This window comes from Chinchilla lanigera, unplaced genomic scaffold (assembly GCF_000276665.1).
Source record: "Chinchilla lanigera isolate Chin_1 unplaced genomic scaffold, ChiLan1.0 scaffold00030, whole genome shotgun sequence".
NCBI classification, from domain to species: Eukaryota; Metazoa; Chordata; class Mammalia; order Rodentia; family Chinchillidae; genus Chinchilla; species Chinchilla lanigera.
In genome coordinates this window covers 6303052-6375140 of record NW_004955431.1, presented here as the reverse complement: position 1 = coordinate 6375140, position 72089 = coordinate 6303052, and the positions used below count along the sequence as shown (strand labels likewise).

At 41.2% G+C, this 72089-nt stretch overlaps 1 long non-coding RNA gene across 6 annotated transcripts; it reads right to left on the bottom strand.

The window, feature by feature from the left end:
- Nucleotides 1–16912: 16912 nt before the first annotated feature.
- On the bottom strand, nucleotides 16913–65661 carry LOC102014931. 6 transcript variants are annotated; one of them, XR_001234633.1, is made up of 6 exons: nucleotides 65496–65661; nucleotides 62522–62636; nucleotides 46716–46862; nucleotides 45804–45908; nucleotides 44915–45078; nucleotides 40839–41144 (listed from the first exon to the last, which is right to left on the bottom strand). It is a non-coding gene; the product is annotated as an uncharacterized LOC102014931 (long non-coding RNA). The 6 variants fall into 6 exon arrangements; XR_001234635.1 differs by lacking the exons at nucleotides 45804–45908; nucleotides 46716–46862 and adding an exon at nucleotides 16913–17008 and having other exon boundaries at nucleotides 40899–41144; XR_001234631.1 differs by lacking the exons at nucleotides 45804–45908; nucleotides 46716–46862 and adding an exon at nucleotides 39670–40110 and having other exon boundaries at nucleotides 40899–41144.
- Between the last annotated feature and the right edge of the window lie 6428 nt (nucleotides 65662–72089).

Sequence of the window (72089 nt, the reverse complement as noted above, 5' to 3'; positions counted from 1 at the left end):
CATGAATTGGCAAATGGTGAACATCTGTAATAAAATGCTCCTTCGTGAGAAAAAGTATTTGTTTCATCTACGATCTAACAGTTGAAGTAATTGCCGAATTCACACACTCAAGTTGATTTTACATATAAAAATACCTATGTAAGCTTCAAATTGATGTGATTTGATTTTGTATTCTTTAATAAATGTGGTAATTTACATGAAGCTCAATGCATAAAACTTCAGTTTCCCAACTATGAAGCATTCTTCAACCTCTGCTTTGTCAGCAAGTCAGCTGTGGGTGTTTCTTTAGAGGGAGTTTATGGCTGACCTTTTGGAATTGTTCAAGCTGTTTGCTTCGTGGTCTGTCTCCACTCCCTATGATAGCACATACTCAGATGCATAAATAATAGGTGCAAAATGAATGATAATACAACAATGAGGGTATATAATAGTCTGCCCAGGCTACCGTGACAAAATATCACAAGTTGAGCAGCTCGAACAACTGAAATTTATTTTCTCACTGTTCTGGAGGCTGAAAGTCCAAGGCGAGACTGTCAGTAGCTTTGGTTTCCGGTGAAGCCTCTCTCCTCAGCTTGCTCATGGCCTCCTTCTCTCGGTGTTCCTCCATGGCCTATTCTCTGTGTACGCAGAGGCAGGACAGCTCTGGTGTCTTTTCTTCTTGCGAGGACTCTTTCACTCCCTCATCAAACGCCTCATCTCCCAGTACAGTCACCTGGGAGGTTAGGCTGCTGCATAGAAATCTACAGGGGGGAGGGAGCACAAGAATAACCATAACAAACCATGAATGTAAAGGAGAAAAAGAACCTTAATTATTTCAATTTTGTTATTTTAAAGGAGAAAATTAAAATTTTAAATGAAAACCTGCGCAGAATGCCCATCAATGCCAAGTGGACATGTCCAGTAGGTCCAGTAACAGCACTTCTTCTTTTATGTAAACCTCTGTCTTTGCTGCCTTTGTATAACTGATGGCCTTTCAATATAACTTCAAATATAATGGGACACTTCTTCCTTTGTATAACCCATGCTTTGTATAACTGATGGCCTTACAATGTAACTTGAGATGTTCAAACTCCTTCAGCAACCCATGATGGCACCCAACCCTGCAATCACGTGTACCAAATCTGCCTATACACCTCCCCTATCACTTTCCATTTAAAACTGCTGAAACCCTGCCAGGCAGGGCTCTGGCTCTTTGGGAAAGATCCTAGTCAGAAGCCCACTGGTGTAACAAACTGCATCCTAAAAGTCCTCAGCGCTGTTCTTGCCATGTTTGGTCTGTGTTCTGTAACAATTTGTTGTGACTACCCAGAGTTTTTATTTGTGCTTAAAGTTTAAAACTGAGAAATAGTGTGCAAATTGCAAGGTGTAATATTTTTGCTTGGTAAATGCAAATTTTAGTTGGTACCTCAGAGAGTGTATTTTACTGCTTTGGAATAATAGTACTTTGAAACTTTAAATTTACACTCTCCATGAATTATTACTTATATAATTGGATTTGCTTGTCATAAGCTGAAAAGTGTTGTCCATTCATATGATAAACAAATAGATGTTTTTCACCCTTTTCAAAAAACATGAATTAGTTTTAAGTAAGTCCATTACTTGATTTTAACATTTACAGGATTGATATCTATCCATCTATATCCATCAAGAGAAAGGAAAGAGAGAAAAGGAGAGAGAACACCAAGAAATGTATACACACTTCAGGAAGAGAAAACCTTTTATAACTATTTTAATACTGAATATATTGAGACATCATGATATTAATACAAGTTATCTTTAACTAGTGGCATTAGCTTCCAGACATTTACTAGTATGACAGACTTAACCTTGGTCATTGAGATTATTGCACACACATTTTCAATTTCTGCTCTAAGGGCAGTGGGTTTTCTGTGACATATGACATCCTCTAGGGTCTCCTGTACTGGGGTAATACTATTACACTGTTTCCTTTCCTGTAGTATGTGTACATTTTTTTGGTGGATTCTATATATATGCCAAGAAATTTTCACTGTTTCTTTATCAGGTTTTTTTTATTTTAATTTCACCTCATGATTATAACTGAAAATGAGTTTGCCAAATACCCCTGGAAATCTACCAGAAGAAGCTCTTGTTCATAACTAGAGAGGAAAATGAAAAGCTAAGCCAGTTGTTCTGCTGAGGTCTTGAGGTTTTAAATTAGTCTAGATCAGATTTCTCTGCAGAAAGGTGGCTTGGCCCTTCCCTGATACATGTGGACCGGGAGCAAGTGAGCAAATAATGTCTTTGCTATCTCCTTGGAACTCATTGCCATTTATGTCCTGTTTTGGCCTCTTCCTTCCCATCAAAGGATTGTCCACATAACTACGGGTACCTCAGCATATAGGTCCAAGCCACAGTCACCCCAACAGCCAGGCCTGGATCACTCTCTCAGGCCTAGGTTGTGTACCTTGGCAACAAAATCTTCCCTCAGGAGGAGGACTTTGGAAATAGACTCTGGGTTGTTTGGCTGGGGAATCCTTGGACACTTTTCCTCACTCTTGATGAGCAGGGCTTGAGGTGGGCACTTCCTCTTGGCCCTATGGCCCTCCCACCTCACAGGGAGAGGCACACATAGGAGGGTACCAGGCTGGCACTTTTGATCTTTTAGGTACACAGGAGGAACTCATACGGGTGACAGATAGGAGCCGGTGATGTGACTTAGTTCTGACATGTGCATTATGCGGGATGTACTTTGCAGAATTTTCTTCTCACTAGCTTCCTGGATGGTCTGTATATCATGGATCTTAGTTGTCAGGCTCCAAGTCCCCAGAACTGTCACTTAAAAGGCCACTGGAATCCTCCAGCCTCTTGACTTTCCATCTGAGGAGAAAAACTTTATGGCTAACTTCTGACTCTATAGCAGCAGCAGGCACCCAATGGAAAGTGGTCAAACTTTTACACACCCTTCTAGATAAAAATACAGCTTACCTACCCCTTCCTCCTCCTCTTCTTTGCCTTCATCTTTTGCTTCTTCTTCAAGTATTTAGAAAGAAATGACATGAAGATAAACAAACACCATTCTTCAGATACCTTTTATTTAATACATCCACATCTATAATCATATTTTATGTAGATTTATATCTGCAAATGTGCATTTGAATGTGTACGCGTGTGTATTTGTACAAGTTAGCATGTATGTATCTGGGTGCTCTGGGGTGTGTGTGTGTGTGCGTGTGTGTGTGTGTGTGTTTGAGTCTTTGCCTCCCAGAAGTCCCATTGAGAGTGATTTGTTTTGAGTACTGATGCCTGTTCTAGGTGAGACCTTTTTTTCCTCTTAAAGGTGTCAGCAGAAGCTGTGAAAATGTACCTATCAGAAAATACAACATCCCCTAAGGGAATTTTCTGAGGTTCACACTACAAGTGCCAGACTCCCTTACTTCAGGATAAGTATTTGACATGCTTTGTTACCTTATTAAGCCTGCATGTGCTTCGTTCTGGCTTATTACTGTCTGAAGCAGTGTGTTGTGAAATGAAAATTACTGGCATTTGCCTGCCAAATGCAGTGATTCAGAGAATTATGAATTAGGGCTCTTTAATTACAGAGATCAGCACCCGATAGGTTAATTTCAAAAGCAAAGTTAACTACATGTGCTCCTTTTATTTTTAAATTAATTCTATTGCACACCATTTAAAAGGTCTGATTGGTTTTCTATTAATAAACAGCATTCTGACAAGAAAACAAGAGTAATAAGCAAAATCCTTTGTTGAATCTCACTGTCATTCCACCTGGACCGGAGAATGGAGAAAATTAGATTCTTATGGAGTAGAACTCAAACACCACTGACTCTTTGGGGACATTTCTTTAGTATTAATCTTATTTGGTATTATTATTATTTACAGTTTTTAAAAAATTTGGCTTCCTAACATTAGATTGTTTTGTTTGAGAACAGGCAAAAACAAGTTGATTTGTCAGAAAAGATAGACTTTTAATCCTACATTATTTTCTCTATCTTCCATTGCTACTTTGAGTTTTAAAGAAATCACTAGAACTAATGTCTAGTTTTTATTTTTTGGACTATTTTATTATAGTTAACAGGGCCAGGGATATAGCTCAGTGGTATAAGTGTCTGCCTGGCAAACGCAAGATCCTGAGTTCGATTCATGGTATAAAAAAAAGTACCCTTGTATTATAGTTAACAGATGTTAAATAGAAGCAAGAGTACTAATTTAGTGCTGCACAGTCTATCAAAGCAGCTTCTTTGAAAGATTCCATGTGTTGATTCAGAACCCTGGGACCCAAAATCAAACCTGTTTATTTTCAAGGGCTGCATCATGATACTTACATTAAGATGTGTTCTTTATTCCAAGCAAAGGATTCACATGATAATAACTTTTTAAATATCCACATGGTAGAGCCCAAAATGAAAACTTTAAGCCTCCTCTCATCCCCAATACCAAGAGACATGGACTATGAACAAGTTTTGAATTAAATTCCTCTAATGGCAGTCTTCCATTTTCTGAGATGTCTTTATACTATTTAAGAACTGTGATTGTTTTCAGTATATGTACACTAACCCATAATTTTCTAGGATACGCCCCCAGAAGCAACACATTTGGATACTTCTCAAGCAGGTTCCCAGAGTACACATTATCTAGGATTTATCTAAGTGATTTTCAAGTGGAAAAAAGCTCTAAAATGTTAATAATGTCTGCATTACTTAGCTGTGAATGCAAACATGGAACTACTGTGGGTAAAGCGCGCACTTCTTTGGAGACTCCCAACTTTACATAATGCTCAGAGATGATGTCCCCTGGGAAATCCTTTCCCATATGGTGTTGGTTTTCATCTCCTCTGCCGTGGAACCTGCCCTTCACAGCCAGGATGCCTCAGCTCCAGATCATTTACCCAGGGACGTGAGGCTACCCAAAAATGGACAGGACAATCTTATTTTGATATTTGAGATTACCATGACTCTGATTCTGTTGTCAACTTGCACTTTGCGGATAAATTCACCTTATGCAAGGGGTGATCAAAATATATGGTAAATATTTGAATTTTTAAAAAAATATATTACAGTAAAAGGTGCATTGCCAGTACCCCCCCCAAAATACTCTCTTTTGATTAAAACTTGGAAGACTTTTCCCATCATTCTTGCACGTTTTGAATAAGTTCCAGAAGGCCTCTTTTGTGAGACTTTAGGAGGTGTGATGAAAAATACAAAGACTGTTGCTGCTGAGAGTCACCCGATGGAAAGGCAAGCTCTTAAAAAACAGTATTGTATGCCTTTGTCTACCTTATTCTCCGCAACTAGCACCATGGGACTTTCAGTTCTTCGCCAAACTTAAGAGGACTATGACCATAAAAGTTCATGAATGGATTCAGGACACCAAGGCAGCCATGACAGTGCAACTAAAATGATTCAGGGAAGAGGACTTCCAAAACTGCTTCAGAAAGTGGCAAAATGATAAGTGTGTTTGAAGCAAGGCGAGTATTTTGAGGAGGATTAATGGCAATATGTCTTTCACTGTAATAAATTTTAAAAATATTAAATGTTCATTGTATTTTTCAATTATGCTACATAGCAAGTTCTTGCAGTATTAATTTAACAACAGTTTTTTTTAGGGTGGTGTCCACAATAAACTCTCTTTAGATAGAATAAAGAGGTAACCTATAAAATAGGAGAAAATATTTACAAACCCTGCATCTTAAAATGATTTAGTATCAAAAATATATAAAGAACTCAAGCAGCTTAATAACAAGAAAACAACCTGATTTTTTAAAAAAGTGTGTGAATGACCTGAATATATATTTCTCAAAAGAAGACATACAAATGATTGGCATGCATATAAAAAGTCAATATCTTTAGTTGTCAAGGAAATGCAGGTTAGAATCATAAAGAGGCACAGTGGCACATTCCTATAATCTCAGCTATGTGAGAGATTTAGGAAGATCAAAAGTTCAAGGACAGCCTGGGAAATTTTGCAAGACCTGTCTCCACATAAAAAATAAAAAAGATCTGGGGATTTATCTTAGTGGGTAAACTCCTCAATATTGCAAAAAAAAAAAAATCATAATGAGATGTTACCTCCCTCTTGTTAGATTAGCTATTGTTGAAAAAACAAGGAATAACAAGTGCTGGAGAGGATGTGGATGAAAGAAAACCCTCACAATATGTTGGCAGGAATGTAAATTTGTGCAGATTTGTACAGGAATTATGGAAAGCAATACAGAAATTCTTCAGAAAACTAAAAATTGAGAAATATGATCTAGCATTCTACTAGTTGGCATATAGCCAAAAAATTGAAATCAGTATGTAGAAGAGACATCAGAACTCATACATTATTATTCACAATAGCCAAGATATGGAACCAGCCTAGGTACCCACGAATAGATAAGTGGATAAAGACAATGTATTGTATACAAAGTGGAGTACTATTTACTCTTGAAGAAAAAGAGATCCCACCACTGAAACAACACAGATGACCTAGAGAGTCTTGCATTACGTAAAATGAACCAGCAAGAAACATACTGCAAGATCTCACTCATATGTGGCATCCTAAAAATTTGGTCTCAGAGAAATGAAGAGCAGAACATTATTTACCAGGAGTTGGGATGTGGTGCTGGGGAAATATTGATCAAAGGATACAAAGTTCCAGTAAGACAGGAGAAATAAATTCAAGAGACGTGTTGTACAACATAGTGACTACAGTTAATGACAAAATTTTCTTTAAAAATGCTGAGAGTGATCAATGTTTTTACCACAAAAATGATTAACTGTATGAGATCATGGATATTTTAATTAGCTAGACTTAACCATTTACTTCAAACTCTGCTGCACAATATAAACACATACAATTTTATCTATCAATTTTAAATAAACACAAATTTATTTTAAAAATTACATAGAAAGTTGTATTTGCTGCCCCCATTTTTTACATTTTCTCTTTATGTTTTATTTCTACCCAGTTAGTTGCATAAAATGAAATAGATTTTAGCAAATAATTACCTACAAACATATTCACTCATTTCCATTTTACATATTTTGCCCCCAAAATGGAAAACAGTCTGTATTTCTAACAATAGGAAATTGGATAAACAAATTATGTTAGATTCATATAATGTTGTATCATGTGGCCATTATAAATAATGAAGAAAAGAATGTGTAATAAAATGGTATGGTAGTTTTGATACTAGCATTATACATGATTCTTCTTTTTGCTTATATGTATTCTCTATATTTTATGTAATGTACATACATTTTATTCCAAAGTGAATGTTGTTTTAAAAAAATCATCAATATTTTGTTTGTTTGGAAACCTAAGCACTCTTGAATTTAATACTATTTAAAGCAACTACAAATTTAGAAACTACTTAAATTACATCTTCACATATAATTTAACCTAAGGAATCAAGTGTATATTTTTGAACATCTCAAAGCTGTAATTTCAGCTATAATCCTGAAAATGTATTAAAACCTCAAGAGTAAAATTCAGGATATATGTCATCCATTAAAACTGATTGAGACCCGTAGATTTTATTTATGTTAAGTTTGAACAAATAGCACAGAAACTTAGAAAATCTGTGTGTGTGTGTGTGTGTGTGTGTGTGTGTGTGTGTGTGTGTTTCTCTCTGAAATCTGGAACTTAATAGTTACAAATACAAGGGTATAAAAGGCAGACATTTTTACCTCCCACACAGTTATTACTTATTCTTTATCATTTCTTAATGTTAATTTTGGATTGTCAATTTAAACAATTTTTATGATATTAATTTCAGAGAGATCACAAGCTTCATAAATATTCTTTCCTGTTGGAAAAGGCATTCTTATAAAATGAAAACTCTGAGGTGATCTAACTGTATATCCTGTATAAAGAAAACATAGCAAGTGCTAAAACAATGATAGTCACCTGTGAGCAAATACTCACCTGTAGGTGCCTTCACTAATCCTTGGGAATTGGGGTCAGTTTTAAGGAAGTTGTGCTAACATTTAAAAGCCACCTCCGTAACATATAATACAAGAAAGCAGCAATTTGAAAGAGTTAACGGTACTTTTGAAAGGTATACTGAAGAAAGCGGTAGGTAAGACAAAATCTGACTCAGATGTTTGTGTCTTATAGTTGCATATACAAGAAATTCAAAGTGAAATATAGATATTATGTAGGAATCCCCTTTATGTCCTTTACTTAGCCTTCAATGCATATGGGGAAACTAAGTTCCCTGATAATAGATTAGTACTTGCCCAAAACATAAAAATTACTCATTAAAAACTAAACTTGACACAAATATAATACCTTTAAAAAATACTTTAAAGTATTTCAAATTTTATTCATGTGTTCTCAATACTGGCTAGTACATTACTGCAGATATTTGGACAGCTTGGCTGGATTTGCACTATATTTTGAAATTTAACACATTGCCCCTTTCTTAGCATTTTACAAGTTGGTTCCAGAAATGAATGTCATCTTGAAAGTCCATCATCACATATATTTCCTCACTAATATGTAAGAAGGATACTTTTTATTTAATTCCTGGCACAGATTCTGGTTGTAAAAAAACCCATGGTTTTCCAAACATCGGTATGACTATCAATAAGAAACAAATCTGTTTCAGGGACTGTTGTTGTCTGAAGAATGGTGTTTTCTCTACTAATCACTGATCCAAGATTTGCTGCAGATATCATATAAATTTTTCTAAAACCCCTGCCTTGTTCTTATCAGGAGTGATTAATAAAAACTTGTATGTTAAGCTTGATTGTAAGGTTGTTAATGGTGAGAAGAAAGAAGGTACTCACTTGTGCAGATTACTGGGAAAGGAGAGAAAACCAAAGTCATTTTGGAAGCACTGTAAGAATGCAGTCTAACCTCATCTGCACAGGAATACTTAGGGAGAATTCTTGATAGTTTCTCATGAGGGAGATAAAAACACCAAGAGAACTGGTTTTGAAAATCCAGTTAGGTGTTATATTTTAAAGGACTCAATTTTCATATTTAGTCATCTGATATTTTAATTGTTCGTGAATACTCTTGGACGCACATGGAGCATGTTAGTCATCTTTCCAGCAGTGTGACAAAACACTTGTTAGTGTTCACAGTTCATGATCGCTTGGCCCTGTTGTCCTTGTGCCTGTGGCATGACAGCACATTATGGTGGGAATGAATGCAAGGCGGAGCAAAATTACTCACCTCATGGCCAGGGAGCAAAGAGAGTGGGGGAGCCTGGGGAATCACAGTCGCCTTCAGAGACAGGTCCGCTGAGGACCTCAGGACCTCCCAGTAGGCTCTGCCTCTTAGAAGATCTATCTCCTTCCAATAGCACCTCTCTGAGGGCCAAGCCTTTATTTAACACATGGGACTTTAGGGAATATTTTAGCTCCAAACCATAGCAAACAGATGTTACTGTGAATTTAATTCTTGTGAAGTAGGTCCTTTAAATATAGAAAGAAACATTGTTATTCTCAAGTATTTTTCTCTTTCTATTTTATAAAATAGCAAAATTTCATAACAAAATAATAAGAGAATAGCAGTACACGGTGTATCATCTTCAAAGTAGTTACACTGTAAGACATCAACAAAAAAGACTGTCTTACAAAGAAGAAACAAATAGATATGAGCACAAAGCTTTCTTTTCAATGAACTAAGGGAAGCTAGCAGTATACAGCAAATGAAAATTAGCATATATATTAAAATAAACTTGAACTCTTGATCATCTTATTTGATCACCAGAAGAGCTTTTGCTTTCCTCGATTTATTCTCCAGTGCCAGGAGTTCTTTGGTCCCTCTTTCACCAGCTTACTATCAATGGCTTTTAGTTGCAAGAGAAAGCTGCACACCTAGAAGTTACACAGACCTTGCATAGTGCAGAACATCACACAAAGTTACCTTACAAGGTACAATGGACAAAGGATATGAACAACTGAGCAACAGATATGTAGAATGAACCAATCAAGAGTTATAAAGTACAACATAAGGAGTACACTCAATAAAATTGTTCTGTACTGTCTTAGGGACTTTTGTTTAATAAGTAGGTTTTAGCTGCTCTGATCATACAAAAAAATGCTTAAGTGAGATGATAGATGTGTTAATTTATTTTAGTAACTATGTTATTATCTTTATATATCTTATGACATTATGCTGTAAATATCAAATATACACAATAAAATTTCTATATTTAAAATATTTTAAATATTATTCATGATGTGTAAATGTACTGTATATTGATTTTTGCTTATTGAAATCTCTGATAATGGTGTTTTCTAGTTTTCTTTCTAATTCTGCTGGTTTTTCCTTGTGTATTGTGAGACTTTATTATTAGAAATGTAAATCTAGAGTTGTTATACATGTTCTTAGTGAAATGATAATTTTATCATTATAGAATCTTTTTATTTTTAGTAATATTTTATAATACAGTCTATTTTGTTTAGTATAATAATTATACCAACTTTCTTCTGACTAGCATTTTATCACTTTTTCCTTTCCATTTTCATGCCTGTATAATAAGCTATACATTATACTCCAGACATAGATATATATAGGGATATTGATATAAGTGGGACATAGATATAAAGATATATCTATATCCGTGGTACAACTTTACTATGTCTACATTTGTCATTATTTTTAAATGTATTGTAATATTTAAGTATAAATATGTGCCTAGCTTTTAGCAAACTCATATTACACTATACATGGTATCCTGTAACCTGTAATTCCTAGACAATATGCTGCATATTGCAGAAGTCTCTAAATATAGATGTTTATGCTAGTTTTTAGTATTTTATGATTAAAATTTTCAACTGTATAGCACAGTTAAGTAATCCTGTAATGAACACATGGGTATCTGTCACTTAAAGTCCATTAACATTTTACTAAAATTACATCTTATGTACTTATCTATTCATTCCCACCTATATCCATATACATACCATTTATATTTATATGCTTATGTCTAAAAAAGAATATGCATATTATAAAAATTGTTAATCTCTTTTTCTGTTTTATATGCATGTGTATAATTTAGTTGTTACAAATCACACAAGAATTGCTTTTGAAAAAAGACACATTTATTTCATAAATACAGATTCCCAGACCCGATCGGTGGGTATTCTGACTTCATAGGTCTGAAAGCCAGCCTTTTCACCATCAACATTTAGAGCCTTTCTGTTCATGCAGCCTCAAGGCACTTTTCATGCGCTTAATAAGCTGCAGATGTTAAAACAGATCCTTCCCTTGTACTGTCCCACTGATCGGTCACAGCCTAGATATGAATTAAGTACTATTGTTCAGTACTGTTCCCATGTGGGGGAGAAAGCAAAACAAGAGACACAGAGAAAGGAAGCAAATTCCCTAAGATCACATGGCAAAGAGTAGGATTCAAGGTCACAGTCCAACTTGAGTCAGTTCCTAACCAAAAAATCACTTGCTTCTTTGTAACAAATTAATTCAAATAAGGCACACAGCACCTCTTATGACTCAGACAAGGGAAATGGCAAGCAGGATCTGTACCAGGGGTCCTCCCCTAGCCAAGATCTCCATCTCTGTGGTTTCAGTTATGTACAATCAAATAGAGTTAAAAAAATATTATATGGAAGACTCCAGAAATACACAGTTAATAACTTCTGAATTGTGTGCCCTTTGGACTACCATGATGAAATCTTGCAGCATCCTGCTCCATCCTGCCTAGGACATGGATCATCTGTTGCTCCACGTTGTAATACTATCCACACACTTGTTACTTAGCCATCTCAGTTATCAGATCAAATATTATGGTATCACAATATCATATTCAAATAACCTTTAATTTGCATAATAATAGCTCCCAAAGCACAAGAATAGTGATGCTGACAATTCAGACATCTCAAAGAGAAGCCAAAAGTCCTTCCTTCAAGTAAAAAGAAATTTTGAGAGAACACATCCTTGTAACTTTCACAAGTATAATGTCATAACTGTTTTGCTTATTATTGTTATTCTAAATGTCTCAGTGTGCCTAATCTATAAATTAAAATATATCATGGTCTACATGTATATAGAGTGGTTTCTGGCATTTACTGGAGTCATGCTTTATAAATATAAATGGAATATATGCCTGTAGATAAGGGAGACTATGGCACAAAAGTGAATAATATGTGTTCTCTTTCTTGAAGAAGTTTATGGGCTATAGAACAAGGCAGGGCATATTGGTTACCACCTGATAAGATCTGTGGTAGAGGTTATCACAGGGCATTGAAGGAGCAGATGTCAAATGTCCTTGACTCTTTTTTGGGAGGAGCTGGAGTTGTTAGGAAAGAACTGATATATAACAGTGAGACCCAGAGATAAAGCGGAGGGAGTAGACCAGAACACCACATTGCGTGCTTTAGAGGACAGTACATAAAACAGATAAGCAGTTCAAGCCAGAGCCACTTGAGGAGAGAAAAAGCATCACAGTACCCTACCTGCAGTGATCTGAGATCAGGAGAGATCATGGAACCTTTCAATTTGCTATTACGGCGAGAATTGTATTTGAGACACAAATCCAATAGTGTCAATTTATTTAAAAGCCTCCCATGTTCTCTGTTCCCTACCAAAAAGTATCTCAACTCCTCAGCAAACATACAAAACCCTACAAAACCTGCTCGGCTCATCTGCTCAGTCAGTTTCTACTACTCCACCATTCTGGATGATGTCTGCCCCACGCCCAACCCCACTCATGGTTTGTGGCTAAATAATCCTCTTTTCTCCTCTGTAAAATTCTACCTATTTTTCAAAGTCCACCTAAATATCATTTCTACCCTGGAGGCCCTAATGAAATGGCATGTTTCTCCCTCACTGTTCCTGTGATGCCTTTTGTGTGTCTGCAATGCTTGAAATGTTATTTTCAGATGCTGTTTACGTGCTTCTCTTGGTTGATGGACTTTGAGCTCTTTGGCATCTCATGTATTTCTTTAACCTCGGCCCAGAGGGCTGGCTAGCCTTCTGTAAACCTTCAGTAAATGTTTTTGCACTTGAGTTGATTTGCTAGTGTGTGGCAAAAAGACTGGGTGGTTAGAATTTTTAAATAGAATAATAATAATGACTTCTAGCACCATTTATTACCACCTATGTGCTCCGCCTGTGCTGGAGCTGTCCATATGTCACCTTTACTCCTCACAATAGCTCTCCAAGAAAGCATCATTTCAGTGGTTGCAGTAGGAGAAACCACATGTAGACAATTATCTAAGGACGCACAACTGATTTGACAACCCAATGTTATCAATGATTGTTTATTTATTTCTAGTTTACATTTTTTCTTCAAATGAGTTAATTTATCAGGGTTTTTTTTTTTACCCAATTCTCAGTCCAAGAAATCTGGCTTTTATAAGTTTATCCTAAATGAATGTGTATTTAAAGAATTGATAGAGGTTGAGGTTAAGTTGTAGACTCAGCCAGAATGATACAAGAAGAGGCTTGAAGTGTCATAATTCAGCAGAGTCCAGATTGAGATTTCATTTCTGGATACTAGCATAGGAAATGCAGGATTCCCACTGACTTTCCCCCTTTAGATTAAGACATTGTTCACACCCAACTTATGAATCAATCTCAGGGAATGGAGCTCAGGAATCTGCATTCATGGCAATCCCATCCCCCAGACACTCTGCCCTCCTTCCCTGGCCCCCTCTTCAGGAGATTTTTGTGCACTGTGAAGCTCCAGGATCATTGCTAATCACGTTCCCTGGCATTATAATCAGTCCCATTTTCCCAGTAAGGCTATGCTTTCCTGGGAGGTACAACCCATAACACATTTTATTGAACAGCCTGAAAGATTCAGTCCAGGCTTCCAAGAAGAAATCAAATAAGCAATAAATATAAAAGTGCCAGTAATAACTCTGACATATAAATAATTATAAAGACTGAATTTATAGTAGTTCCAATCTGCAAAACTGTAGCTGTGAACCAGACGATTTAAAAAGTGACTCACTTTAATTAATTATTCAGAACCACATAGATACATTTGTAGATCATACTATTTTAAAGTCACAATCCTGACTTCCTAACCTATTCTTATTTGCATGAGAATTCAACTTAGCGGTAAATAATAACCACCAAGTAATATATCACTAATTTTGAACAGCTGCCTTCACAAAGAAAAAGGCAAATGTCACCATATGTTACATAGTTATTATTATTATGAATATTATCATACTTGCAAATTTGTGTATTTGAGTTAAATCATGTTGAAAAACAGACTGCAGAAAAGTACAAATACTTAAAGCACATCTATGTAAAGATTTATGCTATAGGTAGCGAGAGAGCAAGAAGCATTAAAATGGTTTCCATTTGTCATACATGTAATAATACTAAGGTGTGGCAAAAAGATCAGATGTTAGAATTTTTAAATAGAGTAATAATAATGACTTACAGCACAATTTATTAACTCATATGTGCTGGGACTATGCTTGAGCTTTCTATATATTACCTTTGCTTTAGTCTTCATAAAGGCCCTCCAAGGAAAACAATTCCAACGGTTAAAGTATAAGAAACCACGTGTAGGCAATTATCTCAGGCCACACAGCTACTTAATGACTACATGAGTTTCTGAATCCAGGACTGTCTAACCTCAGAGTGCGTGCTCTTTTCCATTTGGACTATAAACTACATAATGGCAGAAACTGCTTGTTTGTATTTTCTGCTCTATTCCCAGAGACTTGACGAGACTGTGGTATATAATAGGTGCTCGATAAATAAAGGAATGATAACATGCTGTCCAGAATGGGAATTTTATCCTTATCTATTTCTCTTGAAACAATCTTTATTTCAGTTTATGATGATAACCTAACCCAAACAAAAAACAATAATAATAGTCAGAAGACATAATAATAAAAAATACTTAACTACTTCAAAATGGGGCAAAAGGGAGTAAAAAATGTCACATAAAATAGGTGGAACAAATAGGTAAGGTTCAAAAAATGAAAATTCACTGCATAGGAAATATTACAAAGAATCAGCAAATGGGATCTCACCTTATTAAAAAGCTTTTGTAAAACAAATCACCAATAGAATGAAAAGAAAATTCACAGAGTGGGAAAAAAATTATAGCCAGTTGTCCCTCAGACAGAAGACTTATATCTAGAACATATAAAGAGTTTAAAGAAATTGGGCACCCAAAATTCAAAGAGCCAGTCCAAAATGGGTGTCTGAGGTTAATGCACATTTCTCAGATGAAGAAACATAAATGCCGAATAAATACATGAAAAAATATTCAGTATCACCAGTCACTTGAAAAAGCAAATGAAAACAACACTGAGATTTCATCTCACCCCGGAAAGAATGGCTGTCATCAAGAACTTAATCAATAATAAGGGCTGCAGGGGTTGTGGGGAAAAGGAACCCTCCTCCACTGTTAGTCAGAGTACAGGCTGGTGCAACCACTGTGGAAATAAACGTAGAGATTTCTTTAAAAACCAGGATTAGAGGTACCATTTGAAACAGTTATTTCCCTTCTGGGTATCTTCCCAGAAGAACTGAAAACATCATACCACAACGATATATGTGCACCCATGTTTATAGCAGCACAATTTGTAATAGTTAAATCTTAGGGACAACCTAGATGCCCATCAACAAAGGAATGGACAAAAAAAAGGTGTGCTATTTTTATACAGTGGAATATTACTCAACTATAATGAAGGATAGACTTGAGGCTTTTATAGGTAAATGGATGCAACTTGAGACCATACTCATAAGTGAAGTATATCAGACCCACATGTGTAAACATTGTATTGTGTCACTAATGTGAGAAACTGAATGAGTAAATAAGATCCAAAATGTGCAACAGGTATTGGGAATAGGGAAGAAACTGTTCAAAAGAAAAGAAAAACTGTAATAGGAGAATGGGGAAAGGAAGGAAGGGAAAAGGGAAAAAATATATGTACACACAAGATAGTTAAGATAGTTATACAGCTAGCATCTCTTAGTTCATGGAAAAGAAAGGTTTGTGCTAATATTGTTTGGATAGTATTTTATGCCTATACCTTGTACTCTAAACAACTATTATGAATATAACAATACACAACATATTAATTATTGTTACTCTCCTATTAGCCTGTTTTGAAACTCTATTTTATTGCTATTTTTAATTTTTTCTCTTTAAAATAAAAAAATGAAAACTCAATATATCACCCATTAAATGTAGTATTTGATAGCAACTACAATTAAAAGATAAGTAGATTGGAATTTTAAAATTGTACCTGTACTGGTTACTTATTTTAATTCTTCCCCTTTTGTATATGCTGCATAGATGAAGAATGGAGACTCTGGTTGTAAAGAAAGATGCCAGAATTACACAGCCAATGTGTGGCAGAGCCAGGATCTCAGCCTCAGTTGGGCATGCCCAGAGGCTTCGTTGCTGGCATTTAATATGGGCTCAGCAAAGAGAAAGTGCTGGTGAACCTGACAAAAATAGGGTCAACGCAACACTGAGGGGCAAAGCCTACAACTGGAACAGTGACCAGTCAAGGTCAGCACCACCACCCCCAATCAGGAGAAGTAAAGTCTCTGTGCGAATGGATAGGATTTCTGGAAAGTGTACAGGAAGAAGGAACTGACCCTGGAAGCTGTGATTGTAATAGAAGCAGTTCACAAAACATGTGACTTCCTGGGGCTGGGGATTTAGCTCAGAGGCACAGTGCCTGCCTGGCAAGCACAAGGTCATGAGTTCGATTCCCGGTACCAGAGAAAAACCAAAAAAAAAAAAAAAAAAGTGACTTCCTCTCACAGTATATGACAGTTCTGATGAAGAGCAGAGGAAATGGACGGCTGATTAATTCAGGTTTGTGCTTTGCTGGAAAGTGACAGAAGACAGTATAGGAAAGGAAGGTTAAGGTATGCAGGAGAGATGGGTGGAAGGATTCAGCCTTGTGGCACTCAGGCTGAGAGGGGAGGCTGCACAGTTAGGTGTAAGGCATCTGAGCAAGTGCAGGGGTAAAGGGGCCACATACCCAACTCAGGTGAAGAATGGTGATGCCAGGAGGAAGACACAAAAAGATCCTGTTGTTACAGAGAGTGAAATGAGTGTCCAGACCACAATTTGTGAGACAGCCTACAAATGAATTAGAAACAAAGGTAAAGTCAGCTGAATGCATTTTATTTCATCATTAAATTTTGAGAGGCAAGAGTCAGGTTCCAAGTAAGTGTCATCAGAGCCATCATTTTCAGGAGACCTTGGAAACTGATCAAAGATGATTTAAAAATTCCAAATTCCTCCAGGTAGCAGATTGCTTTCTCTGACTCACTTCATTTTTTTTCTAAAATAAGGAGGAGGAAAACTTAAAATTAGCCACCTTTTCATAATGCTTTTGCTGAAACCAATTAGTAATTATTTTTAACATAAGCAGTTGGTGTGAGAGTAGTGATAATAAATTTACAATATAAACTTAGCATCCTTAATGAGATTGTCATTCCTGTGTGGAAGCAAGACTGTCACCAGCTTCCCCCTGTATGACAGAGATGCGGGCAGTTTAAAAACTCTTAAGAAATGCTCCCTGAAATTATAATATATGGGGGTTATATATCTGAAGAGTAAAAACATGTACAGTTTTTAAAGGCTTTCCATTTAAAAAATAGCAATTTTTATCCTAATAGTTAAAGCATGAGTATTTTAAAATCCTGTCAATATGAGGGAATGACTTCTTTACAATAAAATATTGACATAGACAGAAACTCCCTGATTCCTGATAATAAATGTACCTTTTTGTACTAAAGCAGTCTAATATTAGACATTTCCCTTCTAAATGCCCATATTTGCATTCAGAGTGAGACTTTCTTTTCATTTCTCACTTAATCAACATTAGCACCTAACCTCCCTCTTTCAGTTTGATATTCAGCTCGAGTCTGACCTAATTCTGTGTAGGCAACAAGTTCACTCACTCTTTGGTCAAAAGCAGTTAAGAATAAGAAGAAAGATGTAGGACGGGAGAAAGATACCAAGTCTTTCTTGTGTTGAACTGCAGTAGGGCATCAAACTAATAAATTTAGATATAGTTATCCCTTGGTATCAGCAGGAGATTGGTTTCAGGAACCTCATAGATTCCAAAATCCACAGAAGCTCAAGTCTCTGATACAAAATAGTATTTGTATTTAAATTATGCACTTTCTCCTATATCTTTTACATCACCTCTAGCTGGTTTATAGTGCCTACCACAATGTAAATGCTATGTAAAAACTTGCATTGTTTAGGGATTAGAGACAAGGAAAAACAGTCTGTTCATGTTCAATACAGATCAGTTTCTCCCCAAATATTTTCCATTTGCAATTAATTGAATCTGTAGTTGTGGAGCCCACAAATACAAAGTACTGCCTGTGTTTTTAAAACACACCGTGCATTATTCGAAGAGTCACCTAAGTTCAAACAGACTTGTGATTGGGTTTAACTAAATTCTGCTCCATCTCTTTCCCCAGCTATGCAGAAAACCTTCTTCTGCAGCCCCTGGAGTGGGTGCTCCCTACCCTCTGTACGTCTGTGTGGTGCTAGAAGGAATGCCTCGTGTTGCCTGTGAAGGCTGGGGTAATTTCAGCCACAGTTGCTGTTGTAGACTTTTTATTTCTACTGCCCTGCTTCCACCTGTGTGCCACACGGTAAAGCTCCTACCGTGTTGCAGTAAGCAAGAGACTGTCCTGAGGGTCCATCTTCCCTGGACAGTATCTTCTCCTCTCTGCTTGGTGATGGAATGTCTTCTAACTGGCCATCATCACCACGTCAGAGCATTAGGAGTTAAATTTTCTGTAATTCAGCTCAACCTGGGGAAAACAGAGTTTAGCCTTTTTTTTTCTACTTTGTAATTTTTCTTTTGGTTTAGAACTCCATTCCCCATGTGAGCTCAAAGCATAATGTTGTTTTGCTACAGACTGTGAGTTGCTTACCTGAAGACTCTTCTCCCCTGTTTCTAACTAAAATGTTCCAGTTTTTCCCAAGCATAAAACACCCAGGCAAAATTATGCTTCCCATATTTTCTCTTGGCCAGTTATGGTCCTATAACTACATGAGCAAGTAAGGTATAATTTCAAGAATTGTGGGAAACTCTGAGAATAGCCTTTTCAGTAAGATAATTCAATTTATAGTGTACTTTTTTACCCTCTCTTCTTTACTCGTTTGCTACCTAAAACATTGGTGCTGTCATATCAGTAATTTACTTCATGCTTAAATTCTATACATTACTTTCTATTTTAGTTTTTGCACCTATATCCTTCAGTGAAAATATATCAAAAGCAACTCCAAATCAGGGGACTCCTTTTTCATGTAATAATGTGTGTGTGTGTGTGTGTGTGTGTGTGTGTGTACATGTGTGTGGTGTGTACAAACATATACTTTGGGGATAGAGATTAATTCAAAAAAGTAATAGAAGAAACAACCATTGATGTAAAGAAGTATGTGTTGAAGATAAAGTTACTTTGCAGGAATAATAGAATATATATAAGGCACAAATTCAGACACATTACAGATTTACAGATATATTGAGAGATGCTTCAATCTAATTTCTTTTACTAAATCATCACTTTTCTTTGTCTTCTGCTCAAATGGAATTTCAGTGGGCAGAAAGGGTGAGGCAAGGCAATCACTTCCCCTTTAGAACTGTGAAGAATTTCAGTGCCTTTCTCCTACTGTCTTCATAGAGACGGCCTATAATTGTTAATTGTGATATGTCAACTTGATATGTAAAGACCATCTGGTTGATTAATAAAGTTCTGAGTATGTCTCTGAATAATTGACATGTTGGCCAGCAAACTGAGTGGAGAGGACCCAACCTGGATGCAGCTGACACCAACCAATAGGCTTGCAGCCTGGGTGAGGTCAAAAGGGAAATGAGGAAGAAGTGTTCCCTTTATGGAGGAGCTCTGGTTCTTGGCCATGGCCTTGAGATGTCAGCCTTCAGGTTCTTCTGCCTTCCAGCATAGACTCTTCAGCCTTCCAGCACTGACTGGCACCAGTTCCTCTACAGAGAGCTCTCAGGACTTCAGCCTTTGTCTGCTACTCAATCCTTTGGTCCAGTATACAGGTGGTAGTTTTGGATTCTTGTATCTCTGCTTCCTCAGGTGACCATTGACCTTTCCTCTTCGATCCTTAAGCCTACCTAATAAATCCCTTTGTATAATTATACTTATATTTTATATTGATCCTGTTCCTATAGAGAACCTTAACTAATGCAAGGCCCCTTAGTAACCAGGAACTAGCAAAATTGGTGCCAGACAAAAGATTGTCCTCTCTTCTATCCCTGACAAGCTCATCTCCCACTTAATAATGACAACTGTACAAGTTATTGAGATGACGTCTTAAGATATAAAAGAAATCATCTGAGGATTCATTAAATGCAAATTCTTTTTAAACACCAAGTTTCTTAAAAACATCAGCATGTGCATAACTACCTTTGTAATGTTTCTATAACGTGCATCAATCAAAAACCATATACTGGTAAAATCTGATTTGCCATACAAATGTTAATCCTGCTAGTAGTTCATACAGTAATATTTCCAGGGATGTGGGATCTAATAGAAAGTGTCTCAAAATAATGACAGCACACAAAGAATGGTATTTGTAAGAAATATAATTTATCTCACACATAATGAAATTACAAATTTCCTTTTCAGTCGTTTGACACAGGGATCAGTCCTACTGTAAGTCACGTATCATGCTAATGATCATTTGAAATGATTTACTTGGAAAGTGGAGGCTCTGAAACAAAATTCTGAACAGGGTTCACTGTATCATAATATGCATGCAAGCACAGTGAAGATGTCAAATACCAACCAGAGTCTGACTTTTCTCCTGCACTGTAGCTTGTGACTGAGAAATGGTTTTTCCTTGCATCTGAGTGGGTTTGCAGCGATCCAGTCCTGGGTATAGGAAAGTGGGTGGCAGTGATGGGAACCACGCAGACCTGGCCCAGGGAAACATTTTGTGATCCTCAAAGGCCCTCATTCTCATCCTCTGACTAGAAGTGAGGGAGCTGAGGCAGGACATAGCATCACAAAGCCGGGTCCTTGAAACACTGTGTAGCCAGTTTGCCAAGGATTCACCTTAGACTAGTCTTTCAGGAAAAACTAAACTTTGAGCCAGCTGTGGTGGTACATGCATGTAATCCCAGCACTTTGGGTGGCTGAAGCAGAAATACTATAAATTTGAGCCCCGGCCAGGGAACTTAGCAACTTAGCCAGACTCTCTCTCAAAATAAAAAATAAATTAGGACTGGGGAGGTAGTTCGGTGTAACGATTCTAGTTTAAACTCCAATTCAGCAAAAAAACAAAACACAAACAAACTTTGGGCTGTGCCAGTGAAATGTGGGATTTCATCGTCCGTGCAGTGAGCTCACAGCAGGCCCGAGGGTGTGGGGCAGTCTCTTACTCCATACGTGCAGGGTTGCAGTTTCCTCCACTGACAGTCATTCACAAGAAGGCTCTTTTCTTAACTTCTCTGCTGCTTCACTCTTCACATTTTCTCCCTAATATTTTCCCAGTAATGTTGCCTTTGATTCCTCAATCCAACAAAATTGATTCCTGGTTTTCTTCCTAGAGAGGTAACTGCTAACAGCTGCCTTCAGGAGTAAAAGAAGTGGGAGAACGTGGGGGATAAAGGACCCTTTTTTCTATCTTCACTTCAATACCCCAGAACTACCTGCGTCACACTCTATCTGCCAATGCTGTGCTGAGGTCAGAAGAAAGGCAATTTTTCAAAAATGGCTTCTGGACTCTTTCTGGAAAGGACAGAGCCAGGAGCTTACTACATAAAGGGCCCCAAATACAGAGGAAACTAAATCTTGCAGTGTGCATAAAAAAGTGATAATTGACCCACAACCTCAAGAGGTCTCACCTGCAACTTTCTCTGTCTCTTTCTGTCTCTATTTCTCCCACGATCCCCACCTTGATGCTCCCTGAGTTTGTGCCACTAAATACTTAGCATTTCCCTTCTTCCTAAGAAAATCAACCACCCTGTGAACAGCAGCAGACTCCTTTGTGTAATATCCATGGAATTTAGGTCACGGTGATATTCTAGTTCCACTTCTTTAATAGGCAACTTGCTTCAAAGACATCCCCTCGTCTAACTGCTTTTTGTATGTGTTCCTGATGAGTTCAGGATTCGGAACAGGCTGAGTCCATTTCCCTTACCGACCCACTTCACCTTGGTGGTCTAGACTGCCACCTGGAAACTGCACCTTTGGGACTGAACCTGGGTTGGTGTATGAGGACCATCCCCAAGAGGTGGTGAGATCCATGAAAGAGAAGCAGACAAAGCTGAGAGTCCATAGAGTGCAGTTTATCAGAGCTTGCTGACAGAAGCACGGTCTGGGCACCAGGAAGAGCACCTGGATCCCTAAAGTCCAGGCCAGAAGTAAGGGCATATAGGCAGGTTAGGACAGAAAAGACTTCATATTAGCTGGAAACTACCTGGTTTATCTTAAGCTACTAGCAAAGAGCTAGACACATCCATACAACTCTAGTGGGTTTGGCTATTACAGATTGCTGGGAAACTGCCGGAAAAACAGCCAGTTTTACTTTAGAGCAGTCATGGTGCTTGTGACTCAAGATGACTGTAGCCATGTCAAGCTGAATCTGCACAGCTATGGATTTTTAGAAGAATTTGGCACAGACAGCGAGAGGTCTTTGTTCTTGTGGCTATTATTTCACAGCTAGAACAACATTGTGCTTACATTGCTTCTGTGTGGCTCCTGCCTCCAACCCTTAACTGCTGTGCAATTTTAGGAGCAGCACTTAACCTCTCTGTGCTTCAATTTCCTCTTCTGAAAAATGGGGTTGAAATGATAGCAACTTCATAGTGTAATGTGAGGGCAACTTGAAATGAACATAAACTTAATGCAGTTTTGTATTATTAGCCCTCAAATATATTAGCTAACTGGATAACAATTATTAAAAGAAGATGGCATTGCCCACTAAAATTAGGTGGTGAAAGTTGTACTGAGGACCAGCCCCCTGGAAAAGGACCTGACAGGACAAGAGTCCAGAAGTTACATCCCTTCTCTGATGATGAGTGGCTGGGGGCATGGGCATGATTGAATGAAGCAGTACAAATGCAGGTGCATAGAGGGTCCAGGTAGACAGTGGAAGTGAAGGAGGAAGGTTAAATGTGAAGCACTGGGGATTGTTGAGGAGCGTGGCAAAGTGTCCTGTGAAAACACAGCGGCCATTAAATTTCAATAGTGGTGTCATGCTGGTCTATGCAGTCAGCATTGCCAGAGTTGAAGGTTTTTAAAAGGAATCCAAAAGCGTGGATGTGCCTATGAAATTTCCTAGTGTGACAACCACCGAATCATACGAAACACGGGTAAAGGTCAGATCTGACATGAGGGCACCAGAAGTCATAATACATATTACCTTCTAGAGACAAGTTACTCCAAAAATGCAAGGACATCCTATGATCCGGATTTTCAAAGAAAACTCTACTCTTAGGCACCTTTTCTTATCATACATGCAAATTTTCTGACACATGCATGGCTCTATTTTTAGTTTAGAAAAATACAGCTTTGATACCCATAATTACTGTTTTGGATCTCCTTAAAATTAGTAATAGTAATCCCCAAGTTCAAGAGTTAAAGAAGTGGGCTTAACTATTAAAGAGACCAAAGCAGGTTGAGCTAGGTAACATGCTGATTTTAGAGAAGAAATGTTGGAACTTCTTTCAGTGAGTTCCAATGTCAGTACACATTTTCTTTTATTTTATTTGATTATGCTTCTCACAATTTAAATGCTTTGACTCTTTTATTAACAAATTCTATTTGAATCATCCTTAAGAGGTCTAAACCATGGTGAGGGCACCACATGATCATTAGATAATTATTATTCCTTTTTAAAAGTTTTGGTCCAACATTAGCAAAACTGGCCTAAAAGTCTTCCAGTCCACTAACCAAGGGATGGCCTGACTAATTTCCTTAAGACATATGTGCTCCCTACATAGGTGCTCACCTGCCCCGAGAGACAGCACACAGTTGGCTGTGGTGTTAGAACTTAGCAAATAGCAAAGTGAGTAGCAGGGAGAGATGCTGCCTGAGGAAGACTTCTTTCCCACTTAGGTTCCCACCCCTAATTTATTCGGAGGTCCAGGGCATTTAAGGTGTGCTGCATTTTCACGTGGGATGGGAACACTATCTGATGAACAGAAAGTAGGAAGGTCCTTGTCAGTTTGGGCTGGAGCATACAGAGAATAATAATGACACTGCCTCTGCTGGTGTCAAATATAAGTGTGTTCAATAGCCCTATGGTTCACTATGGCCTGTAGGAAACAGCAACAACAACTAAAAATACCCTGTCAATTCACCCAAGTCGGATAATTATACTGACTGCTAAACACACAGGCACAGAGCTCTGGAAACCTTTTAGGGGGTCCTTTATCATGCTCTGCCTTTTCCAGAGTGAGACTAATTTGCTTCTGTTTCAGCCGGCCCCAGCAAAGAGAGCGGGCTAAAAGAGAAATGAGAATGAATTGTCCGCGTTATTGAAAAGATTCATGATTAGTCACACTCACTCGCAGGCAACAGCTTTGCCAGACACCACACGGCTCATTAGCAGACCTAAGACCTGGCGCATCTCCCACAGCTGAGCAACAGCTCTGGCTCAGCAGGCCCTCGGGAACCCACGGGGCCCTCTGTTCTCCCACACCCTGCAGTGAGAAAGGCCAGTTTGGGCAAGCCTGGGTGTAGTTGGCTCCCTGGGTATAAAGTGAATCTGTTTTATGCTCTGTGCTGCTTAAAATATAATTATTCAGATGCTCAGCTGGTGTGGAAATCAAGAAAACATCTCTCTCTGGGATGCTGAAATAGTTACCTGGCTGGGGCCACCACCGTCTCCCAAGTTCCTTAGGCGGACCCAGGAACTAGGCATGGCATGGCTTGTCAGCCTCACTTCGCTCTTCTCCATTTCTCTTCCTTGTCTAACACCAGGAGTTATTCATTGCATGCAGGGATGATCCAGCAGTTATGACTTAAATTACAATGATGGCCAGTGAAGGACTCAGGGCATTAATGACCAACCCAATTCATTTTCAGGAAGCAGGGTGGGCTGTAGGAATCTTTTTCTATTTCAATTCCCACAATGATCAGGACATAACAATGAAGCTGAGAGGTGAAAAGACTTACCCCAAAACTGTAAAACAAGGAAAAGGAGCCAGATCACTACTTTTCTTCTCAATTTCATTACATATGTTGGTGCTACCTCCCGTATAAAATGCCATTTCTAGTTGGGATGGCAAACTAGTTCCCACTTCATCAAAATATCACTCTCAGAATCATAGCTCCATAGAACTCAGTTAAAACTAACCAAAGAAAACCTAACTTCTGTTAGAATGGTCTGCACTCTCCACAGGGGATTTGAAAGCAAAGAATATGAGGCTAGGACAGTGTACATGGTCACAGCAGGTGCCACCGTGGTGAATCTCATTCCATACCCAAGAGTGATGGGTAGCTGTGGTGGATTCTGGGAGAACAGGAATTTAGAGACTTGATTGCTTAACTCTGGGGACCCTCATGTCAAAGTCACTATGGAGCCAGATTCCAGTGCTCGTAACATCTGGTGTGCACTGATACGGACGTGAGCTTTGGTTCTGGGGTTGCCTAAAAAACACTCAGCTGTGAAAAGCATCATTAACAATGACCCAAAGCGCTCTTCCATCAGGCTGGAGACACTTCTGCCTGGCCTTTGTCAGTGTCACAGTGAGAGCCCAGGCAAGTGTGACTGGCTTTGGGGATATTCCAGTGGGTTTCTAGCATTTTCAAAACTCTCTGCAATGCTGCTAGACAGTGTTACATCTAAAGAAGGCATGTGGAAGACCCAGAGATGTTTGTGAAGGGTGCATCTTGATGAACCCTCAGCCCCGTGCCATGAGGGGCAGGCTCATCTCACAGAGCATCAGAGGAAGAGTAAGTAGCCCCAAGGAAATGTGACTGGTATGGGAGGTGACTTGGGGGGTGATTGGAGAGAAGGGGATGACCACTGCCTCATTCCTTACACACGTTCATGGGTGCACCCAAGAGCTGGACATGACCATGGCTTGTGTCTATGTTCCTGAGTAAGGAGAGACAGAGCCTAAAGTTAAAGAAAGCCTCACCTGGCCACGAAAAGAATTTACTTATGAATTGCCAGGTCTCCTAAACCATCCCCTAGCCCACAGAGGCTGGACTGGTCAGCCAGACTGTTCGTGACATGGTGCCCAGCTCCCGCCATCTGACTTGTGTACACCCCAAATATGTGCCAGCCTGCTTCTGCAAGTGTCTCGGGTGTATGGACACCAGGAAAATCACCTTCCCCTCCTACTTCAGCCTTGCAGTCAACCCTCAGTCTCCATGGGTTCCTTATCCAGCATTCAACCAACTACAGCTTGAAAATATTTCGGGGAAAAAAATCACATCTCCTCTAAATATATGCAGACCTTTTCTTGTCATTATTCCTGACACAGTACCACTTCTTACACAGCATTTACATTCTCATAGGTATTCAGTCATCAAGAGATGCTCTGAAATACAGGGGGCATGTAGATAGGTTATGCGCAGATACCACACTGTTTTATACAAGGGCTTGAGCACCTCAGACTTTAGCGTCTTCAATCCAGTCCCTCAGCACACCAAAACTTCCAAAAGGGAAGTGATACTAACAACTGACAGTTTCTCCCAGGGACCATTTTAAGTGCTAACATGTTTTGACTCTATTATCCCTCCGCAGAATCTCTCGAGGGAACATTTTCCTCATTTATACTTGAAAATTAGGTAATTCACCATAGTCACATGGCCCGGATGTGAAAGAGCTAGGATTCGAACCCAGGGTTCCATGTGTTCAACCCCTATGTTAGTTAAGAAATAATCATATGGCTCTGTGTACAAAGGTTTCCCATTTCCAAAGGGCTCCTGAGAGTTCAGAAGTCTGCCTCTCTCTTCATGCGTAAGAACAATCAGTGAAACAAAGACAGGCCTCTCAAGGAGAAGATGATTTGAGAAAATAAAGCCATGGGGAAGTTTGGCCATGGGGCCGAAGAAGGGCTTTGTGATCCTCAGACCTGATCCAGATCCTATTCTATCACTTACCAGCTCATTTTTCTCATGAATGAGATGGAGGTAACTTGACCCTTCGTTTCCAAGATTCCTGAAAGGTTAAGAAGAGCTGTTCCAGCAAAAAACATCACTGAATAGCTGCTGGCCAACAGAAATGCCAGATAAATGCTGGTTCTGGTTATTATTAAATAGGGAGAAGTAACTAGGAGTTAGGGGAAGATAACTTAAAGAGAGATTTAAAGTCTACATTATCGTCCTAATTGTCAAATTTGTCATGCAGGCTTATGAGCCAAAAGCAAGAAGTTTCTCTTTAAACCATTTGGAAAATAGCTACTTTTCCTCTGTTAGCTGCTGTCACTGCTCCTGCGTTGTCTCATAGCCCAAGATTTGGTAAATAATTCATAGCTATCACGTAACAGCTAAGCACAGCTTCTGCCCACCTCCGCTCTGAGCTTGGGGCAGATCTACCCACATTATCTGCGGGTTGCTCTCGGAAAGGTGCCCCGGGCAATCATAGCCAGAGAGTCACTCATCGCCTGAGTGCTCGGAAGCCAGCACAGCTCTGCCCTGTCGCCTCTAATCATCCTCCTCCTCACCGCGACTGCTCCTCACTACTTGGCAACGTGTTGGCGGGTCACTGGCTGCGAGCCTGCACTCCTCACGCAGGTCCTGTCACTAAAATAACCACACTTTTCTGGAGGTGAAGAGTAATTGAATTAAATTGGGCAGCATTTGATCCTGACCATACAAATTGCCTGATCCAATTGAGGCGAGGTCACAGGCAGGGATGAGCAGAGTGGTCAGACAGATGTCCTTTTGTTGTCATGTTCCTATGCAGGCCCTCGCTCAGGAGACCCCGCCTCCATTTAGAAATTCTGGAGGGAGATGAGAGGGAAGGAGAGCCCGGGGGACAGAGAGCCAAGCTGGGTAATACTGCGGTCTAGACCTATGGACACCAGTTGTTTCAACAGGAGCAGATGGAAGCACAGGCAATGGGGGACACCTGTAAAACACAGGGTTAAAAACATACTGTGGTGAGGAAGGGGCAGGAATCAGGGATGAAAGGTAAAGCTGGTAAAGAATTTTGCTCTGGTAACATCTCAAACTGTTCATGGTTTAAAGTCACATGTCTTTTTGTTTTGTTTTTTTGTTTTGTTTTGTTTTTGTTTCTTTGTCTTTTTGAGACAGGGTCTCGCTGTGCAGTGCAGGCTGGGTTGAGCTCACTTTGTAGCCCGGGCTGGTCTCAAACTCACAACGATCCTCCTGCCTCAGCCTCCCGAGTGCTAGGATTACAGGCGTGCACCACAGTGCCCAGCCACATGTCTTTTTGGGAAACAGGTAGCCCAGTGTTTTTATCACGAGTAATGTGAATTATACGAGTATGTTGCTTATTTACCTGAAAGTAGATAAGAAACATAGGTATCTACCTTTCTTTCTGCAGATGAGATTAAATATAGACATTCACACTTAAATTTATTGACAGGATACATAAAGGGACACAAGGAAGAAAAATGGTAAGAAATTTCAGGAATAAGCCTTCAAAAATCTCTTTCTCTGTCATCCCTGTCATCACTGTTCCTTCACTGGACCCTGGCTTCATCACACATCTTTCAGACATGAAACTGAGTGACTTGTGCGGTCATTTGACCTTGTCCCTCTATACTTCTGTTTCATAATCCTGTAAAACCAACATGGAAACCCAAGATGTTAGAATGTGGGGGCACCTGGCAACTCAGCTCTGCTTGGAAAATAGCCGAGTTTGCCTCCCATCCTCAGAAAGGCATGACTTTGCTCCCCTCTTTCGGGAAGATGCCCTTGCTAGATGGCCCTCAGTGAGTAATGAAATTGCCTAGCTGGGAGGAGTATCTCACTATAACTAGTCACTCAGGGTCTGCCAGGAATCGAAAAAAGAGGGTTGGGATTTTGAGAATCATAAACAGCAGCTAGGCACAAGAAGTCAATAGGGTAAAAATTATTGTCCTATTAAGACACTCAGAGTAAATAGTTTCTGACTGTGTCTATTCTCATATTATTGCTGCAGAAGGTGGTAGTAGGAGGATTTCCCCTTGGTTTATATTCAGAAGCTTCCATTTCTGTGCAAGGATAAGAATCTGTGGGCTGAGAGAGAAAGGAAGTCCTAAACACCCAATAAATTCTAAATTATAAGTTATGACACATTAATGACTCCCCAGATGGGGAAAGTTTCCATTAGGATATATGATTCAGCCCAGGAAGAAAGCCTAGTGTCCTCAGCAGATGCCAAATTCGTCTCCAACCCAAGACTCCTCTAGGGTCAAACCAACTCTTCCAGGGAAAGGTCCTCCCAAAAGAGATGATGAGACACCATTACAGTATGGACAGAGAAAAGGAAATTAGGACATGCTGAACTGTATAGAACCAGCATAAGAGTTTAAGGTAAAACTCAAGTGAAATTGAGGACTAGAGAGACACTAACAGCATTCTGGTTAATGTCTTTCATCTACAACTTTGCTACATTTGTACAGACTTCACACTTGCATACTCCCATTCTTGGAAGAGGTGGTTTTTTACATGTGTGGTCGTTGCTTATTCCTTACCATCCTATACACTGTTAAACTAAATGAAAGAAAAGTTGAATCTTAGTGTGAGATCAAGTAGTTAATGTGACGTGGGCAAGGACTCCTCACAGTGCAAACTGGCGTCACATAATCAAATCTCTAAGCTGACTGTAGAATTCTGCTGTTGCTTTCACAGTTTCCTCGCTGGCTGTCTTCCTGCCTGTTTCTTATTTGTGCTGGTGCTTCTCGTGGGCTTCTCTGCTTACTCCACATACGCTACCTTCAGGGGTTTCTGAGTAGCTGCAGAGACCTTCATCACCATACACACACTCTGCAAACGCCTCACTCCTCGCCTCTGTGTCAGCACTCTCTCCTAAGCTTCAGTTCATTCAGCATTGACAGAATGAACTGTAACCATGTGACAGGCCCTAACCAGGCCAGGTGGGAACCAGACACAGGGAAATAAATAAAACATGGTGTCCACTGTCAAAGCTTCTATGTACCATTGTATCCGACTGCCTACTGACTTTTTACTCTAACTTATAGTAACAATAATAGCAATAATAATTTTTAAAGATCTGATACCATTGTGGAAAATCTATCAACCTACTTTAAGTGTTTTCTGGCTCTCTGGACACACTGGCACGACTTTCTGTGATGATGTCAGTGCTAGTGTTCCTCCAAGATGGATGTGGTGACTTAAATTCCACTGTAATAGTATTAATAGAGATATTAATAATAGTGTTAATAGAGTATTAATAGATACCTTTAGCAGATAATTAAAAACTTCACCCTCATAAATGGGATTAATAACCTTGTAAAAGAGGTGGAGGGAACGAGCTAGGTCCTTTCTGTATTTCTGCCTTCTGCCGTATGGAGGCGCAACATTTATCCCTCCAGAAGACACAATGACAAGGCACCATTTTGAAAGCAGAGAAGGAGCCTTCACCAGACACTATACCTGCTGGTGCCTTGCCTTCTTAGACTTCCTAGCCTCAGAGCCATGAGAAATAATTGTCTGTTGCTTATAAAGTACTTAACCTCAGGTATTTGTTACAGCAGCACAAAAGGACTCAGACGCCCTTTTCACCCAAGAGAGCCTTAAGTGTGTAACCTAAATACGTGTCTCCACTACAGCTAACAGCCAGGCAGTACCAAGTGGGAAGGAACCAGGGTCACCCCCCAACATGTAAGGAAATATCTTAGTACTTATTTTAAGATTATGAAGCTGCTTGTTTGACTTTTATATCTATAAAAATAAGTGGAAGATGTTGAAGATAATAATTTTAATTTGAAGTAAGAATGTCTCCCAGCTTCTCTTTTAATTGTTTTTTTTGTTTTGTTTTTTTGTTTTTTTTGGCTTTTCTCCGGTACCAGGAACCGAACTCACGACCTTGCGCTTGCCAGGCAGGCGCTTTTGCCGCTGAGCTAAATCCCCAGCCCCCCAGCTTCTCTTTTAATCTTCCACATCAGTTAGAAGCACACTGATTTTGCAAACTTAATTCTTTTGGAGAAAAAAAAAAAAGCTACCTTTTACAACTCATTCTCCCAAGGAATCAGTATATTCTCAATAGTACATAATTAGAAATACATACATATGTATATTATGGTTCTTGAGTTTCCCATTCATGAAGCTAAACTGTTGTGTGCTAATGTCTGTTTATAATTCTCATTGATTTGATTTTGTTACTGTTATAAATTTGAACTTACAAATTAAATGTCCCCCACCAAAATGTCACCTTTGTTCATATTTAGTGCTAAAGAAGATGGAAAACCGGAAAACATACCTAACAATTTAGCTGCACAGGCCCTTCCTGTACTGGCCCTGGCTGCCTCTTGAGCCTCTATCCACTCACCCCCACTCATGACATATACACCCTAGATCCCAACATAACACACCACCTCCTCTCCCTCCATCCACTGTGTGCTCCACTCAAATGCCATTGCTTCTCTTCACTTTCCACACATATGTCATCTCTAGCACTCCATCCCAGCATCTCCAAGGATGTGATTGTGTTCCCAGGGAACTGCTCCTCCACCACTTCCCACGTTGCTGTGATTTTTTGTTGACATGTCTGAGCTCCTACATGAGAAAGGCTGTGTCTTATTTATGTTTGTTTACTTAGTGGTTGCCCATTGCTAAGCATATAATATGTGCTAAAATACTTGTGTGCCACATGAACGAATGAAGCAATGAGCAAATAAATAACAACCAGAATTCAATCTTTAACATATCTGAGCCTTAAACTTCTACAGTGTTCATGTCTGACGCAGAAGGTCTACTAAGCTGCACTATTTGTATGAATTGCCTCACTTAACCCTGCAAGCCAGTTCCGTGAGGTAGGTGACATCACTATCATGGTAACTTTTCAGGTGGAAAAAAAAATGAAACAATGAGCTGACGTACCTTGAGCAAGTACCCACACCTAGTGAAAAGCAAAATGACCCTGGGATCCTAAGCTCTACCCTCAAGATGCACTTTACCACTTTCACAGAGAGATCTGTACACAGTGACATTTCCCTGACCACCCAAAGTCACAGACACCATCTTTTGCGAGCATTTGTGGGGAATTTTTGAGACAGGGTCTCTTTTGTAGTTCAGGTTAGCCTTTAACTTACTATGTAGCCCAGGCTGCCCTTGAACTTGTGGCTGTCCTCCTGCTTCAGCCTCCTGAGATCTTTGGAATTTTTAAGAACATTTTTCTTGATACTTAATGGTCCCAGGGTGCAGTAAAATTTTGTAACTGATTCCAATTTTGCCTTATGCCATTGCCTGACTAGAAAGGCTTATTGCTCATTGTGCTAATCTTTGGAAAGGACAGGAAGCGTACTAGAAGAAATGTGAGATTTGATATCATAGAATCTTGATCATGAATACTGACTATGCCAGCTGATTGCCTTTCTCCAAATTGACTTAACACCTTTGATATGAATCACTTACACAAGTATGCCATTGGTTGTTATTTGAATAAAATAAATACATAAGGAACACCTGGTCTGTTCACTGTCTTTTCTAACTATTTGATTCTGATATGTTGTGAGGTTCAAAAGCTGTGCTGATGGTAATTATGCTGAAGGTAAGCATACCCAAAGTTCTGATATGGCAATATTTGAGTAAAACACACAAGTTTTAGGTCGCATCTTCTCCAAGTAGTTGCTTTGGCAGAACTGAGGTTTGTCCATGTCTTCCTGATATTTATCTGTCTTCTAGATAGTTGAAATTCATTTCCCAGTAAGTGAGGGGGTATGGCAGTCTTCTTCGTTCTTCACCTGGTTTACTGTTTGGTGGTAGTACACCACAAGTCCCTATTCCTGTGCTTTCACGGAGGTATCAGAGGAGGACCTGGTTTTAGGGCCCAATCTCCAATTTTCAATCTCTTCCTTTGCTTTTGGTGTAAATTATCTCTCACATTTCTAGGTAATAACAAATATTGTTTATCAGCTTTTATGGTCATTTAGAATGACCTGGAGCTTTGCCAAAGTCAAACTAAGTGCATTTCATTAGACCACTTTTCATGGGAAGGATTTTCTTACACAAAATTATCTACAATTAAAAATGTAGAGAGTTTTTCCCAGTGTGGTGCAGCTTTTTAAAAGATAGAAACAAAACCTTTATCGAAAGAGCAATTTATAATGCCAGTAATTTTCTACCTCTGTCCTGCTATTATTAAGGATAGCTGTGTTTTAAAAGAACTTTTAGCTCCTGTCTCGGCTTAGGCTGTTGTGCTCACATAATGGTCTGTCTCTACCTTCTGCCCATTGCCATGGAAGTCATTATGCCATACTCTCTGAAGGTCAATTTGCTACAGAATTACAGAGGGAGCAATTGGGTTCCAAATGAAAAACAGTCCCTACCTGGAGTGTAGGGGGATACAGAGAGCACTGTTTTATGTGGCAGGGTGATGTGAACACAAGTTTTGAGGTAAGACATCATCAAGATAAGGCCAAAAAAATTAAGTGAATAAAATGGTCTTCCAGATGCCTCATTTCCTTTTCCCATATTTTTTTTATCAGATCATGGAGCTAGAAGTTCCCAAACAAGTTGCTCTTTTCAGCTACCATGATATTTCCTGTAGCAAACATACCAAGTGAATAATTTTATTTCTTTCACAAAGTCTTGGAAGTGAGTCACAAAATTCCATGGCTTTAGATGTGTACAAGGTCATCCTGTCTCATTCCTCTGCCTTCAGGATGGTTCAAACAAAAACTTTCCCAAGAAAATCAAAATTTACAGTACAAAAAATCATGAAATAATTTTTCTGAGGTCAAGGACAAAATTTTCATTGCATAAAACTTAAAATATTTGGTCAGGGTCGCTACATTCAATCCACAGCCAGGTAACCCTGAAGCAAGCTAGGGACCTGGGTTTGAGGAGAATGTGGACTACCTAAGTTACAGGCTTGTTCCAGTAACAAAGTGAAACAATGAATGTGAACATACTTTATGAATTGGATAACACTCTTCTAACACCCTTGCTATTGTTGTGTTCATTTTGCTTTGCATGGGCTAAAAAATACAACCCTTTACACTCATCTACAAAAGGGGTTGCACCTTCGAAGTAGCTGTATACTTCCAACCTTGGGCATAGGCATTACCAGCCTCTGCAGCATGGACAGGAAGTAGGCTTTGAGGGAGAAGAAAGCAGGAAACCTTATGGACAGCAACAACTTCCTGCCTCCCCCTTCAGGGATACAGATCTGTGCATGTGGGGTAGTGCTAAATAGCAAGAAAGAAAGGTTTGGAAGGTAGTAGAAACTTCAGGAAGTAGAATCTAATGGGAGGTCTTCTAGCCGTTAGGAGTGTTTCCTGGAAGGGGATACTGAGACCCTTCTTTTATTTCAGCTCAGCCAAGAAGTGAGCAGTTTGCTCCACCACATGCTCCCCACCATGATGTGCTGGCTCACTGAAGTCCCAAGGCAATGGAACCAATAAGTCATTGACTGAAACCTCCACAACTATGAGTCAAAATAAACCTCTGTTCTCTATAAGTTGGTTATTTCTGGTATTTTGTTACAGTAAATGAAAGCTGACCAACACAGGTAGCTCAGTCTTTACCTGGTGTTAAAACTGTGAGATGAGTGATAGGAGAACAGGAATCTGCTGCTATCTGTCTGTTTATGACTCTGGGCTATTTATTTATTTATTTATTTGGTTATTCATTTTAATAAATAGCATTTAGAGTCAAAGTTTCTTGAGCTAAGGAGTGTGGCTTCAAATCCCGATTCCTCCTATGGCTTGAAAGCTTCTCTGAGAATAAAAACAAATATTAGTCAATGCTTATTGAACAGTCATATGTGCCAGTGCTGTTCCAAACACTGTCCAATATTAACTCAAGTGATCTTTACAGTAACCCTGGGGGTTAACTCAGTAACAGTTCTCATATTACAGATGATGTGGAACTGAGGCCAAAGTGCTTCAGTAACTGGCCATAGGTCATTTGGTTAGTGACTGACAATTAACTATGCTGGATTCATTTTAAAGAAATGTACCAATGTATGTGAAGTCCTCCTGGCAGTGGTTTCCACATGCTGGCACTCGTTACTAACTATAATCCACTGTTTGTATGCCAGCCACTTTGGGAGGCACAACCCCCAGCCCCAGTCCATAAAGATCACAGCTTGTTGTTTACCCTATAGTTCCGGAGATGAAGTCTTGAGGGAAATGTGTAAAGATGTACAGTAGATAGGCTTTTGAAAGTGAAAATCAAGTACATTTGGAAGGCAGAATTACTTTATTTAGCAGAATTTGACATAATGTCCTTATAATAGAAAGCTTTATCCAGGAGATATAAAGCCCTTTTGTATGAATAAACATCATCTAGTACTATGGCAAGTGTCTAGAACCTACTCCATTTGCCAAAACAAGTGATTTTATTTGTAGTCCTCAGATCGTCACATTGCCTCTGGACCTCTTGTCATAGCTCTGTGCTTGTTTATTTTCCTCCGGAGAAGGACACTTAGTGCTATATGAAATGTCTATTTTCTATTCCAGAACCTACTGGCCCTCTGCCAGAATAAGATACTTAGTACAGTGTTCTGAAAATAGTGCATGTTCAACAAATATATGTTGATTGGATATTTATAAAGATTAGGTTGCAAAACACTATATGAAGAGCCTCAATGATGAATGCTTTTCTGAATTTATCTGTAATCCTGGGTTAATTCTGCTGTCACTTCCACAGTGTGAGGACTGCAAGACAAATGCAACAGGGAGTCATTCTCCTATCTCCAAAGTTTTTTTTTTTTTTTGGTTTTTCTCCGGCACCGGGAACCGAACTCACGACCTTGCGCTTGCCAGGAAGGCGCTTTGCCGCTGAGCTAAATCCCCAGCCCTCTCCAAAGTTTCTTTGAGACAAAAGCTGAACCTACTCTAGTTAAGAAGGTATTATAGAAAACCACCCTCCTTTAGTTCTAAAGGCAAATATCTGAGGGAGACTGGGTCACAGGGGCATGATGCTAATCTAATCTGATGGACCTTTCTTGACTACCTGCTCTGACCTGAATTCTAAGATATAATCCTTACTGGCTGTTTTACTTTGGACAATTTATTTAACTGTTCTGTAGCTCAGTTTATTTATCTGGAAAATGGAAGAAAACAAAATAACTGCAGAACACTTAATGCTTCCACACACCCTGTGTAATAGCCTTTGCCCCTTTTACACACACTGGAACCAAAGATCAGTCATAACCAATGCGCTTAAGTTCTCACGGTTGATAAACAGCAAGGACTGAAAGAGAATTTCTTTTATTTTTACTAGTTTCGAAACCTGTGCTATTTTCCCTAAACTAAAGGCCCAGGGCAAGGAAGGACTGCAATTGAAAAGCTGAAAACCCTAAGCAATGAATGCCATTTGTCATTATTATTCACCTCGCTTGTCCTTATCCATGTTATTTGGACACTCCAGTCCCAGACTTCCTCAGTATCTGTGTTTGCAGGTCACTGCTCACAGAGGTTCTCAAAACAGTTTCAAAGTACAAACATTCACTTCAAAGGCAACAAAGCCAAACTGACTTTAAAGTTAGAAAGTTCTGTTCCCCCTGCTCCATGACATGCTCTGTGGGCTGAAGGTCAAGTTTTCCCACCGATAAGGGGTCTCGGCTGGGACGCTCTCAGAGCAGGACAGTGGATCCCAAGTGCCTCACCGGTCATGGGTGGAGAGGTGGCCTTGAGAAGTGGCTTTACCTAGCTAGACCTGACAGCAGGAGCCGGGCATGCGTAAACACACTGCCAAAGGCTGCACCCCCAGGGGGAAGCTGGCATAAGTGGAATTATTTCTAACTATGGCAGTACAGTGAAGAAATAGTAGCAATATCTAGGTAGCCAATGAGACTGGGATATTTCCTTTCAGAGGTGTGGTGGGGTTTAGTTCCTTGAAGCTCAGGATGGTATCTATTCCCTTGCTGTTGCTGTGTTCTTCCTCCAATTCAGCTTGTCCCTTTTCCCCCTCCTCCCCGCTCCTCCTCTGCTTTATCTTTTCCCCCTCCTCCCCGACTCCTCTTCTGCTTTATATTCCTCCTCCTCTTCCTCCCTCTTGTTCAGCAGCTGTTCTCCCATGGAATAGTAATCAGTCCAATTAAATCAAAGCTAATTCTGTCTATGTGCTGAAAATTATTTCTTTTGTTGAACTCTGCACAGATATACCTCCCAGCAAGCCCCTCCAGGTACTACTGGAGAAGATTATGTATACATTTTCCTAGCACTGCTTGATATGCTCAGTTCTAAAAATTGTGTTTCCTTTGCACCTGTCCCAGCAAGATGCTTGCCAGGCTATAAGCATACTGGAGGGGCAGTCAGGGAGGTGTCAAGAGACATCTCTGGTATAAACACCTATTGAAGTTAGGATAAATGACCATATCGAGTGATAAGAGGCACTTAGTCCAGTCCCAAAGGAAAATTATAATAGCAGTTTAAATTAGAGCACTCTTGTTTATTTTTAAAGACCATCAAAGCAGTCTGCTGTTGAGCAGAGTGGAATAGAAAATGCAGCAACATCATGCTTCTTGCTCTGTCCCTTTGCAGTCTTCAGAGCTGCTGGAGGTTCTGCTGGGGGAAAGAAGGGCAGTGTGGGAGCAGCTGTGGGCGCTGGCTTCAAGCCCAGCTGTACCCGAGTCCAGGTGTGCACTCGGAGACCCTCCAGCCTGGGCAAGGGCTGCTCCTGGCGTTCTGGGCGGCGCTCCACCAGCAGTCCTGAGTGTCTGTGGTTGAGAGGGAGCACCAGCCACCTGCTCGGCCCAATGTAGCCACACTGCAGGTTCACAGGGCCGATCTCCAGAAGCTGGGCGGTGCACTAACCACGCCTTTGTGCTCAAAGCCCAGCACAACCCTCTGCACTCAGGTGCTGTGTGGACCTGGCTGTCACCCTCAGATTCACCCTCAGCCTGCAAGGCAAGGTGTTTGCATTCTGAGAGCTCCTCGACTAAACCTCCACGGTGCCCTCCGAGTGCTTCACCAAATGTTGTTTCTTCTTTGGTCATCCTGGTCAGAATGGAGGAGCCCAAACTGAGAGAGGGTTTAGACAGTTTTCCATATTGGCTCCCTGGGGAGATCAAATTCAGCAGAACATTGCCTAGTTCTCTGCTTCACTCTGACTGCATAGACTTAGCGTTAAAATTCCTTACATTTCTCCCAGGAGCCCTCAGGTCCCCTCCACTTAATTCTAGTTGTTCCCAGTGCTTCTTCTAAAAAAGAAGCATCTACTTAGATAAGACAGGAAAAGATAATCTTTCTTTATTACTGCAAGCTGTAGAACATATTACACTATCACTGGATTAAGCATGTGAAGCTAATATCACTTCATAAAAAGAGTGCAGAATTAAATGACACAAAGCCTGCATTCTAACCTTGTACCCACGGAGACTCTGAACCGTTGCTTGTGGCGTGGACCTCTGCAGAATGCTTTGTAATCTTAATCGCATCCATACAGAAGTTGGGGAGCCTTTCCCAAAGCTGGTCTCTCAGGTAACAACCTCTCCCCAGGCTGTCCCCACTGGCTTCTCTAGCAGCAACACCCATAGCATCTGTTAATGCTGCACTAGGAGAGAAGGCATCTATGACGCTATATTTTTAATGTTCGGATTGCTAATTGTCCCATACAGCCTTGAGAGCCAAACCAGAATAGCACTGGGAAGTTTAATCAACTGATAGTGTTGCTCTATCTCATCCTCAGTTTTCATGAAATGCTAAAATTATCCTCAGTTCCTCGGAGCACTATTTGCAGTTTCATATGGTTTAAATCCTAGCAATCTAGCAATTCATCAATCTGTTTACATACTGATGTTATGCTTAGAATGATATTTAACTCTCCTCAGAATCATTGCTTTGCAAAAGATTCATAAATGCCTGCTCTGCAGCAATAGAATAGATACTGCACTAACCGAAAAGTAGCTATCCTGTAACTACAAGTCAGGGTCCCTTTCTTTCTATTTACACAAAGAGAACCACATATTTACACTCGGGTACATGGAGCTGGCGATGTCAGAGACTCAGACATTGTCAACTACATCAAATACTGAATGTTTATTTGTAAAAGTCTATCTAATGTTCCAGATATTAACAGCCTCACATAAAAATGTATATAAAATAATACACAATTATCAACATACACATAAAAAGTATGCACTTACTCTTTTTTCTACTTGTTTTTATCTCATGCTATATGTCATAGTGGTATTTAAAACCTGCCAGGAGACATTACCTATGTATGAAATAAATAGCCTTTTCTTCTGTTGTAGCATCATAGTATTTTAAAGTTGGAAGAGATTTCAAAGGTTGTTTACTCTGGGTCCTAACCGAATGGAAGAACTGCCTCTTTTGCAAACTGACAGATGGTTACACAAATGTCTGCTTGAATGCTCCTCATGATGGGAAACTCCTTTCTGTACCGATCTAACTGTTGATCCAATTTTCCTTATATCAAGCCAGAATGTATTCCTAGTAATTTCCATAGCAAATAGAAAGTAAGCTTGTGTTTTTCTTTAAACTAGCTCCTTAGTTTATGTCTTCCATTCTAACTGATAGAGACACTAATCAACCACTTAGAAACTGGGCCCTTTTTTCCACTCAGTGGGTTGCCAAGTCCAGATGAATCTAACTTCCTATAAAGTAGCCTTTTAGATCTCTTGCCTTTTCTCTTCCCGCTTCCCTCCCTCCCTCCCTCACCTCATCCCTCCCTCGCCTCATCCCTCCCTCTCTCTCTCTCTCCCTCCAAGGCCTTTATTGCTTTTTTCTTGGATTAATGCAATAGCCAATAACTGATTACTCTGCCTTTAATCTCACCCATTAATGGTTCAATATCCACATTGAATGAAGATTTTATTTTCTAAAGCTCTGTGGTGAAGCCCTAGGGCAGCACTAGAAGATGAGCCTCCACCCTCACAGGCAGGCTCTGGCTTAACTCCTCAGTTGTATGTGGCAGAGCTCCTAACACTCTTCCCAATACATATTTGTGCTAGGCAGCTTCCTGTTACGTAACAGAATACCTAAGGTAATGAAATTAAAAGGAGGAAATGTTTATATTGGTTCAGTGCTGGAGGTTTCAGTCCATAGTCACTTGGCCCTTTTGCTTCTGGGCCTGTGGTGAGGCAGCACATCGGCTGGAGGATGTGGTAGAGGAAACTTCTCTCTTCATGGTGGCCAGGAAGGAAGAGAAAGAGGTAATGTTTCAGTTCAGTCCTTGCAATGCTTATAGTTAATAAGCAATAGTAACTCTTATCCCTGCCTTTTCATAAATATTATTACCTTCTCTGAGGGACTTGTCCCTTGGTCTACCTAATGAAATTCCACTCATCCTTCAAGGTTTTTCTCTGTATCCCATCCTCCTCCGAGTGCCTCCCGGCCCCTTATACCTGCTGAGCCTTCTGCCCACTACAATCCTGATAACTCTTGCTTCCAGTGACATTTACTTAAATATTTACCTCTCCACTGGGTCACAACCCCACAAAATCATCCATGTTTGGAGCTCCAGAAGAATGTAGAGTGCAACTGTCAGGGAGCAGGAGTCCCCTCAGTGCTTATAGGATACCTCCACTGATGTGTTTGTTGCACAAGAGAAGGAAGGAAGGAAAGAAGAAAAGGAGCGGGGAGGGAAAAAGGGAGGGAAGAAGGGAAAGACTGACCGGCTCTTCCCACAACAGAGCCATTAAAATTCATGGACAGCTAGTCCTACCTTGAATTTTAAACACTATCCTGAAATACTTTGTTCCCTTAGCTTAACATTCTTCAGTTATTCTTCATAAGATATATTTGGCAGATAGTTTATTTTCCTGGTAGCCTTCGTGGATGAGTTCTAGACCTGTACAAAATATCCCACATACGTCTGACCCTTAGGAAATAATGTGTTTGGTGTACAGCTGTGACTTAAGTAATTTATTTGTCATACATTGGCCTATATTTCAGTTAAACTCCACCCACCTAACTTTTTCTCATGAATTGCTGTGCTCCATGTCTCATTCTAAACCAGCAGAGTACATGTACTTTCTCCTCTTGAATGTTTCTGTCCACCTTCCCTGATGCCTACAAAGGTTCCTTCCTTGGGTCCAGAACTGATTAGATGGTTGTTAGGCATCTCAGCTCCTCCTGAGGTCTAGATCACCAGAGCCTCTCCTTCTCGACATTGATTTAAGAGCCATGGAGAATGCAGTCAGATGGTGGTGGGCCCTGGAATGACAACATACACTCAGTAAAGCGGGGGCAACCTTTCATTCATTTACACACCTAAGAGGAAGCAAAGAAAGTCAGTTATCAGAAAGAAATGTGCTCATGCACAGATACATAGAATGAAGAGTGACAGAGACCCTGCAGGAAGAGAGAACAAATTAGAGGCAGGGGAAGGCAATGGAGGAGGAGGGTAGATGCCTCAGTCCCTAGTCTGGTTTTATAAGGTCTACTTGGGCTTTGTTCTATGAGTTGGTGGGAGATCCATTTGCTAACCACTTTCCAGGGGTCCTTGCTTAGCACATTCTCACACGCCAACACGGGAGACACAGAGCTTTGCTTTCTTGAAAGCTGAAAGACCCCAGTGGAACTCTTGGCTTGCTGATCTTTATATTTCAGAAAATAAGTGTTATGCTCACTCTGATGTAATTTGTTTGTAGTTGTGTAGATGCTAAGCCGACACTGGGTTAAATTCCTGCATCATCTTGTACGATCTCCACAACATTGTTAATTTGGTTTTATTAGTTATAATCATTATGTATTAATAATTTTTATGTATTTTTAATTTATTAATTAGCCACATTTTCAGGTAATGGTGCCAACTGCAAACAACATTTAGATAAGAAGGTTAGAGGAAAAAACTTGAGTTTAGTCATGGTTTGTCTTCCTGCTTACCCCTATTTTGATGGGTAGAAGGAGAAAGATGTTAGAACTGGGGCTCCCTCCAACACTCACTATGCTCATTATAGTTAGTTCTTGTCACTATCGTTACTATTCTTTTTACTATTATTAGTATTCTTAAGGTCCCAATACACATCAGTGATACTGATGAAACTTGACCCTTGGTTGATCTGATGCCTTCCAACATGGGTACCAATGAACCCAGAGCCAATAATTTGGTAAATTAGCCACTGACAAAATGCCCTTCAAATTATTCATGGGTTTCATTCCAGGCTGTAAGTTGGTCATTCGAACTCAATCATATTTCCTCACTGAAATTACATTTTACATTAGGCCAGATTGCACAAATAATACTGAAATATTCTAGACATAGCATTAAAATAGTAGAGTCTCAGATTATTATAAATACATGGCCCTATCCTTTAGCTACACGTTCTTCTACAGTCTCACCTCTTCCTAAAAAATTGTTCAAAGATAATCATAGCCCTAGTTCATTCAAATTAATTCAGCCCCTCATGATAAAAGTCAGGTTTTCCTTTGGTACATTCATCTCTGTGAGCACCCACCTTCATCCAAGGACTTGACACCAGGGAAGCACACAATAAATGTACTCTGGGTGAATGAGAACCATTTAGTGGTGAGGGTTTAGACACTCTAAAAGCCCAAGGGTAATAAGGTGGAACAGGGAAGGGATTCAGCGAGATTCTGAGGGTAGCTGAACTTTCTCATTAGTATAGCTATCACCCCTCCCTAACTCGTCTTTTTGATGGGTACAAGAAAATGTTGGTTGACTTGGTAAGGAGTCTAAAATCTGTAATGAGAGATTAAGAATTACCTTGGAATGCTGTGCATAAAACATGGATAACTCTTCACCAAATTTAGCCAGGAAAGGGAGCTTATTCAAGCTGAATGACTGGAGAAATTTATTAGGAAATCCATATTCTTCCTTACCTATTAAAAAAGTTACCAATGATTGGAAGAATTCATCCAGCACACACAAGCGATCTCCTCTGGGAATTGCCAGAATCCATGGAAATACTATTTACCTTAGGCCAACTAAATTGATGGTTGCCAGCATGTACTTATGTTCTTCCCCAGAGGCTCAGGGAGATGGAGTTAGTTTTAATCTCTGCTCGACAAAAGTCCTCAGTGAAAATAATAACAGCCTCTTGCTGCAACGAGTCCGTGTTTAACTGACAGGTCTGGGCATGACTGATGACTGACTGAGGAAATATTCTCTCTGCTCTTCCCAGGGGTCCCCTAAGTCTTTCAGTCTCTGAGCATTCACCTAAAACTAGAGTTTAATAAGTATCTTAAAACAAAATGTCTAATAAAAATGTGTCTATGTATCCACAAGACACTTTTTATAGCTTTGTTTATGATCATCAAAAAGTGAGAACAATCTCAATCTTCCTCAACTGGGGCATGGGCACCCCAACTGTCCTACATTCATGCAGTGGAACACTACTAAGAAATAAATACGAGCAAATGGCTGATTGACATAATAATGTAGATCAATCTCAAATTGAGAACACAGACCAAAGCCCACATAGCAAACTATTGCATTTATAGAATGTTCTGGAAAAGATAGGAACAGAAAACCTGTTAAAGGTTGCCAGAGGCTAGAACAAGAGAGTTAAAACGCTTGCCCAAAAAAGACACAAGGGAGTTCCAGCAGGTGATGGAATTGTACTGTGTGTTGACCATATTGATGATCACACAAAAAAGTGTGTTTTCAAAACTCATAGATCTGTACACTAAGAAGAGTAAATTTTAGTATATGTAAATGATATCTGAATAAGCCTGACTAAAAATAATTTTGGGCAAAAGATGACTGAGATTATACTCATCTTAACCCTTATTAATATTCAGGTAACGGTTTTCAACTGAGAATGACTGAATTGATAACTAAGTGGGGGTCAGGGTTGGGCATCATCTCCCAGCAGAACAAGCTGATGGCCGTTCCCAGAGGCCACCTAGGGCCCTTATGAGAACAACATCCCAAACTTGACTTCTAGAACTTGCTGACAGCATAGACTTGGATGGCAATGGATAGCTGGGGTGAAAAATGAGCTCAGCAGCTTGCATATGCCTCTTTCAGTACAGTGTCCCCTCTAGGACAAAGGCCAGATGTCTGAGTTATCTATGGGCAAATGCACAGTGTGACATGCATATATTTTCCAGGTGTTCTATACAGCATTTCATTGACTCCTCCCAAGAACTTTGCAAGAAAGGACATCGTCCATCATCCTTGTTTTGCAAATGAATCAGCTGAGGTCAGAGATAAGACTTGGCCAGAGAACTTACATGCTGAATTATAGAGCTGACCAATAATATTCAATTTACCCTTTTTTGTTTGGTGGTCCTGGTGGTGGTATCTTAATGCTACTGAAGCTCTGAATCTTTGGGTTTAGTCCAAAGCTGGTCTTTCCCTGGAAAGATAGGCACTTTGGGGTGAATTTCCGGGAAACATATAAAGCAAGTATCAGGATATTTTCTGGAAGAATCTGGCAGATGACATAAAATTGAGCATATAATTCACAGTGGGATGTACCAGGGGAGCATTTGGGTATTTGGACTATGCAACTGAAACTATCTGCATGTTTGCAGTCCTGGGAGTGTCTAGCTGGTGTTTCCTGGATCAGCTTGGTATCTGGGAGTGTGTGATTGGCACACGCCCTCAGTGAGACCATGAGACACATGGCTGCTGCGCATCTTAAGAAGCATTTCAGGCCATCATAGAGTTCTGTAGTTAGGTTTGAACCACTAGACCCTCCCACACAAAACAATAGGCAGTAAATCAAACCTCTCACACATCTTCCTGGTACTGTAGATCCCCCTGCTATGCTGCACAAGAAACAGAGATTGTGTCATGTTTTTGGTTGGCATAGGAACAGCCTTGGAAACTTTCAGACCAGAAGAGTCAGAATGAGGAAGTTTATAGCCAGGAAAATTCTTGTAATGACCACTGATAAACTACATATCTTGACTAGACTCTCAGCTCTCTCTCTGGCTCACTGCCTAACTGAAAGAGAGTTCTGTATAGTACTGGAATCATCACACAAAACGTATGACACCCTTGTAACACACACCTGTTTGAAGACCTTGCAAGGTTCCATAGTGCCTGCAGGAGAAACTGAGGCACAGCAACATAGAATTCAGGGTTAGTGGATGTGGACAGAATGCAAGGGATGGGACATGGCATGTGTTCTATCACATATCACACTCAGTCCACCTTCCCAGTTGAGCTGTGTGTCTGAAACAGAAGAAAATTCACAAGTACCTTAATTCTACATTTTCTTCGCTATACTCTGGTGATTGTACCACACACACACACACACACACATACACACACAAACACACAAACACACAAAGATATGCTGATCTTTGCACAAATCTTAACTTTCTACACCACACTTTAGCAAGAGGCTCACATCTTTGGAAAGAAGGACTGAAGTAAACAAAACTTTGAAAGTTCTGTCTTCCCTTTCTATGTAGGGGAAGGAGAGGGAGGCAGCAGGCACCAGTGAGGTAAGTCAACAGTGTATTACAGACAAGAAGCTGAAGCTCTCAAGCCTGACTCCCCAGAGAACTTTAAGCATATTAATAGCTCTGCACCTTAGTGCAATTGTTAGCAATTCCCATGCGTCTTGCTGGCACAAACCCAGTCATGGCTTGATATTCCAGTAGCAATGAGAGTATTTGGAAAGTATTCAAAGACACCTCCACTACTGGTCAGCTTTTTCTCTTACATTTTAGATCAGACTAGATTTCGAAAAGCATGATTTTTTTCAAGTCATTCTTAGGAACCACACCTGTTGGATAAAGTGAGTCACACTTGTAAAAGTCAAACTTCCCAAAGGAGAACATTCTCCATTTCTTCCACTATTGACCTGAATGATTGGGAGGCATTAGTGAAGATGCAGTGGGTGTGGGTGTGAGTGTGGGTGTGAGGCTAAGCTGAGCGAAGACCTGTCTCACAGTGGCACTCCGTTCCGCATGACCGCTGGCAAGATGTCCAGAGTGTGAACAAATGGTGCTTGGAGCCAGACTTCTCCTAAGGCGGAGGTAAAGGCAGTCTTCCAACTTACATGGAAAAAAGAAAGAGAAATAAGGTGGTGAAAAGGATGAGCTTGCTGATGAGCTTATTTTCCAGAGCTCTAGATTTTTTACAGGGCCAAAGGGAGAGAAGTGCATGAACTCAGAGTGAAGTGGAGCAATCCACTTGCCATTCTGACATTTCATCTTTAATCCTGTCTCTCAGGAAGCAGTCAATTTAACCTTTGAACATGACTGTACCTAAGATACACAAAATAAGACAAAACATTAAGGATCTCTTTACTTGGCCAAATGCTATTTGCAGCATTCACAATAAATTTCACAGAAATTAGAATTCTGCTTAGAATTGTTGAAATTGCTTCAAATGTAACAGCTAGTCATTCGGGCAACAAATATTTATTGAGAATTTACTAAGTACCAGGCTCTGCATGAGACAGTGAGGTACTCAGCCTGACTGTATCCTATAGCCTGGCCTTAAAGTCTTCACAGTCAAGTTGGGAGATGATCCCATACACCTATGACCCGATGGTCATTTTACACAGGGCACAGCATGATTGTGGCATAAAAGTAGGGCACTGAAAGCAGCGCAGGGGATGGAAGGTGCTCTGATTGGGGAAGGATCTTCCCACAGAATGGTGCTTCCCGCACGTGTTGGGAGAATGACAATGGGCACTACACTATTATCACATTATCGCTTGGGGGGATCCTGAATTAAAATTCTCCTCTTAAAGGCATTTTTTGCTCCTGAGGAATTCCCAACCCTAACTAGAAAACACTTATTTTCCATCAGGCGGGCTGCTGATCTCATTTTTCCATGAAAATATATATACTTACACACATATACTTGCTGTCTCAGTCTTGTCAAACAAATAGTACTTATTCTTTTGTTTTATCTTCCCAGGTCATGGATGCATTCTGATCTAAATTCCAAAGGTTAATAAAGAGCAAATATTTCTTTTTTTTTCTGTGATTTCAAGCACTCTGGGGAAAGATTTAGGGCAGTAAATGAAGAACAATTGATAATATTTTCCCACCTGATTGGCAAATCATATGGTGTTTTCTCTGTAGAATTAATTTATTTTCTAGTAAGGTTATCTTGCACACTTTCCAGGGTCCCCTGATATAAACAGACTAAGCAATAAGGAGGAAATCAAAGTAACTGTGCACTTATCTGGAATGAGGTGGCAACTATGCAGAGGGGAGGAAGACATAAATGCAAGAAAACAACAGTTAACAGAAAGCTTGAGAACACAGCTGGTCACTGAAATATCTTCATCAAACCAACTGGTTGATCCTCTACAAATTCAGGTTCTGGCCAATGGAAAGCTATAGGTTTCTGTAGAATGGCAGAGATATTTGTCTCTTCTAATTTATTTTATAAATTACTTGAAGTTTAGCAAATTTCTTAAAAAGAAGTCTCCTCCTTGTAAACAAGTAATGAGAAATACTTTGTGTTCCAAAGTTCCGAAGAGCAAGGACTTAGCGATAGTGAATTGAGGAGAATGAATGCAGATACAAACCTAAATGCCTTAGTTCTCCCTTTCATTTGGTTGTTCGCTTTGTTTTTTGTTGTTGTTGTTGTTGTTTTGGTTTTCTTGGCAAGGGTATAGAAAAAGAATGTGGCAATATTTACTTTTATTTTATTTGTAAATCTGAGTTAATGTGCCCTTCATGCGGGAGAGATAGGTAAGCCGTGTCCTTGTTTGCTCAGCATTCTCAGATTTTTGTGCGGGGAGCCATGGGTCGTGGGCAGATTGTTGTGATTGGTCACCCTGGAGGACCATTAATTCCCAAATGGATTCCATCCAAAGAGTTTCAGGGATTTGTCCAGGGGTTAAACTGCCCAACTTCTGACTCAGACTGTGGTGTGTGTGTCTGTTACACATGATATGTGGCCTCAGAGGGAGTCATCTCTTCTCCTTCCCCTAAGTTCCAGGGCCAGTCTGTCTTCCCCATGGCCAATGCAGTTAGTCCCAGGCAGACAATGGTGGAGTTTTTGGTAAATGTCATCTCACCCCCTGTCAACAGCAAACTGGGCATTTCCAAGCATCCTCCAGATCATTCCCTCCAGCTGGAGGGGAGGGGATTGACAGCATCCAGAAACTTGTTAGACTTGCAAATCATCAGGCCCCACCTCAGACCCACCAAAGCAGGCGTCCTGGAGTGGGGACACAGGAACGGGACTTAATAAACCCTCTGGGTGATTTTTGATGTGCATTCAAGCTTGAGAAAAATTGCTCTAGAGACTGATCTTGGAAGATCAGATCTAATAGGTACATCTGATGTACCTATAACAGGTAACTAGGATAAGGTTACAATTCAATATGAATTTAGATCATTTTTACTGCAATTAGGACAATGGTAAAACATCATTTTCTTACCTTGCTGATTTACCCCACCACCACCACCATAAGTTACCTAAACTCTTTTACCATTAGATTAAGTTCAGGTCCAGATAAACTGCTTTTTTTGGTCCCCAATCTCCAAAAGGGCCCAGAGGACAACTCCACCATTGACGAGGGAATGACAGAATGACAGTAAAATGAGTGCCATTCTAACTGGCCAGCATCCCACACTGCCGAATGGCACAACCCACGCTGGAGTTGGAAACTGAGCCATCTTTGCAGAGAAAAGTAGCCACAGATTCCAAATGAGGTATCCTTTCCTCCTCTCTTCCATCTACACCCCCACCTTTATCACACCTGTCCCTTTTGTCCCCAGAGAAACAGAGACTGGTATCCCTCCAGGGTCAACCCCATCAGCTGAGTGAGGCCTCATAGGTAGGCCCCTTGGTCTCTGCCTTCCCGGACCACTGGATTTAAGGTTGCCCAGCAGCCTGGCTTTCCGGCCTTTAGAAATGGTGATGGATTCATTCAGAATCAGGGACTACAGAGCTGGGAGCTCAGGTGCTGTAGAAATGGCAGGTGGTTGGAGCTGACTTGACAGCAATTAAATGTACAAATCTTTGATTAGGCTCCCGGGAATGGAGTCATTAGCAACCCTGAACGGACCAGCTTGCTTTCCGCCGCCTCATTAGTTGCTCCACTGATACTACTTTAAAAAGCCAAGGGGAGGGGAAAAAAAAAACCTTTCCAACACAAAATGAGGAAATTTGAGCAACAAAGCAGGGGTGGAGGGAAGAGGCCAGTGTAAGCATTTCTAGCCAAATAAACAGGTCCCTGCCTTACTTGCGGTGTGCCCGCGGACATGAGCATGCTTGTCTGCTAGACTGTGAATTAGCTCCATACCTGCCCCATTGGTCTGCCAAAAGGGCCTTTTCTTATTTTAATCCGTCCATAGTTGATCCACTAGCCAGCCCAAGCCCCAGCTTGGAGGAAGTTTTCCTTTGGGGTTCAGAGTCTTCATCTCCCATATCTAGCACAGAGCTGCAGCCCGGCTTTCCACACCTTTCCCAGTAGCAGCTGGGTCTGGAGTCTGAATTCCACTTTTGGCCCCACAGAATCTCAGCACCAAAGCTCCGCTCCAGGTGACCCCAGTGGCTCCCCCCACCAGCTGCACTGTGACCTGTGCTGTCGATTTCCTCTGTGTGATTGGAGCAGTGCTGGGGTCTGCGTAAAAATGACCAAACACATTAAACAATCCTCCCCACAGGGAGCTTTAGAACAAAAGGGAAATACGTCTTGCAACCTTAAACTAAAATCCTGCATGACCATTTATTTGATCTGAACCTAATTCATTGCACAGTGTATTTTTATTGTTCTCAATCTGCCAGCCACTGGACTGGATTAATATTTATAAAGCTCTGCAAATATTTATTGATTGCCTATTATAAACCTCACTGGAACTTGCTGTGAGAAAGCTATGGGTGGGGGATAGTCCCATTCTTTGAGTGGATAATCTATTAGAAAGAGGCATCATGCCCTCCTACCCTCATTTATTCACTTATTCAACAAATATCTGCTGTGTACCTGCTTAGTTGAAGCATTATTCTTGTCAATAAGAACACATAGGATAACATAGTATAAAAACTATAATGGCATACTACCTGATAAGCATTTTATAAGCATGAAGTCACGTAATCTTCTTAAGTCTTTGAGATAAGCACTGTTATTATCTTCACTTTAGAAATAAAGAAGCTAAAACACAGAGGTTAAGTAACTTGTCCAAGCTCACACTCCTAGTAAATAGGAGAGCTGAGATTTAAACTCAGGCAGCCAGGCTGCTGTGCTCTTTCAAGGTGCTCTCAGCTTAATAGAGAGGATAAACAGTAAGTGTGATAAGCATATCTGTATAAAGTATCTTTCAACAGCACATTGTAGGGAGAAAAGGAATTGCTAAGTGGCCATCAAAGAGAATTCACGTTGGAAATGATACGTGATCTGATCTGAGTTTTAGATTAAAAAAGAAAAAAGCCTGTTGTGCACCTGTAATCCCAGCATTCTGGGAAGCTGAGGCAAGAGGATCTCAAGTTCAAGCTTACACTGGGCAGTTCAGCAGCTCAGTGAGGCCCTGCTCCAAAATAAATGCTAAAGAAAAGGGGGTAGGGGGCTGGGGATTCAGTTCAGTGAAAAAGGCCTGGGATCAATCCCCAGTATTGTAATAAATAAATAAATAAATAAATAAATAAATAACCAGGCAGAGAGAGAGAGAGAGAGAATACCACAGCTTTCACAGATTTAAAGATGTGCTAATCTAGCAAGAGACTTTACCACATGTCCTTGACTCTGACACCGCTAGGACAGAGTTTTTGAAACAAAGATATGAAGTAGGTTGATCACCTTGAGAAAGAAAAGATCACATCAGAATCTGAGGACGTTGGCAGAAAGATTTTATTTAAAAAGTGTTAACTAAGAGAACTCTTTAAGAGCTGGTTGTAGTTTAGGACAGAGACTTGTCAGGAGAAGACAAAAGGAAAGGGCTGTTTCCACGGTGATAAACAACAGGAGGCAATGTTGGAAGACCCAGCTGAGTCAAAGCATGGAGGGCCGTGCAGGAGAGACTTTGCTCAATTCTGGAAATGTACTGAAGGTTTTAAGAGTAAGGGAGAAAGTAAAAATGACAAGAGACTACTGAGGAAAACATTACAACATGATCAAATTAATCTATGAAGAAGTATATTTTCAAGCTAAGAAGTGCAAGGGAGTGATTTACTCAGAGTAGCAATCAACTTCAAAGTTTTTGTGAAGATCAAGTACAATAACAAGAATTCCTTCCTAAATCATAATATGCTATACAAATGTCATTATTACTTTAAACAATGTATCTTTGTGACCTTTAATATAATGATCTTTTTGTTCAAAGTCAAAATGATACCCAAAGTGTCTGAAGGTCTTCAAGGGCCATTAAATGGGGCAGGTCATGTCACGGAGGCTTTTTAGTTTGCAGTTGACAAATGTGAGAAGTTTTCCAAAACACTAGGAAAGGAGTGCCTGCTCAGAGCTCCCTGGGGTCCAGAGGAAGTGGTCACAGCACAGCTACAGAGCTATGGCCTCTTTCTCTGCCATCACCACCAAGAGCTGGTCCCTAACCAGGGAAAGGAAATGAGTATTGTTCGCGTGGTGCTACCCCTACCAACAACCAAAACAGAAGCTTGTACTGATTAAGGTAGCACCACAGTCTCATTCACTGACTCCTACTAGACCAGGGTTTGCTTCTTAAAAACAGACCTATTTCTCTTGCCACACTCTTTTCTTTGGGGGTTAACTGGGTGTTATGGTTGATACATTGTGTCAACTTGGGGAGTCTAGAGTTTGGCTAAGTGACTCAGCAGGAAGCCAGGGTGCTTACTTTGTATACCTTGAGCCTGTGGAAGAGGAGCGCATGGAGATTATGTGAGAGCTACACACCCCTTAGGTGGGGGTAGCCTGTTTACAATGTAAGGCAGGGAAAGAAGCTGTTTGGCGCCATTCTGCACGTTTGCTCTGGCTGCTTTGCTGTTCGGCTGCCATTCCCCCCTTTGCTCTTGTTGCTTTGCTATCTGCTGCCTGGGAGCCAGCCAAGTATGGACTGAAACCTCCACAAACTGTGAGCTAAATAAACCTTTCCTTCCTTCATTTTGGGCATTGGGTATTTTGTCTCAGCAACCAGAGAAAAGTAACCAAGATGCTGGGTTTGTTTCTGCCATATGTTCCAGTTGCTTTTTACTAAGTGGCACCTTGTTCTTTCTTCTGTCATTTCTCTCCAGAGTTGAGCGGCTTTCTTCTGCAGGTCTGGGTAAACATCTACTCCTCCTTTGCTAATGGTGCATAAAGTCCCTGCTGCCCCCAGGTCAGTGGGGAACTGACTGATCATCCTGGGAGGTCATCCAATAATGTTGGATTTTTCCAAACTTGAAGCTGATATAGAACCCCAGGGCAAGTAGAAGCAGACAATTAGAGTTAAATACATTGTTTTTCGTAATTGTAAATTAGAGCAAAAATGAAAATGGGGTCCCATCTTTTCAATAATAATGATTATAAGACATATATAATTTCTTCTGAGGTTTTTTCTTTCCCTTGAGCCTTTTTGGGATAAACAAGAGACAGAGAGTCATTGTTAGCTTCCTGAGCCTATTTTCCCAGTTGCTCCTTGAAAATATCCTCTCACCCATACCCCCACTGTCACTCATGCCTAGACTTTCCCTGATCCTACTTGATGGCAAATCTTCAACCCTGCATGGGTGCCACAGCCTGCATTTCTCTTCCTAGCCTCAACTCCTTAGAAGAAGGAGGACCCGGTCTGCCCAGCAGTACAGATGATGCTGCTACAAACTCATGAGCTTCTCCAACTGACCTCCAGTACTGACAGTGCTCAACCTTTCCCTTGACTTTGCTCAGCACCCTTTCAGTAGAAACTCCAAATAGTCACAATTCTCCAGTACTGATCACTTGCACATCTCACTCATGGTATATGCTTTCACTTCCATATTTTTCAAAACCCTCAGACTGTGTTATGCAAACTTAAGCTTGTGTCCATGGACGAAAATCTTCCACCTACTCACTTTCTTGCTTAGAGTCTCACGAAAGGGGTGGGGGACATGGTGGGTTTTGCTTGTCTGTTTCTAATTCTGTTCTAGATGGTAGCAAATGCTTGAGACCTCTGGGTACCATGTCCACTTGTCTCCTTTTGGAGTGTGATCCATTACAAATTTTCGGCTCCAGTTTGCTTCTGGGATGTCCCCCCCACTGTAAGCCCCTAAGTTAGATAGATATATTACAGGCAGTCAGACAGGGCAGGCCCTCAGAAGGAGCCAGTGCAGAAGATGAGATGCCTTGCAACTGTGGAAGAGAGACACCTGCAGCTGTGGGCCAGACCTCAAGACAAAAGATGAAACAAATGCACCCACATACCTCCCTATGGATAAACATCAGGGATTGATATTCTAAGTAGGTCTCTATCGCTTTGAGAAAGCCAGAAAAAAATCACTAACTCAACCCCCTACAAGAAAAGCTCCTGTTCTATATTCATGCCCCCTTGCTATGTGACTTGCTTCCCAATTTGATCCTTATTTAATCAATTTTACCTGAGCAATTATGCTTGTAATCTTATTGGTTGACCATAGTTTTGTCCCACCTCAGGCCCACCTTACAAGTTCCCAGGTTTCCCACCTTGGACCTGCCTCACATGGTGGATTTGGTCTACAGAAATCCCTAGAAAAGGCAGGTTCCTTGGCAACCCATTCAGGACCCCTTCTGTCTCTCTCTCAGACAGAAGCTTTCTTTCTCCCAGTAAATATATTCTCCTCTGTATTAGAGTTAGAGAATGTGAACTCATCCCAGATATCTAGCAGGTTGGGAGTTTCTTTCCCCTATAACACCCAAAGGCCCATGTACTAAATGCTGGGTCCTTCCTCCTGGTGCTATTGAATGGTGGAAACTTTAAGGGGCGTGGCCTATTGGAAGCTCTTCCAGTCCTCAAAGGCTTGCACTCAAGGGGTTGTGGGACGCCTGTCTTTTTACTGTTACACTTCTCAGTCACGAGGTAGGTGGCACTGGTCTGTCATGCACTCCCATCAGAATGCTTTCGCAGGCCCAGAGCAATAAGGCAAAGCAATCATGGGCTGAAACTTTTAAAACTGTGAGCCTGAAAACGAAATTAAAAAGAAAAGAAACAAAAACTGTGAGCCTGAATAAACCTTTTTTCTTTATAAGTTGATTGTCTTGGGTAGTTTTTATTGTATCAGAAAGCTGACTGACACACTTATCTATCTTGCCTCTATCAACTCCTCCCCCTCATATGTTGTTCTCCATCATTATAAACTTTGTTCACTGTCTCACTAGAAGTAAAAGAGTGCTCTGTACAGTAGCTATGTTCCTTTTCCTTTTTCCCTACACACTCCTGTCTTACTCTTTTTTTCTTTTCTCCACAGAATATCTCAAATGGCATCATCATCCTCTATATTTACTCCCTTGTGTCACATCCCTTCCTCCCCTCCTACTTGCCAGATCAGTTGCCCCTGTCTCTGCCCTTTCTTGGTAGAAGTGTCTATTGCATTTAACATGGCTGATTTCTCCATTTTCAACCTCTGCTTTCTTAGTTTCTATTATACCACTCTTATTTTGCCTTTAATCTCCCTCCAATAGGCTGATGTTCTTTATTTGCTCCTTAAATGATGTTTGCCATTGTTTTGTCCTTATTCCTCTCATTTTCTCACCCCACTTTCTCTTCCAATCTCTTCCACTCTCATGATTGCATAATTATCCTTATGCTGGCAACATCCATATCTGTATTTCTAGCAGATATCTTCTTTTTATTCAACCTTTAATGTAGCCTTGCTGAAGCAAGGCCTCAAAATATTGGTTTAAGACTCAGAGTTGCTCATCTTCATGGAAATGTTTAGTAAAAGGTGAAAGATTTATATGATCTGAAGGTAAACCAGAGTGTAGCTGAGATCTCCTAGTAAGTTTCATTTTTATATGTACAGTGGTCTATGGGTCTCTCCACCTGGCTACCTACAGATTCCTCAAGCTCACCCTTTATAAACACGATAAACCCCTTTGTCTTTCTTATGCATGCTTCATTTACATGTGCTTATATTAGTGAATAGGATCATATTCACCTACCCATATAGCTTAGAAACCCTGGGAATATCCTCAGTTCTATCTTTTCTGTCATCAACTCATGTCATATTTGCTTCCTAAAGTTCTCAAATATGCCCTTTTCTTTTAACTAATATTTAGTGCCATTTATCTGCATTAGTTGGGGCCTTACCACCTCTCATCTGGGTTACCACCTCTCATCAGTGGACCTTCTTGGCTTCCATCTTGTTTCCCTCAAATTAATCCACAATATTGACCCTTAAAGAACTCCATCTAAATCATAAATCTAGTCATGTTGCTCCCATACTTAAAACTTCCATAAGCCCGTAGAATAAAATTTGATGACAAAGCTTTTTATCATCCTTTTACCTTTGGCTTCATTGCTCACCATGTCTTGCTGCTGCAGTTTGAATGTTGACTTCCCCCAGAGGTCCCTGTGTTGGAGGCTCTGTAGCCAGGGTGGTGATATTTGGAAGTTATGTGGATGTTGAGGAGGTGTAGCCAAAGGAAAGGACCTAAATTCATTGCTCTTACCTTTGAAGAGAATTTTAGGATCCTGGCCGTCCCTGTTCTTCTTCACTGCCTACTAATGAGCAATTTTGCTCTATCCCATGGCCCTTCCGTCATGCACAACCTCACAATAGGCCCAAAGCAACTGCAATTTCCAAAACTGCAAACCAAAAGAAACATTTTCTATGTCTAAGTCACTTATCTCAGGTATTCATTATAGTGACAGAAAGCTGAGTGACACACAGTCTTCCTCTGCATCTGCAGTAGCATTGAATCACTGATGATGATGATCATCACCATTCACTGCTGTTATTATTCAGTGAGCGTCTGTTTTACCCCAGGTCCTGGGATACTCTCCTCGTATCGTCATATCACACAGTCCTCACCATAGCACTGTGTGGCAGGTACTTTCATTACTCTCACTTACACACAAGGAAACTGGGTCACAAAGAGGTTACGTAACCTGTTAAAACTTGCATCATTCATAGGGCTATGCGTGTTGATCTGCCTTTTGAGCTCTATGTGCACCATTCTCCTCCTGTGACATCACTTTTGAACACTTGCCCTGCTCTTGGCCTCCACACTCAGCCTTTACATTCTTGCGTGTGCAGTCTTGCCTCTCTTCTCCACCTTTGCAATTGCTACCAATGTCTCAAGAGCAGCTCAGATAGCACTTTTTCTCCACAGCCTTGTGCCTCCTCCCCTACAACCACAGTGGTTCCTGCTGGTTACTCTCTACATACACCATTTAGAAAGTCACCAAATACCAAAACTAACTCTCTAGTACTGTGAAGCACCCTTCCTCACTGCCTGGATTGTGCTCCAAATCAATTGTTGGTCACCATTTATTTGGGTCTTCATACATTTGTTCTTTCCTTTCCAGGGAGCACATGAGTATTTTGAATTGTTTATGCTTTTTTCCCACCATGCTCCATTAAAAGGGGATTTGTGCTTCTTCTTTTTAAGCCTGTGACTCTGACCAACCTTTCTATCCTAATAGTCTTCTTATTCCAGGCTTAAAGAAAGGATTTCTCAAGGCCAGGGCTATAGCTTAGCAGCACAGTGTTTGTTTGCCTGGTAAGTGCAAGGTCCTGAGTTCAACTCCTGGGAAGGGAGGAAGGAAGGAAGGAAGGAAGGAAGGAAGGAAGGAAGGAAGGAAGGAAGCAAGGAAGGAAGGAAGGAAGGAAGAAAAAAAGAAAGAAAGAAAGAAAGAAGAAAGAAAGAAAGAAAGAAAGAAAGAAAGAAAGAAAGAAAGAAAGAAAGAAAGAAAGAAAAAGAGAAAGGACTTCTTTCAATTTCTCTCTAACCTTAGATACGGTCTGTCATCAAAGTCCTGATCCTTTTCCCCTGATTTCTGACTGATCTGCCTTCCCATCTGCAGCTCTAGCCTAGCCTACGGCACCTTTCATACAATCCAATGTGCACAGAGAAGATCAAACAGAACATCAGGCCCTGTGCATCTCAAATATTGTGCTTCTTATTGTCTTAGTGCATTTCCTGTCACTATAACAAAATATCTGAGCCCACATAATTTGCAAAACAGAGAAGTTCGTTTGGCCCATGGTTCTGGAGACCAGCTTCCCCTGCAGGTCTTCTCGCTCCATCACACCATGGCAGAGCGCATCACATGGCAAGCCAGTGTGAGCAGATGAGCTCAGGTCTCTATACCTCTTCTTTTAAAGCCACAAATGGCATCATGGGGGCCCACCCACACAACCTCATCTAATTCTAAGTACTTTCCAAAGGTCCTACCTCTAAATACCACTAACGTATGACTTTGGGGATTAGCCCGTCCTCACATTCACACTACAGCTCTTATGTACTTTGAGAAGCTCAACAGGAAAAAACTGAGAAACAATGCATAGAAGGCCCATGACTCTGAGAAAATCAGGAAAATCCTCAAAATGATGTAAGATGTAAATGGGAGCTACTCTCACTAAAACCCTCCTGCATTTGCAGCTGGGATCAAGTCAAATCACACTGAACAATGAATACACCCTTACAAGCCGTGTAAAACCAGCTTATTTGTGGTTTAGTTTCTCATTCAGTATGCTGTTCTGTTTTACAAGCCCTATGAGGCAACGTGACATAGTTGCAGAGGACTGTCACGTGGGGGGATCCCTGACATGGAGCAGCTGGGGAGGTTGGTGACAGAAGTGGAGCACTGCTTGAGAAAGGCTATCATACCAGTGGGATTCCTGATTGACAACTGAGTGTGACAAACAGAAGTGGTCATTTTCTGGCCAGAATTTTATATTATCTCTTCATGAAACAGGGCCACAGACATTTAGGACCTTTACCTTTACAGGTTATCACTTCCTATGGTGTCAACCTGGCACCAAAGGTTTTGACAAGCCTGGCATTGTGGAACATAGCTGTAATCCTAGCGCTCTTGGAGCCGGAAGTAGGAGGATGGCAAGTTCAAGCCAATCCTGGGCAAATTAGTAGGACCTTGTCTCAAAAAAAAAAAAATTTTTTTTTAAAGGGCTGGGATGTAACTTAGTGCACAGGCCCTGGGTTCAATCCCCAGTACTGCCAAATAAATTAATTAATTAAAGGATTTGAGGAGCTGTGCATTGGCTAGCTTTGCTGAGTGCTCACGGGAGCAGGGGGGCTAATTCTGCTTGCTCTAAGGGTTTCACAGTATTAACTCACTTAGCCTTCTCAATAGCCCCATGATATGGCTCTCACTGCCACAAGTGAGAAGAAGGAGATTGATCACGGCCAAGTCTATAGCTGAAGATCACCTAGCCAGGGGCAGCAAAGGATGTGGCTCCTGGCAGTCCTGAGGCCAATCCCATGAGCAGCCCCCAGTGTCTAACAACTCTATAGTGCTTTCTAGGTTCTGAGGACTGTCCTAAGCATTTAATAGGCACTAACTCTTAATCTTCATAACCACTCCCTCATTGTCTCCATAGTACGGATGAGGAAACTGTGGCCCAGAAAGATTATAGGACTCTCCTGAGTCACTTCAGTGGGGCAGGGGGGCAAAGCACAGGTACAAAGGTGTACTCTGCTCCTGAGGCTATGCTCTGAACAGTCTTTGCAGGACTTACTCATTAAGGATGAGGGGTACCAACAGGGTTACCCCATGCTGGGAAAGAAGACATACGAGGCAACAGCACAGAGCGTGGTATAGCGAGGTCTCCCACCCCACACAAGTCCCCTAGACTGCTCTGAAGGCTCCCACAACACCTGAACTGTCTTTTTTCTGGTGCAAGGCATTGGGACTCTGTCCTTTGGATGCAGTACCTCTTGGGGCAGACTGGTTGGCAGCACCTGACCTTGTGGACCAGGTTTGAGTCCTCCATGCTGCGCACTTGCTGAAATATATCGTGGCTATGAGACATGGCTGCACTAGAAAGGGACTCAGTGGTGCTTATGCATTTGTATTGGACCATGTGGGTCCTAACTGCTGCCTTGCCGCCATGTACAGAGTCGATTAGTCAGCTCGGCCTGTTCTCACGCCTCCCGGGTTGCCTCTCAGCTGCTCTGTCTGTTCCTCAGTACTTGGGCTTTACACCAGAGGCTCTGTTTCCTTGGCCACTTACGTGCTCTCTGTTGATAAGTTGGGATCGATTCTGCACTTCCCCAGCACATAGAATTTCAACCCTGCTTAGAAACGGATTGGGCATGAAGGAGGGTACACAGGGGGGCTGTAGATGCCCCTGTTTCTGCAGGTTGCCTAGCAAAGTTCACATAGGTGAGCTAGTTATAGAAAGAATGCACAGTGTCTGGGTTGAAAGCTCAAAGCCCTGGTTCCTGTTCTTGGATAAACACTGCAGAATTTCTAAATGGTAATTCTACAGAGTTTGTATTTGAGACAAGAATGAGCATGAGCTGGCACGGCATTGTGAACAGGAAAATGCTGGGAAACATGGTGTTTTCAGATTATAAATTCAGCCAAGGAAAGAACAGAGGGAGTCAAGTTCAGGGTTTAAAAGGTGGCCCAGAGGCTGGTTGCCTGGGTTTCAGTCCCATCTTCCACACCAGCTTGCTATGTGGCCTTGAGCAAGAAAGGAACCAGCTCTGCACTTAGCATGTTCCCTTGCAAATGGAACACAGAAAACTGTACCCCCTTTATAAGCAGATTGCAAGAATTCTTCGGTTATCATTTGTGAAGCACAACCTACCAGGCAGAGTAAGTGTCAATAAGGGTGAGAGATCACTGTTATCTCTGAACGACAGCAGGAACCTGGACTGGGATAGGTGCTGTGAAAATGCGCTAAAAGGCACTGAAAGACACGTAAGCTCATACTGCTTGTTCTAGAACCTCCTCCCACGTTCTCCGCACTATCTGTTCGTTGACCTGTGCTTACCTGCGAACCTGAGCAAGCAGGTGAGAGTTACAGACTCTGTAACACTATTCTTTATGTTTTGTGGACATTTAAATGTTTTCATAAGAAAATATTTTTAAATGTTAGGGTTCTGTGATTGATTATTTTTATTAGTGCATGTTTCGGTACATGATGATTACATTTATCATGGGGGATTTGATACATGACACACCTGCATTCTCTCTTTTGTCCCCTGTCCCTTCCGTCTCTCCCTGCTCCCTCCAATTCTGGCTCCCCTTCGCATTTGCAAAAGCTCTTTCCATTCTTTACTTCCATTTTCTTGGAAGGGAAAAAAGATAAATTATTTTTTGTCTGACACACTATTCTCATTCTAGATGCTTAAAAAGAGTGTGAAAAGTAGAAAGGAGGATATTATTGCAAGAAGAAAGAACAAAGACTTAACACCATCTTATGAAAAGAGACAGAGCTAAAGATGTGGATCCAGAACACAGCTATAGCCCCTTCGGTTTGGTGTCTTTGAGTAATTTACTTCTGTTATTTATTTCTCCTTCTCATGAAGCAGATTGATAATCCCTACTGCTAGGCTTGCAATGAGATTTAAATGGATGGTGTATGTCATCCCCTGCCAGATACATGGTGGGCCCTCAGCAAAAGTGAGCTCTTTCCTTCCTGCAATAGTAGCGTGCACAAAGGTAAGGTGGGAAAAGGAGTGTGGGGGCGCAGGGAAAAGAAAACTCCAAGGGTGACAACATGAGTTGACTGGGTTTGACGGGAAGTTGGTTTTGAACAGCTGCTGAAATGGGCTTACAGCAAAATTGTACGACAGGTAAAAGCCGAATGGCAGTGTAAACCACCACAGGTAGAACATGTGGTTCTTGTCTTTTTTGGCCAATAGACAGGCCACGCCTACACATGGACCCCAGAGGAGAGGAAAGTGACTCATTTGCTCAAACAGGCTGAGCAGCCCTAGTCCAAAAAATGTCAAACTTTTTGAGCACTGGTGTGACGCCACAAATGGAAAATTCCAACAGGATCTCAGTGGGGGGCGGGGCACAGTGAAAGCACAGGCACACCCATAATAGTATGAAAAATTACCTTCAAGCTCTGTGTGTAAGGTGTGTATGAGACATAAGTGAATTTCATGTTCAAGCTTAGGTCTGTGTGTAAGGTGTGTGTAAGGTGTGTATGAGACATAAGTGAATTCACTTATGTCTCATAAGTGTATGAGACATAAGTGAATTTCATGTTCAAGCTTAGGTCCCATTCCAAAGATATCTCATTATGAATATGTAAATATTCCAAAATCCAAAAAAATTCTGAAATCAGTAATATACCTGATACCAAGCATTTCAGACAAGGGATATCCAGGCTTAAAACAAACTGACTCCTAGAAAATTTGCATTTTAACTATGAAAATACTACAAAAAAAAAAAAGAAATACCAGTGGATCAATTTTAGTAGGTAACATAGAAGGAAGTTCTCCAGTTTGCTTTCGGATTAGGGAGTGGGGTGGGGGTGGGTGGGGAGGAGCGAAGGATAGGCCTGGCTGGTGTTGCTGAAATCACAGCACATAAATGTCAACCTCCTGTTGTCAGGAGCAGTCAGCAAGGAGAGTAAAGGGAAACGATGAGGTCTGTCTCAGTGTGCTAACCCTGGTGTGCTAACCCTGATGGACAGTGAGGGATCCCTATGGTCGCAGCCCATCAAAAAACAGAGCAGACACTTCAGCCAAATATCCCGATGCAGGATACAGAGTATAAGTGGTAGTAGAAGTACCAGGGACCAGAGGACAAGGAAGAAGGGAGGGAAACGGTGTCCACCTGCCATGTAACACAGGACACTATTTCATTTAATCTTCACAACAGCAATATGAAGAAGCTATTATCTCCATTGTATGTGGTGTAAACAGGCCTGAATCACACAGGTCATAGTTAACAGAACCAGGACTGAAACCCCCGTTCCCCTGACATCAAAGCACCCTGCTGGATTGCATACCGGAGCCTGAAAGGAGGATCCGGGAGTGGGTCGTCCCCTTTCTCCATACAAACCCGTCCAACCCAACTCTGCAGTAATAACTGAGACTCATGTGTCCATTCTGGCTCTGTTCCTCTTGGCCTCTGTGACCCAAAGGTAGAGAAGGCAGGAGTCAGGCTGTTACTCTGCTTGTCCTTCCTTTACAATTCTGTTTTCAGACATTGGCCTTGACTGCCCCAGCAGAGCAATCTCCCTGGGAGGCCACATTCTGGTGGGCTCTGGCTGACAGCCAGCCTGGCCTCTCTGCAATCTGCAGGAAGGCCTGCGTTTCCCGCCCTTCCTCCCACCCCATCTCTTCCCCTCCCGCCTCAGAGCATGGGAGGCGGGGCTCAGGGATCTTGCCAGTCCCGCCTGCTGGTCCATTTTCTCCTTCTCTCCCCAGAGCTTGGCTTTGTATCTAGGTAATTTCACAGAAGGTAGCTTCTAACACGCCTTGAAAGGCCACACTCTTGAGTTCTTTTGGCTGACAATGTCAACAAGGATGGTGGCTGACAGGAAGCACAATCCAAGCGGCCCAACGCAGACTCTGTGAATTGCACCAATGACCAACTATGCTGGGAGTGGGTTTGTTGGTGAGAGCCTTGGGATAATGCCGTCATTTACACTGAGATGCAGGGCAGATCAGCTGAATCAAAATGAGAGAGAATAGGAGCAAACAGCAACTTTCTCATCTTGGGCTCTGAGACCTGAAGATGGAGCTGTGAAGATGTGAGATCGGAGATGGGGAAAGGTGAAGAGAAGAGAGGCAGGTTAAGAAACTGAAACCCCACTAAGCGCTGTGCTTCTTGCCAAGAGAACTGGCAACAACAGCAGTACTCACAGTCTGGGAGCCACCAGCTTCACATGAAGAGAGGGACCTCTGGGACTCCATCTGTGTTTGTGCTAATGAGACTCACATGGGTTCCCAGATTACTTCTGGATGGAATCCGGCCGTGCTAGAAAGACAAACCATGTGATTAGAGGGTTGGGACTTTGATATCAATCCATCCTCACAGGAGGGGAGCTGGAGATTGAGCTCAAACACATAGTCACTGATTCAGATCTACATAATGAACACCAATAAAAATTCTGGGCACCAAAGTGGGGTGAGTTTCCTAATTGGTGAACATATAACTCTGCCAGGACAGTGGTACACCTTAATCCCATGGTGAGAGGGCACAGAAGCTCTGCATTTGCAACACTCCCTGAGCCTTCCCCCTGGTCTGTTCTTTTGACTGGTCCTGATTTGCATCATTTTCGATAAAACTAAAACCACAGGCACAGTACTTCCCTTTGTTCTGAGTTATTCTAGCAAAGTATTGAACCTGAGGTGGTAGTAGGAATCCTCAATGTGTAACCACCTGGCCAGAAGTATGGTTGGCCCAGGGACCCTAGAAATTTTGCTTGGTATCTGAAGCAAAGTGTCACTTGCGGAGGACTGGGCCCCTAACTGCTGGTGTCTGCTAACTCAGGATAGAGTTGGAATTACACTGAGACATATGTTTGAGTGAATGATAGAATCTTTTGCAGTCCACTGAGGGAAGTTAAAGCCAGCAAGCGTCCATCTCTCTGCCATGACGTTCTCTGAGTGAATATGTCAACTTGGCTTTCATGTCAGCCATCTCTTCAGTTAAAGCAGTGATTAAAGTTCTGGTCCTGTAGCTCATTCTCATACAAGGCTTGAGGCTATACTTTCACGATGCCCCTGAATTGACACTTTTTGAGTCAATCAGCTATTTTGGCTAATATAACATGCTAGTGCTGAGGAATGAATTGATTACTGAATAATCAAACTCATTTGGTGTCTTTAAAATGGAGATAATTTCACATAGTTCAGACACAGTCCAATTATTTTGTTGTTAAGAAAGTGAATTGACTTGGCCTTTTGTAATTCGATCTGTTGCTTGGCAATCAACTTGCCAATAGTTTTTGCCTCCCCATTTTTCTCTCTCATTTTAATTGTAGCATTGGAATAAAAGAATAATTTACCCATCTGTTGCCTTAGATTCTGAGGTTTAATTTTAAAAGTCTAGGTTTTTTAAATTTCCAGTCTAAAGGATTCCAACTATTATTTTACATTCTTTTTAGTGCTTTCTTTCACTCCATGTCTCCCAACCTCCTCAGTATCTCTTACTTCTCCTTTTTTTCTTTTATAAAAACTATGGAAACAAAACCAAATTAGGATTTATCCCATGCTGAGACTGCAAGGAATCCTATTGGCCCCTATATTTCATGTTCTACATGACTGTACATGCTTTGCTTATACTCAGCAGTTCTGCACGCCCCTGTGAGCCCCAGTTCTTTCTAGTCCATGTTTTCTTGAATTTCTAAGCTTCCCTTCTCCGTATCTCTCCTCGTCACCACCATCCTCGCATCCGTGGATTATTTGCTTTACCCTTAAGTTTGCTATTTGTCTTTATTTATTAATTAATTTTTTCTTTACTAAATAAAGACTCAAGAACTATTTTTTCTTGGTTCCAGGAACATTGTATTCTATCCTATTCACACTTTACCAAGGCCACTCTAACTCTATTTTAGGTACTCAGTGACAATATCCATATTTATGACTTTTGCCTGTGAATAGAGCTGTACCTTCCCCCTCTCACTTTTAATTTAGCTATTATGACTCTTAGCTGCCTGTGGTAAAACATGGTTCGATTGTGTCCCTTTCTAAGGAGCCTTGTCCGAGCGATAGCCCCGCTGAAACAGCAGCCTTAGATGTGTCCCTACTGCCTCTGTCCTCTCATGAGTGCACTGGGGTAAACACCTGGCTCTGACTCCCTGCTCCAGGCTCATCACATGACCTATTATTAAGAGGTGAGCACAAGCAGGGCTCTATTATGGCAAGCACAGCCCCACTCACAGGACTTTGAATTGAGAAAGACACAGAGACTCGGTTGTTCTTCATGGGGCCCAAGGTGGAAAGGATAGGGCCATGAAGAGCCTTGGGTCAGCTGATATTAACAGCAAGCCAAAATGGGGCGAAAGTAGAGACTACAATTAAGCAGAAGGTAAAAGGTAGAGACGTTGTATGAGGTCAAAGAATAGAAGTGGGAATAGAAGCCAAGGCATACACGCTGACAGCTGCAGGCCCAGAAGTCTGCATGGCAGAGCATGAGGAGCAGGTGCCAAGGTCCTGAGAGCCACGCTGCATCCAGCAAGCCTCTGCATTGCCCTCCTTGTTCTAGCTGGAAGGAGATGGCTCTTCAGGCTGTGTTAGCTATTGGTCTCCTCCAGGAAAACTTTTCATGGTTTATGAAGTCCGCCTTCTGCTCTGTGCCTCTTCATTTTGAAGTGATTCACATGTGTGTAGTAGCCTAGGAACTTGCCCAACTCTTATGGAAAAGGATGCCAGAAAAATCTGAATGACACACTGCTTTTCCAACTATTCTTTCGCCAGGAGCTATCCTGCCTGCCAGCCAGGCTTTGGGAGCAATCAGAGCTATAAAATCAAAAGGCCGTGAATATTTATGAGCTCTGCCCCTACTTGAGCATCTGTGGGGGAAAAGAGGCCAATATTTCACCCTCAGGAGGACCAACAACAGAGACTACCCGAGGTGAACTTGAATAAGTAAGTAGTTCATGGTGGGGCTGGAGGTGGATGGGACTGGTCCAAGGCTTCGACTACAGAGAGCACTTATCTAATCCCCAATCACTTTCAGAGAGTTACATCCTCCCACTTGTGGCCCCCACATTCCCAGGGTGTCCCACATGCTCACACACCAGGGCTGATCCCAGGGGCAAACAATTTCATCTCCATCTCCCCTGCTGTTAGTGGTGATCATGCTGTTGTTTCAGTCAAGATGACCCCTTACCATGCACAGGGAGAGCGGTTTACTCTTGTGACCTGGCACACTCAGGTCTCAGCTGTGCTGTTGAATCATCTCGGAGCATATCAAGGACTCTACTCCACCACACTGCAGGCCTGACTCATGCAGCAGCTTCCTCAGAGAACACCCACGGACCCCAGGTACTGCTTGCAAGTTGATCTCCTCCTCCATGGAGACACACAAACAAACCCAGCTAATAGCCTTGCTGGGCACTGCTTAAAGACACAGGGCTTGTGCTCAAGTCTGCAAACCTCTCTTTTCTATTCTCATGTCTACCATGACAACATAGCAAGCCCACTCAGGACTTCTTTCATGTTGGTAATAAATTATGAAACCTGGGCCAATCTTATAAAATTCAGAGCTTCGTGAGAAACAGAGAATGTAGTAAGGCAAGATTGCAAGAGAATTATCCCCAGGGCCTGACCTTTGCTTCCTGCCCCACTACGTCCGAGATTCTGCTTCAGAATGTCTGGTAGGAGTCCACACTACTATCATGTTTAAAGCCATCTCAGATGACAAGTTTGGGAAGCATTCTCCAGGTATGCATAACACACACACACACACACACACACACACACACACACACACACACCGATTTACATTATATATAGATATAATGGTATAGCTATGTTGTCACAATAGAAACTAAAAACCAGGAAAAGAAGGGTTCAGTGTAAGGTCTTACATAGAAAACAGGAGACCTTGCAATAGTTAATAAAATGATCCTGAGTAAATCACATCTTTTCCCCAGGCCTCATCCAGAAGTTAAATTCTCTACATAATCTTTGTAGCTCTAAAATATGTCAATAATATGTGTACTACAAGTCTCTCACTGCCCCCAGACTTTAATTTTTCTTTCAGATGATTAGTTGTTATGTGAAGAGTCATACAGTTTGTCTAACCCAGAGGATCTTTTCATCATCCTGCCTCCACATATGTGACTAATATTTAGAAATACAGGTAACAAGAGAAGGTAGTGGGAGTATGCATTAAAGAGAGTGATCCAGATGAGGTGTAATTGAAATCTTCCCACCAAATACATATAATGAACCTCATAGTAAACTCTAAACAGAGAAACTCCATGGTTGTGGGAGCTGTCACAGGGAATGGAGTTTATGCTGGGAGAGAAGCTACCTAGGAGGAAGGGATTGTGGGATACCAGTGTTGGGTACCAGAAACAAGATGGCAGCCACCAGTGAAAGGAACTCCAAAGACACTTCAAGCATTCAGGGATGCTAGGTGGAAATTAAGCCAGGGAGCAAAGAACACTACAGAGTGTATGGATTTCAAAAATGTAGAAAGCAAGGAGCCTGAGGCCACAGGATAAAAGGAGAGGTGACATTTCAAGTGAGTAGATCTGAGAGAATTTTCCTGGCCTCACTTAAGTGCTAGTCAAAATTTTGTGAGAAGAGTTCACTCTAACAAATAATTAAGTATTCATTCAAGAGAAAATATTTCTAGTCTGGGAGTTTGAGGCAGACGGAGGTGGGTATACTTAGTAAAACTCCCAAGAAGGGAACCACATCTACCTTGAGGTTGTTAACGACGTTAATTGTCAGCAGCTGTAGTTTGAGGGACATGGTTTTGTAAACAGAAATCATAATTCTCCAGGATTACAAGCAGACCCCGTAGATTATGTTTAATGGCTATCATGTACTCTTATTTTTGTAAATCTAATTTATTCATGTAAACTTAAAGAGCTTATTTCATGAGCAATATTCCAAATGAGACTTGTAGTATTTCATTTAAAAAGGGAGACAGTAGGATGAGATAATATTCTATGACAAAACTATCCTGGGAACATTTTATAAAAGGGAGTTATTGCCATCAATGGTGCATCAAAACATTTTCAGATTTCTTCCACTTTAAAAGGAAACTCAACTTTGTACAAAATTCTACAGGCGTTTACAACTATCAGAGGAGACACACAAGGGCTCTCTCTTGTTCTGGGAAATAAATCCTAGCTGTGTGCGGTAAGAACTCTGTATCTCCCCTTATGGATTTGTCATACTTGTACCACATCCCTTTTAGATGCTATCTACTTTTCCTCCTACCATCAGCTCAACCGTCTTTGTTCATTCTCTCTCATAGGTCTCTGTAATCCTGAGGACATTATCAGTGGTCCATTTCACATCTTTGAAACAATTGTGCCTCTTGTCTGCACTTCATGATGGTACTTTGAATTTCTAATATCCAATGTGACTATTATCAGCTTCTTTACTCTCTTGCCATCTGACTTTTGGTCTCATGTAAACCACTAATGATGCCCTTCTAATTAAATGCACTGACACTGTTGGGTTTCCACCCTTAGCATCTCTTCCTAAATTCCCTTCTCAGCCCCAGCTTAATAAATAACTTCTGGTTCTCTCCATATGTCTGCCCTGTTGCTCTGTCTCTATGAATATGTGTAAAGTCAATTGACAGCAGGGGTCAGACAAGCAAAATAAGTGACAAAGGCAGATGAGAGAGAAGCTAGAGCAATGGAAAAGCTCAGCTAAGAGGAGTGACTTGAGTACTCCTCAGCTCTGCTCAATGAGTGCCCTCCAGAGAGAGGAGGCCCAGTGCTCTTGGGGGTTCAAAATTTTCAAAAGCCCTGGAAATCTGGACTTCCATGGGGAAAACTCTTTTTCAAACACTGGAAACTAACTCAAAGATTTTTTTGCTTACAAATATCTTGTGAGCCAAGTTAGACATGTGGAAGTGCTAGGTTCGGGGAGCAAGCCGTGTGTTTCCCATTTCTGTCCCACACTGCTTCCTCTACTTCACCACAACACTTACACAGGACCCTGAGGCCGAGGGGGTTGTATGTGCTGCCGGGCGTAACTCAATTATAGACACAACTGCTTTATGTGGAATGCGGATGTGCTGTGGTTTGTGCCCAGGGATTTCCATGGGAGCTGGAGAGGCATCATCTCTCAGGAGAGACTAATGGAAGCATCTTGAATTATAAGAGTCCTCCTTGGCCTTGGGTGAATGCAAAGGACAAAGACATCCTTGGGTTCCCAAAGGACCTAGAAGTAGAACGTGGGTATTCCTTGGATCTAACAACCTGATTATCCATAGAGCAATCCCCAGCAAGACCTTGGCTATTTCTCTCTGATGTTGCTCCTTTAAACTCCCTCAGTGACTGTCAGCTTCCAGCGATCTCCTGCATCTTTCTTCCTAGGCTCTCCCTTTCAGCTTGTGGGTGCTTGCCCACGTCTGTAATTCAAGTCCCTCAAAGAATTCTATGTGGCCTAGTTAATCATTTTCTGACCTGATCTGAACACTCCTTTTGTGCCAGGTTACCTCATAGGCTGGAAGCCAGGCAGAAATCTGATTCCCTGGAGTTTCTGTCTGTGGATCAAGTGCCCACACCAGGTCTAATGAGTTGCCTTGGGTAGTAGAGGGGGCTGCATGGTGGGTACAGAAGGTGATTGATTCTCAACACAGTTCTCTTACAATAAGCCTGGGTGAGCTGTGCAGGTGGGGAAGCAAGAGATTCTTTTCTAGTTGGTGACTCTAAAGGTGCCACTAGCAAGTGACTGAAAGTTTTAGATCAACCAATGCTTGAGTAGGGAAGAGGTTTTGAAGGTCAGAAGGAGCTCAGTAAGATTTCTATCAGGTTGTGTAGGAAACAGAAAGTATTCTGACCTAGTTTGCTCAGGCAGCAAGACATGAATCACACCAGGGAAAGGTAAAATGTAAGAAGGCTGCAGGGTTGTTTAAGGTAGGACAATCCACCCAGCCTTTACCCCTGGGCTACTGAACCCATGAAGAAGTAAGGATGGCTGAGAGGTGGGAATCAAAATATCAGGTTAGTAGAAAAAGCATGCCTAGCAAATGTAGATCAGAACCACCACAAAATGCCCTTCCAAATATTTCACCCTGAAAATCTACCTACATTGCTATTAGCCAAGATAGGTTGACCCATGTCCACAGTCCCCAACAAGTATCAAGCAGGCAGTGAGCAAAGCATATCCTATGTCCAGGCAGAAGCAGGTCACAAGAGTTCCTTTCCCCGTACTTGCTGGCTAAAGCCAGGCACGCCTCCCTTTGTGCACAGTAAGAGAAGAGGGCAGGTGTTTTCACTGAATGATTAAGACAGGAATGCAAAGAGGGAGGAACGGTGCCCTGATAATGCTCAGGTCAGATTTCTGTGAATTGCTTTGGGAATTCAATGGAGTGATAAATTCACTTATTTAGCCAAAAAAAAATATTTTGAGCCCTTGCCATAGCAAGCAGACTATGTCTCTGCTGAGTCATATAGGGAGCATGTGATAGTTCATCAGGGCAGTAAACTTTGTGTGTCATAGTATGGACTCCAAAAAGACCCAGGCCTTAGGTGAGAGTTTCTTTACAAATCTAAGTAGTTTTTTCCTCACATAATAAGACTTAGGCCTGGAAACACAGCTAAAACATTGGTTCTAATGACAGAGTTAGCTAGCTTAGACTTAAACTTCTTACACGGAAAATTTAGACACTGACTAATTCTTGAAACTCTAAGCACTAAACTGCCTGCTCTATAATCTCTGCTCAGGTTCTGCTATACACACGAGCACCTGGGGGGGCAGGATGACTCCCAGGCAAGGACAGGTGGGCTAGGCAGACATCTGAGCACAGGTATGCGGTGGGTGAGAGGGCCCACCCACTTCTCTCACCTTCTGAAGCTTCTGTAATGTTCCCAGGCACCTGGGAACATTTGCTTAGGGTGTCCCCAGCTGGTTCTCCACCTCTACACCTGGAAGGTGAGAATGCTGTGGGGTTCCTCCTTGCTCCCATGGGAGCAAATGGATCCTTGATCTGAAACATGATGTAGGTATTAACACCTGGTGAAGGTAACAAGTTCAGAGCTTCCAGGGATCTATTACAGCTTCTCCTCTCAGAAGCACTGATATTATTACAGCAGGTTCAAGAACATCCTGCCAAGGCAGAAGTCTTAGCACTTGCTCTCAAACCAGCGGTCACCAGAAGCCTGGTTAAAATCTACATTCCTGACCCTCAGCACCAGGGTTGCTGACTCAGAAAGGCTAAAAGATTTGCTTTTCTAACAAGTTCACGGCAGTGCTGCTACTGCTGATGGGGGACCACCCTTGGAGAAGTTCTGTCCTAATAGATCTCGAATGTCCTGCAGTTCCATTCCTCATGTTTATGCTATGCTTGTGTAATTTTTGTCCTAAAGTACACTTGATAGTTTTCATCAGGATCTCAAAGTGAATTCAATCAACCAGCCAAGCAAAAGCCCATACTTTTAGGAATGGCAACTAAATCCACATAGCCGGAGGAATGTGGATGCTAAAGAGAAAATACATCGTGGGACAGAAAGTGTAAAACGTTGTTGGATGGTGCGAAGTTAGCTCCGCAAGAAATGCTCAGAGTTGTTGGGTAGGAACTGGGTAATGGCTCATAGGCATAATGGAAAGAAAGAGATTTGGATAGGAATTAATATTCTCACCCTACAGGAATTTATTTTTAATTACAGATAATTATGTCAAATTACAACAAGATGATTTGAAGCATTACACTAATTTGAGAGTAATAAAGCATGAATTACCGATGCAATCTTTAAAAATATAACCTATCAATCAACCCTGGAACAGTGCAGACAAGAGGCTATGATCTGACGGTATTATTTTATGGTTCGTAGTTAAAACTGGCCTTCAATTTACCCTTTACGAGTCCCCATAAGGCAATGAGAGATGCCGGTGGCTCCATGCAGAGCCGAATGCAGAGCTGTATCCCTGCAGGCTGCCCTACCCACTGGCCAGATCTCCAAATCTTTGCTCTTTAGAGACAATGGGACACAATCCACATGAACACAAATTTGTGTCAGACCTTGATTCAAATTTTAGGTTTGGCCTTTACTAGCTCTACTAGCTTACAACCTTGAGCAAGTCACTTCATCTTGCCCTAGCCCCAGTTGCGTCATCTCTAATAGGGAAACAATAACTGACCATGGGGCTCTCCTGATGATTATGTGATATAATGTATAACATTTCTGACACACAGTAAGAATTCAACAAATGAGATCACCGGCCAGGAGTACGGCCTCCCCTCTACTCTGATATTCCTAACAGAATCATATTTACCTATTATATTTAGAAACTAGAACCTAACCTGCTTGGAGCCTTTCCAGGACATAGCAGGCTGCCTAGCTTTCATACAGCTACGATTTCACCAGTATTGTAGCTCAGTCTAAGATTGCAGCCTGAACTTACAGGCCAAAGAAGATCCCTTTACAGTCAGTGCTGGGAGAATGAGAGTGCCTGTTTAACTACCTAAGCATCTGCCTATCTTATATTCTACTGAATCTAAGTGACCACAGATTGAAGGAAGAAGAAGAGGGCAGAGTGGATTACAAATATCTCCCATGCAGGGACTGCTAATTTCTATAGCAAAAAAGCCGATACTGTGACTACACCTTACTCAAAGTGAAAATACTTCATAGTGATGGAAAGAAAACCAGTATTAAATATCATCTGAGTCAGTTCTTCTTACCTAGTATGACATGCCCTTTTGTAGTGGGAAAAAATAGGAAAATATTGCCCAATTTTATAAAGCTAGTAATTAGTAGAGTCAGGATTAAAACCCAGATCTGTC